Raw genomic sequence first — 68,692 nt, forward strand, 5'->3', positions numbered from 1 at the left:
TGTCAGATCAACCATAAAGCCCCCACTCCTTTCAGCTTCAACACTTACTTTCACTAGTGGAACGGATAAGGTTATTCTGGTCAGACCAATTTAGTCAGATCAACCACCACGATCACTCCTCACTCCTTTCACCATCAACACTCACTTTCAATAGTGGATCGGATATGGTTATTCTAGTTGGGCCGGTTTTGTCAGGTCAACATTCAAAGCTCCACTCCTTTCATCATCAACACACTTACTATCATCAGGGCAAACATGGTTTGTTATTCAGGTCGGGCCAGTTTCGTTAGATCTAACCGTCACTCCTCTCAACATCAATACTTACATTCAGTAGTGGGTCGGATAATGTTATTCTGGTTGGGCCAGTTTTATCAGGTCAACACTCAAGAGTCAAGCCCCCACTCCTTTAAGCATCAACCCTTACTATCACTAGTGGGTCGGAGAGGGTTATTCTGACCGGGCCAGTTTTGTCAGGTCGACACTCAAAGCCCCACTCCTATCATCATGTATACTCACTTTCAATAGTGGGTCGGATATGGTTCTTCTGGTCGGGCCAGTTTTGTCAGGTCGACACTCAAAGCCCCCACTCCTTTCAGCATCAACACTTACTTTCAAACTTTCACTAGCGGGTCAGATAGGTATTCAAATCGGGTCAGTTTTGTCAGGTCGACACTCACCCCACTCCTATCATCATGTATACTCACTTTCAATAGTGGGTCGGATATGGTTCTTCTGGTCGGGCCAGTTTTGTCAGGTCGACACTCAAAGCCCCCACTCCTTTCAGCATCAACACTTACTTTCAAACTTTCACTAGCGGGTCAGATAGGTATTCAAATCGGGTCAGTTTTGTCAGGTCGACACTCACCCCACTCCTATCATCATGTATACTCACTTTCAATAGTGGGTCAGATATGGTTATTCTGGTCGGGCCAGTTTTATCAGGTCGACACTCAAAGCCCCACTCCTTTTAGCATCAACACTTGCTTTCAATAGTGGGTCGGTTATGATTACTCTGGTTGGGCCAGTTTTGTCAGGTCGACACTCAAAGTCCCCACTCCTTTCAGCATCAACACTTACTTTCAAACTTTCACTAGTGGGTCGGATAGGTATTCAAATCGGGTCAGTTTTGTCAGGTCGACACTCAAAGCCCCACTCCTATCATCATGTATACTCACTTTTAATAGTGGGTCAGATATGGTTATTCTGGTCGGGCCAGTTTTATCAGGTCGACACTCAAAGCCCCACTCTTTTCAGCATCAACACTCGCTTTCATTAGTGGGTCGGATAGAGTTACTCTGATCGGGCCAGTTTTGTCAGGTCGACATTCGAAGCCCCACCCCTTTCATCATCAACACTTACTATCAGTAGTGGGTCGGATAGCCATCACTATCAACATGTTTGTGTAATTTAGGGAGTGAATATGATAGAACAGATTAACCGTTTCTGCATATTTTCTTGGCGTTTCTGTCAAAACCACCAGACACTATCAAAGGTGGCAGACAATGTTTGCTTTGTGCACTTTACCCCTTAACCATGTATATATAGCAACTTCTATGTGACCCTTAATTACTCGTCTTTTCCTAATCAAGTATGGATTTATTACAGATTTTTGGACCAATGGGTCCTTTTATATTGGTCCTTTAACAAAGACTTATCGCGGTGATATACATTTAATTATAATTACGAGTAGGACGGTTTGTTTTGAGAATATATTTCGCGTTTTGTTTTTTTATTGAAAGCTCGAAAAAATGACAACTACAAATAGGACGGTTTGTTTCGAGCATATATATCGCGTTTTATTCTTCATTGAAAGCTCGAAATGAAGTATGGATTCGGAATTTTAGGTGAGTGGAAAGTGAAGTTATATTGTTAACTCAAGTGGAACTGTGGAAGGAGCTCTCTTATCCCAGCCATGAAGTTAGGGGTTCGATACTCACCTGCGACATAATGCGCTCATTTGAACCAACAAAAAAAAAATATTGTTCTTTCACCCCTTGATTAAAATTTAGAATTTGTTAAATGGCATGAGAAGGATACAAACATATGTTTTTTTTCTTGTCATTTGAAATGTAGAAAGGTTTTATATTTAATGACTAATGATAAAGTCCATTTTTGCATGAAGTGGGATAGTATAAGCCTCTAAAATGGAGCACATTCAATTGACCAATCTAATCACATTATCAATATTTAATATTTTCACATTGTGGTGATTTTACACAACACAATAAAATGGGTTTATTATAGACAATTTAATCATTGAATTATATGCCTCAATTTACTAGGCTTAGATGTTTTCGACTGAAATTATCTTAGCTAAAGTCATAAGACTTGAATTGATTGAGCTAAACTGAATTGAATTTATAAGATTTGCATTAAGCTGAATTAAACGGAATTGAAGTCAAGTCGAAAAGAACATGGCGGCGTGAATCTTCCGTTGCTAAGGCTCAGTTTGGTGAGCCATTTTAGCTAGCTTATCTTACCAAAATAACTTATTTGACTATATAATTTCAGCTAGCTTTTTTTGTGTAGGTGTTTGTAATTAGTTTATTTAACCAAATAAGTTACCTGTAAAAAAACCACGTGATAGCTTATGAAAAATAAGCTATAGCTTATTTGACCAAATAATTACCTTTTCACTAAATTGTCAAATATTAATATAATCAGCTACCTTATCAGTTCATAATTTTAGTTGTTTTTTTTAAGTTTCATCAAACTTTTCAGATTGCAGTTAAGTTTATCGAACATTATCTAAACATCGAGTCCCACTAAGCACTATGCCTAAGTGCAGAACTTGTAAGATAACTAGATAATCAAGATTCACAAATATAAAATCGATATTGAACATGCAAATTGAGGGAGGTATTATGAAGAACACTAGCAATTGTGAATGAGAAGTGGCCCCAAAAGAAGCACATGATCAAAATCAAGATCAAATTCAAATTGGGTATGTGTGTGATGCAAAAGAGTAAAAGGACCACAACTTAACAAATATTAGTGCTTTGGCTTTACAAGTAGGGTATATGATCATACTTAACATGCCTTTAAATGTCCCACATTACCCTTCTTATTTTTTAAATTTTAAGCACATATATTGGATAAGAATATAAGATGGTGTTGTTGTAGGGCAATGTACTTAATAAGTTTAAAACAAAATGTCTAACCTTACTCCGCCGACTAGAGATAGTAATCGGATTATTTGGGTTGGTTATGGTTATGCCCGTATTAAACTGCATCTATTCGTATTAAATCCTTATTATTTCGAGTGGATAATAGCGTGTTCGTGTTAGTCCAATGTCATCGGGTCACCACTCATCATGATTCATGAGTCGAGTCATATATTAGAGAACATATAATTATAGAAATAAATATTTTATTTACGTTATGATAATTTGTATGGTGTATACCATAATATTTGGTAAAGTGGTAGTTAGAAAAATGTGAATTAGGTCATCCAATAATAGTCATTTATTAATATTTGAAAACCTTGTATGACCATCGTCCATCGGAATAAAAGATTAGATGAATGTAATCTTATTATTCATATACAAACAACGAGTATCGTTTTACCCGTGATCTACAATATGATATTACTTCAACTAGTTGTTAATTTGTTACGAAGTACTATACAATGAAAATAAACAAATTAAAAAATAATAAGCTAATTCTATTTTCCAAAATACAAAAATAAATAAATTTTAAAATAATGGAATATTATCCACAAGAATCTTTAGTCCCATCAAAATAATTATAAGGTATCATAGCTGGAGGAAGACCCCAATGTTTTAGCCTTATATCTCTAATCTTTATCACATGTACCATTAATTTGCCAATTGTATAATTTGACGAAATAATTATAACTTGCCAAACATTTTATGCTCGTCTCTGCCTAATTCTATAGTCATGTAAACGTCGTACGTGTACGTACATACACACATACTGGCAGTATTTTTTTAGTTGATTAGTTGTATGTTAATACAAATTGTGGAATAATATAAGATCATCGAATGTTGACAAAATGTTTTATTGTTATCAAAAGATGTCCCTTCAAACGCTCATTTTCGTTTAAAGGCTTTAGGCGAGTCATATGTGACACATTTTCAGACAGCGAAATGTAATCACTTTTGACAAAAAAATTACCTGAACATACAACAAATATTAGTTATAATATTTTGTCATTAAATGATCACATACGGCTATCTAAAACCTTCGACGGAATAGTTCGTCTGAAATGAGAATTATAGTATTATTAAAGTATGTTGATCATTTATCAAATTAAAATGATCAATATAACCTAATATATATCTCTATGGATACTTGAGAAAACTTTCTAGGAATAGTGAAAGTTAATTTATTAGGTAGACATTTTCAAGTTTAGTTTTTTCGTCCGTAAGTATTAAAAGTCGGATATCTAGTCACTTACTTTAATTAAAAGATGAGAGAGTATTCGATTTTTGTAACGTGGTTAAAGAATTACTATTATGTATGTAGCACTAAAATATAATTAAATTAAATAATTAAAATGATATAGTAAGTTCTCTATATCTTTTTTTATCATGAAGTAAAATTTAAGTTTTATATGACAGTTTTCATCACGAGTAACTGAATAACAAAGGTTGCGTACATCAGATACCCTTCGCCGTCACGAATATGTAATTGACACACAAAACTCTAAACTTGTGAGATGATCATACAAGAATATTTTGCCATGCATGCATCTATTTAATTTGATCCCTTTACATTACAACAGTTAAACTAATTAACAAACCAGTATCAACAATCAAAATAAAATAAAACCTCCAATAAATCATCATAAAATAATTGATGATTAAGGAAAAAAAAAATCCCATATGAACACATACTAGTTAATTAATTAACCTAATTAGGACATGGTAACATTCTAACATACTAATTCAAGATCTATCTGGTCTCGTGCATCTGCTTCTATAAACCCGCTGCAGAGGACTAAACAAGATCATACAATAAATTAATTAAAAAGCAATATAACCTTTTTTTTTCTACGAGTTGGTCTTGTGGAAAACGGTTTTACATAAAACCGCCTTAAACAAGAATTTGAGATAATTAAACACTTATGGCTTGATGTCTATATCATCCCATGGCATAGTAAGATCATCTTCAACTGATACAAATTTATCAAAATCATCCCAACTCCAATTATTGCTTGATGTTGTATGCATGGATGATGTCCATGGTTGATGATCATCATGATCATTGTTCATCATTGTTTCCTCTAACCCACCATTGTTTTGATGATCATTTGTAAAATTGTACAAAATTGGGGATTGAATTGAGGTAATTGTTGATGAAATTGAACATGGGTTACTCTCAAAATTTCCCAAATTTGAGTAAGGAAGTTGTATTTCTTGATCATAATCATGGTTTTGTGATGATAGACCTAACGACGTCGTTTCTGTCGTCGAGAGAAGAATTTCGTCGTTTAATCCCTTGCTAGTGAATGTAATTGTGGAAGTGTTTGGTAGTATGCAAGGTTGTTGGTAAAATCCCTTAGAAATATTATCATTACAAGAAACACGCGAATTTGAGACCGCCTGAAGCAAGTTGTTATTAGGAATAAGTGGGGTGGTGGTGGTGGTTGTTGTAATGTTGGTTTTCGAGACGTTTTTAGACGTCTTGAGACGCTTATTTTTACGACCACCACCAACCGGGACATTTCGAAGAGTGCCACCTTTAGTCCAATGTCTCTTGCATGCCTTGCAAAAATGTCTAGGTTGTGACTTGTTATAATTATTGTAATAACAAAATTTTGTATTTGTTGAATCGCATCTAGGGCAATTTAATTGCTCGGGTTGTTGTTGTTGTTGTTGTTGCCGTTTCATAGGAAATGTTTTAGGAAACTCTAAAGTTTTTGCACTCTCTAATAATGTTTGGTTCCAACCATTGTTCCCATCACTTGAAACTTGTTTTGAACTCAAACCCATGACTCAATTACAATTATTCTAACCTTAGAATCGCGGTATGAGTCGAGAAATAAATATGAACTTGAATTGTATTGAGGAGATTTAAGAGAAGAGAGGAGAATTTGAGTTAAGGAAATGTATGTGTAGGAAATAGAGGAGATGTGGGCATGTTTATTTAAATTCTCTAGTTATCTATATGTGTGTGATGTAGTAGTCACAAGCCTATCTTTTAAGGGATAGTTATATGAAATAAGAGAGGCACAAAAAATGGAAATTTCAAATATATTTGAGCTTAAGGGGGTTCTTCGATTGATATAGGTGGGGTGCTCTTTGTTTTGGCTCATATCTCCCCTAGCTAAGTCTATTTGTCAATAATTGTCATATTCATCATTATTTACCCTATTGACTTCCCATCAATTAACCTATTAGACCTATCGATCGAGTTGAATTAGGTATCGGTTAAATCTGATTTTCATGTCGAATATTTGGATCTTGTTGTTTATAATCGAATATGTCTAGCAATCCCTTTCTATAGACAAGGAGTCATTTACGAAAGGTTTATATGCGAGACTGGCTCATTAGACTTATAGTTAAATGAGAAATAAACAATTGTATGCTTGATTTCTTACATGACATCTTTCGAAACTAAGTCGGGCAATAACAGTATAACACCAGGATCAGAGAATGTAAACTCGATTGTATTTGAAGAGCAACTAAAACACATAAATCTAATCAACCAAGATATGCAGAGTGGTGTTGTCTTTGCGTGTAAAATTCGCTCATGTACTAAATACAAATCTTATTTAAAATGAACAGGTCAAATAAATTGATAAGACAAAAAGCAAAATGCCTAACAAATGGCAAATTCTTGTCTAATCCTATATAAGATGTATTTGACCTGTTCTATACTTAAAAACGGATAAAATCGGCTTACGAGAGACCAACTGTATTATAAAATGGCCAACTAGTTGGGAGAGAGATACTTAGTGACTAAGGTGAAGGTGGACAAATGCCACGTGGAGCAAGGAGAGCCATTGATAGTGGGATGTATGTGTGGCTAGTTTAAAAGAGGAAATAAGATTATAGGAAGATTTTCAGCATGCAATATCTCATGAAGTAAACAAGTGAATTTGGAAATGGAATAGTATAAGAAAACTCACAAGGAGAATAAAGTGAAGAAAGGTCGGTGATTACTACATGTAATGAAATGAAAGGAGAATTGCCTAATTGAAGTTGATTGGGTCTTCTTGTGGGCCCTAATGAGGGGTAAAGTGAAAATTTAGAGTTGGCATCATGTGATTTCACGTGGGAATGTAGTTATGTAGTGTAGCTTAATAAGTCTTAGGTTAATATTGGGTTAATTAGTGTTTTTGGATTAGAAGAAGGATTTAAGGAATACTCATATTCTCGAGTAACACCGTTATAGTTATCAGTGGCGGATCTTGGAGTAAATAATAAGGGGTGATTCAGGCGAGGTTGAAAGATTGACTTCATGAATATATATTTAAGACTCAATCATTGAATCAAGGAAGCCTACTGATAATTTTATTACATTTTAATATGAAAAAGTCGACAAGGGTCGGATTCCCTTCCGACATAACTAAGGTTTTCCACTAATACATGCATATGCTAACAATCTATTATACATGCATGTCTCAATGTTTGTTGGAGTGAATTAGCCGCTAATAGTACGGACTCTCATTTTATTATGCACTTCATTTAATGATAACAATATTAACTACGGAATATATGCTATATTGCTATTACAATCGTCTTATATAAAACTAATTACAAGGGAAGAAGGGATAATTATATAAGATGAATTATTGATGATTAGGGATAGTCAAATATATAACCACAAGGCTCTCTCTAAGCTTTTGTGTGATGTTAATGTTGGTTAGAATTGATGATGGTTTCTTGAACAATCATAGTGACTTTTTCTTGAATTGGTGCATGGAATATATGTTCAATGTTCTTAATGGTGTTTTCATTAGTTTAGGTTTGAAGTAGTTGAGAATTATTACACCAATTCTCATTTGTGACGGGTACTATTCCGTCACAAACACTATTCACATTTGCGACGGGCCAAATGTCAGCAGTTTTTGAAAAAATGTGACCATTTTTTTATAAAAAAAAAAGTGACATTTTATGAACAGTACTTGAGTGGTTACATTTTATCAAAAAGTGGTCACATTTGCCCGTCACAAGGGAGAATTGCTGGAATTATTAAGGTGGTTTTGTAAAAAGTAAATTACTAGTAGTAAATATTAGGGCTGAGCAAAACCGTATACCCGATACGGTTTTGAAAACCGTATCGGGTATACGGTTTTTAAATTCACAATTTTGTCGATACGGATCCGACCCGGTTTAACCGTATACCCGGTTTTCGTATACCCGGTTTTTCCGTATATCCGGTTTTCGTATACCCGGATACGGATTTCACTTGTTTGTTGTTCAATTTATTGCATACGCGATAAAACCGATACACCCTAACTTAAATTTAATAATAGGTTACATATTAAAATAATCAAAATTTCAATATTCATTATACAAATGCATTGGGGAAAAAGAAAGTGGACAAGTTAAAGTGATTTTGGTTAAATTATTTAGTTTTTGTAAGATATTTTTGGTTTTTTTTATTTATTTTCAAAAACCGTATCAGAAACCGTATACCCGGTTTTGTTTTTGCCCGACCCGGATACGATACGGTTTTTTGAAAACCGTATCGTGTATACGGAAATCCGTATCGTATATACGGAAATTCGTTTAATTGAAACCGTATACCGTATCGTATCCGTATATTAAAACCGTTTCGTATATTTTTGCTCACCCCTAGTAAATATACATATGGACTTTTCATACATGATGAAACTGTGTTCTACTATTATTAGGTTGAAATTTACTCCCATCTCACTAGCATTCCACAAATTCTCATTATAGACGGACACTATCCGTCTATACGTATAGACGGATACCACTTCTCCTCACAAAATACCCATTTGCCATAAAGTGGGAAGCACATGGGGGTGCCCCACCTTATCCCCTCTATCCATTTTATGATTTTCAAGTAACATTTTTATGGGATTTTGATTTTTTTTTTTTCAATTAAGCTATCTCCTGATAACTTTAACATGCAAATGGGTCAATCGGGTTAGGAGTAGTTCAGCATTCCAAGTTTAATCATTTTCGGATGTATTCGTTTTTATCAAGTTACTAATAGGTATGCAACGATAAACAGTCGGATTGGGTTAGATGTGGTCAGGTTAATTCGAGTTGCATGGGAGTCAAGTTTGGATCTCTATTTGGGTACGATAAAAAAATTTCAGATTGGGGTAATTCGAGTCAGGTTAATTTATCACGTCTAGGCGTCTAGCTTTAACACAATTATCCGTTGATGTTCACCTTAGGTTTAGTTTAACTAGAACATACAGTATATTTGGTCGTGTCAAGGTTCGTGTTTGTGTGACATGTAAATGAGTTACAAACTAGGTAGTACGGACACTTTGCTTAACCAACATTCCCGTGTCGGAATCGACACTCGTCTGACACGCGCCAAAAGCAAGTGGCATAATCTCGTGTCGTGTACGTATTGACATAATAACATAAATGAGTCATTAAATCTCAAACCTAATATATCTGTTTCGTGTCGAATTTGTATCGTGTTCTCGAGTCATATCATTGGTTGCCACTTGCCAGCTTTAAGTTTATCTTTGGCCATTATTTCTCTTAGCTTCATGATGTTAGTCTGTTGCAAACTACATACACCAATTGCACTTTATCCTGTATTGATGTAAGTTGGATTATAGTTACTTGTCTTTCGTATGTGGTATGTGGAGAACTCAAAAACTTTGTACGGAGACTTACTGATATTGCAGAAAACAGACGATAATTTCTGGCCACATCAAGAAAATATTTACAATCCATAATTAAATCTATGTAATAGGCCGGTTCTTTGAACTGACCTTGAAGTCAATTCAGAAATTATAATTCTCACGAACGTACGTACTTCATGCCTACATGCGGTACGAAAGTTATTAGAGAAATACTTGTGTCCTCTGAAGGACGCTCAAAAAATGAGGAGGATGGTGCTTCTTATTACTGGCTTAACGATGACCCTAGATGGTCACACATTTACGGGTGACGTTTTACACTTAAGATAACTTTATATTATTATATGATAATAATTAAAGTTACAAGACGATATTATTGTATTAACTGCTAACACAGGTGATACGTTTAATAAAAAGAGAAAACAGTCCATAATATTTTCTAAATTGAGGACATCCTCTCGAAGGACAAAAGTATTTCCCAAGTTAAGAAATTATTAAGGTTAATCTTAGAATCAATAAAACAAACTAATCACGAATATCCTAAATCGAACCTCGTGGAAATTGAAAACTTGATGAGCTACTAAAAAAAGTGAGCTCGCTTTATTCTTGTTTGTTAGTCGAATGTTAGGTTTGAGTACTATTTTGATACAAAAATCAGTTTTTATCTAATTATATGAGTCTCAAATTTTCTTGTACAATCAGACTTCTCAAATCCATTTAACGGCCTTGACTTGAAGAGGTTTAATCTATCCACAATTCAATCTGAATTTAATTGACCGGAGATGACATTAATTTAATAATATGTGGGAAAAAAAAACAAATTGTTTACTAAATAATGATCCAAATAAGATCAATTTGACATTTAATTTGATATTTTCACCTTTAAACATAATTAATGATATTCAAAAATTAAAATTAGAAGTTTATTGTTTCAAAATTAAAAAAAGATAATAAAACATTAAGAACTATATTCGATAATGAACGAAACATAACACAATTTTACCAAGTACATACTCAAAAATGATCTGACTCTTATCCGGCTCAAGAGGACATAACCCGAGTTGAGTAACATAATTGATGAAAGTAATTCTCAAGTATACTAAAAATCTTGAGAATTCATGACACAATTCATGCAAGTGTGATGCTTTATTAGTTTGAATCCTTCAAAGGTTTTATGAATATGATACTCATTCATGCAAGATCTACAAATTCATCACCCTCACCTAGCCAATAGCCATGACTATTCTTTTAGTGTGAATAGTTTACATTTACCTTATTTTGTAGGGAGAAATAAAGCAAATGTAAACTATTAACTAGAACGGTGGGAGTACAATCATACTTAATTTAAAAAAAATGTTATGTTCATTTTATTCAATTCACGTCGGTCAAATGTTTATTTTTTATTGTTTTAAATAATATTGTTTATGTATAAATTGACTCAAGGTACATAGAAAATAATATGATTCACTTGTCATCAAAGAGTAATAGATAAAAAAAAATATTTAAGAAATAACAAACTCTTGTCCTATATTATGAAATACGGAATAACATTTGATTCATTTTGCACTTAAGATTAATATGAACGTCTTAAAAAAGACCAATAACACCTTTTTAGTTAGACCAATCGATTTAGTCTGAATTCGAGCCGGGTAGGACCAGTAAGCGACTAAGCGGTAAAGCTTTCCCTCTTAAATTTTAACATTATCGGCATTTCTAGAGCTCGGACAGGAGACATTTAGTTGAATTAAAACAACTCTTTGCTAGTTAATCTAAATCTTCGCGGTAACAACACCTTAATATACTTAACTATTGATTGATTGATTTGAAAACTTGTCTAACAATTGTGAAAAAAATTATTAGTACTGTGGAATTTATAGTAATCTCCTCTAAAAAGTGGAAAATCTACTATTCCAAAACTAGTTTGAGGTCTTTCAGTAGACAACTTTTAGCTCTTTTACGTAGATTTTCGACCATAAAATAGTAAAATCATGATTGACAGTAAATATATATGGCTCGTGATTTACTTTATCTTGTCCCTATTCTTTCGATTTCTTTTGTTTTTGTCCGGTTTCAATTCACACGCCTTATCAAAAATGTTTTACCTTAATAGTTAAGACCGAGTTATGTGGAATTGTGGATAATAGCTCAGAGTTCTACTGGCCTTGACGCCTTGCCTCATTTGACACCAACAAATTTTTTAACCCCTTTTCTATTTTCTAAATTTACATGATTATAAATATTCCGACTCAGGTCATGAGCAATGATCTTTACCAGCTAACATCAGCAATGTATTTATCGTGGTTTGGAAAATTCACTGCAAATGATAGTCATCATTTACGAGTATAAGTTTTGAATGTTGTCGTGCAGATAATGGATACGGATAAGGCTACATACACACGACCTCATCCCGCTTCCTAATAATTGTCGCTACTTTAAATTTTAATGGGCTCAAGAGTGAGTAAGGGACGATGCATTGTTGGGCCATATGTGGTGTACTACTAATTGGACTACATGAATACATGATCCGTTGGTAATTTGAAGAGAGTCCATTGATCGTTGAAATGTATATGCCCATAATAATATTGACAGCATATACGCTCAAAAGGAAATACGATATATTACTATACTTCCAGTTGTATAATAAACATTGTACAACACTATAACCACTATATATTTATCCGGGAGTTTATATGTAATTTTCTGAGTTTTTCTAAAGTTTATTTTTTTTATATTTAAGTGTGTAAGTTCAGAAACTTTATAGTATAACTCAGACTCTTTAAAAAAAACTTAAAAACTTTAGTACAGAACGCGGATTAATTGAAAATGACGTCGGCCATCAAATTTGAATTCATGATCTGTATGTTGTTATCTTTTGTAGAATTTGAAATTCAAATTAGTATGGAGTTTTTATTTTTACTTTGGATTTTGGCACATTTTTTAATTCTTTTGATTGAAGCTACCAAAACTAAATATAGTATTTATATTGACCAGTACAAATACTCCAAAGTCTTAATAAAGAAAGACTCGTAATAAATAAAGAAGAAAGAAAGATGACTTTGGATTATAGTGAAGAGCTAGTGACTTGCATTATACTCCATTAATAAATACGGAGTAATTAAATATTCCTAACTTGTACTCCCTCTGTTCCGGTCATTTGTTGTCCTTTTCCATTTTGGGGTGTCTCAGTCATTTGTTGTCCTTTCTATTTTAAGAATGAACTTGATGGGTAATTTGATCATTCTCATTCAATTTGTTCCACTTGTCATTTAGTTATTGGCCTTTTTCTCATTCCTGGCTTTTCACTAAAACGAAATGAAACAATCGACAATTGGCCGATTTTAGACGGAGGAGTAATAATTAAAAATGATCGGTCACCATAGATGAGCTGGATGACAGCGTGATATAATGCATTACTTATTGCAGAAAGTCAACGTGTTGACTTTTCACTCTAGTATGACAGATTGACCGTAAGGATAGCATGTACAATAGAGATGACGTAGTCTCCTCTTAACCCTCTCTCTTATCTAAAAAAAGTTCACTCTATCGCGAAACATGTATATAATATCCTCTTAGAAGGAATGAACTCCATTTCCTATAAAATTAGAGGAAATGGAAGTGTGGAATATTAACCTTTGTGTCAATTATCCAATCACAATTTTTTATGTAGGTATTTACAAATTATTTTTTTTCGTTTATTAAATGTTAATGTATAATTAATAGTAGGGAGGAGGAAGATGATGATCCTCTCCATATAATTTTTTTAATAAAGTGGGTTATGTCGAGTCAGTGACGCGTTCGGTCGGTTCGGTTCATGTCGGGTCATTCTTGGGTTATTAGTAGATCAGTGTCGGGTCAGGTTATCAGCATATATTTTATCTTATATCTTATATATTTATTTTTAAATGGTAATTTTATGTTAAAACAATGGATAAGTGTATTGATTGTAGTATTAAGTGAAAATAATTAGGATAAATGTCAATTTTATTTTATTTTAACCATTATTAAGCTAGTTCATTATCGGGTTGAGAAAATATCAGGTCACGGGTAAGGTCGAGCCGAGTCGGTTCATTTCGGGTTGGAAAAAATAAGGTCGTTGTCGTTTATCGGGTCAGGCCGGTTTCAGTTCACACAATTTTCAGGTTATATAGGGTCGGGTGAAGTTCCTCGGGGCCGGGGGGAATTTACATAGTAGCAAAGCTGCAAAGGGTAGCACTCGCTACCCCCAAATTCCAAGAAAATGGTTAAAGATTATCGACTTTTGCTACCCGAAATTTTTTAAATATGCACCATAACATAAGTATAAAACAACATCAAAAAAAATTCATTACCCCAAAATTTTATTTCTAGGTTTGCCTCGGTCGAGACGGGTCAATTGCAATAAAACCTATTCCCAACTAACCCGATTTAAAATATATAGTATCCCTTTACAAGAACGAGAGAGGTACGATTAGACTTTGATCAATAATATACAAGAAAAAGGCAATGTCTAATCTAATGGAGACGGAGGTTTATAATGCAGCAGTCAACGGCGACTTAAACATATTCCGTAACAAAAATCAGGAGCATTTGCTAAAAAAAACGAACGAAAACAACAATATTATTCACATAGCAGCTCAACACCAGCAACTCGATTTCATTAAAGCTGCTCTTAATAGTTTCCCTAGTACGCCAACTTGTGAGTCGCTTTTATGCGACCAGAACCGCCACGGGAACAACCCTTTCCACATTGCGTCCCAGGTCAGGTATGAACCCCTCATCGTCCAACTTTACGAGTATTATTCGACGCAATGTAAAGATAGTGACCGGGTGGTACCGTGGAGGATGGTGAACTCAGATGGCAACACGCCGGCTCATGTTGCGCTTATCTACGGAAACGCGTCGGTAGCAATGTATTTGATTGACAAGGATGATTATGTTGCTCGCGTGGTTAATCGTTCTAAGGAGACTCTTCTACATCTCGCTATTCAATATCATAATTTTGGTAATTTATTCATTCACCTTTTGCCTAGTTTGCATCGTTTATTCGTTTTCATTTAACACAAAATCTCATTTGTGACCAACACTATCCGTCACTTTGGAGTGACGGATACCATTTTACCTCACAAAGTATCCACTTTTTCTCTCTCTGCAACACTATTTATGTGGTCCCCTTTCTTCACTAACCCATTTTGTTACCATTTTAACTCACAAAATATCCGCCACAAATGGTGACCCGTCACAAGGGAGACCAATTGTTCATTTAATTTGGTGATCAATCGATACACATCCGAAATTATACTACCTCCGTTCAGGTCATTTGTTGTCATTTTACATTTTAAGGTGTCTGGGTTAATAGTTAGTCTTGCTATAGATGGATATTCGTCTATAACTAAAGACGGGTCAAATAGCTTGTAAATGGTGACATTTTCTGCCCCCGTCATCCTACTTGTTGTTTGTCCTATTAGAGATGTGATATTGTATTTGACCCGTCTTTAGTTATAGACGGATATGTGCCATCTATAATGAGATTTTATGCTCAGTTAATTGTTGTAATTGTGCCTTTCTATTTTAGGATTGCATTTGATGAGTAAATCTTTCCCACTCAATTTGATCCATTTGTCATTTTATAATTAACTCTACCTCTTTCCTTAGTCTTTATTCTAAAATCAAAGGACGACCATTGACTGGGATGGAGAAAGTATGTAATTCTTTTATTTTACAGGTCATTTGGTTTCGAATTTAGGCGTTAAATTTTCGGGAAAATTCCCGGAGTACCCTTATGGTTTGCCTTTGTATGTGCTAGGGGTGGCAATCAGTGCGGGTCGGTCGGGTCCAGGCTAGGGCAGGAAACGGGTTGGGTTTGGCTTAGCAGGCTTGAAATCGACCTGAGATTGAGGGTGGGCCAGGCTGGGTCGCGTCAAATGCGACCCGTGAGGCGGGTTTTAGGTCGGGTCCGGTTGGGATGGTCCGCGCTTGGCTTTGGGGGACCCGGAACCGGCCCGGATATAGGGCATTCGGGTCGGGTCCATGCACGGGTTAGGCAAGTCGGGTCCATACACGGGTCATAGGCGGCCGAGTCCGGGATAGCATGGTCGACCCTAGTTTCCAAAAGAAGGGCTAAACTTCTAAAACTAAGGCTATGTTTGATAAAACTAAACTAACTGAAAAGGTAACTGAAACCTGAAAAGTTAACTAAAACCTGAAAAGGTAACGAATGAGGTAGCTGAAAATTAGGAACTGATAAGGTAACTGATTATATAAAAAAATGTTTGGCAAACTAACTGAAAAGGTAACTGATTTTGATTAAATGACATTGTTCCGGGTGTAATTCCAGAGCAAGTATTGTTACCACCCGTGGCTTGTAGAATGACGTCTTTGCTTGAATCCTCCTTGCGGTCTCCTGAAACGATGAACAAACTGAGGGCTCGGCTTTGGCCGAGCGTACTCACTCCGACGCCCAAGTCAGTAAACTTAGAGAGGTAAGTTGTTGCTTGGCTTAGTGTATGTATTGTAGAGAGATAAGGAAGATATTACCAGATGAATAGTGATTCTTAGGTTAAAATGTGGATCCTTTCCTCAATGAAGGTTGAGGAGTATTTATAGACTTTCACCTTTTGTCACGTAGTGGCCAAGTGGCCAAGTGGCTAGCAGGTGGAAAGACAGATTCGCCCTCGGCCGATGGACCTATGGCCGGCCGGCCGAGGGTCTTGGATGTGAGTACGCGGATATGTGTCCCGGTGGCTAGTTGCCGGCCGAGACCAGTGACAGTAGATGGGCTTCATCGGCTAGGCTGTCTAAGTCGTTGACTTTGCTGTGGATATCTTTGACCTTGCTCAATATGTTGACTTGGTCAGCGGTGCAGAATATGCCCCATCAGACATAAAAGGATATGATAATTATTTAATAGTATATATTTAAAGGGCAAAAACGGAATATCAAAAAAAATCAGGACCTAAAATCTCAAATGCTACTCTAGGTAGCATTTCATTTCAGATAGATTATTTGGTTCAATAAGCTATTTGTCAAACGCTTACAAAAAAATATTAGGGTCTTTACAAAAAATTTTAAAAAAATAGGGATATTAATGAAAAAATGAAAAGTTGAGTACAAATGAGAAAATCCATTAAAAATTCAAGTGATTTCAAGTACACAAATTCTTGTTTCAGACGGACATTTTTGGTCTTATTTGTCAGACGGATAAAATGTTGCCATTTTTTACGAAAATGTAACCAATTAATTCACAAAATCTTATGACTAGAAGTGTCATTTTTTACCCTGAAAATGATGTGAACAATAATGGTAACATGTTATCAAAAAATAACAACATTTTATTGTAAAATGATGACATGTTACCCGTCTTATTTCAGACCAAAAGTAATGGTCTTAAGAAAAACGGACCGTTTCAAGTAAATTGAGGATTCTCATGCAAGTCATACAAGTAGATGGATTATGTAAGAAATCATCTCAATCAAAAGTTTAAGCTCCTTAAACAGATGGTTGGAGTCCTATGATCAGTTTTATATTCTAACACGCTCCCTCACACGAATGCTCACTAAACTTGAAGTGTGGATGTAACTACATGCTCCTCATACATGGTGCTAAGAGTAAGATTATTTGTAGTCTTGAGACAAAATTTTGGCAAGTCTTAAGACAAGACTCACTCAAGACGACCAATAATCTACCCTAATTTTGACAAAGTCTTAAGTTGAGTCTTGGAAATTCAAGACTCAACTTAAAACTTTGGGTGAGTCTTGACCCCACCTTAAAGGAAAACTAATCAATGAGTGAATCACATGTGTCCTTTCTTTTTTGTGAAAAAAATGAGTAAAGTGGAAAAGAAGAGTCTGGGATGAGTCTAACGGATAATGTATAAAGTTTGAGCTAAGTCTGAACAATAAAGAAATAATAAAAGTTAGTAGAAAGCTGATGTGTCAGAGTCTTAAGACTTGGGATAGTCTTATTGATAATCACACCCTAATATTCCACTTTAGAATTGAGGGGTGAGATTCGAACCGTGACCTTTTGGTCGCACTAGCTCTAATACCATGTAAAAACTATCTCAACCAAAATCTTATCTTTAAGCTGATGGTTGAAGTCTCATGATCGATTTTATATTCTAACAGATTATGTTCTAACATGAGTAAATGTTTGAAATCCAGATAATGAATCTCAAACACCCGAAACGCAAGCTATAAGTTCGAGCAAAAAGGTGCATCAATCTGGAGAGGAAATACATCCTATTATCGAACTGTTGCTGAAACGAGAGAGTTCAGTAGCATGCTGGAGAGATACGGATGGATCAACTCCGCTTCATCGAGCCACATCACTTCATCCTGCTTATTGCATTCCGGTCATTAAAGCCATGTTGGCTAGCTGCCCTGAGGCTGCTGAGGTTCAAGAAGAAAGGACCGATCACACTGTGTTGCACCTTCTGACGAAGCATCAGGTGGTAAGTTACGAGCAAGGCTTAGAATTACTGCAAATACCACAAGTATATGCTCTTCGAAATATTAAGGATCATCAAGGTGATACACCATTGCACCTTGCTGCTACCAATAAAGACGCTATCATGGTTCGAGTCCTTTTAAATTCTTCCCCGCACCTTGATATGAAGAATAAGTCTGGCGTTTCAGCCGGCTCTTTGGTTCGACAACTTGAAGAGGTAATTATTGTTGGATTTTGGTTAATTCATTACTCACGTTCAGTTTGTTGAAAGTGTTGCTTCAAAAAAACTTTTTTTATCTCACATTGGTAAAATAAGCTGGAGTGATATAGTTTATAAATGATCAATTATGTTAGGACTACTAAATGTGTATTAACAAAAGGGGCTCTACTATCTCACACGTGTGGTCACGGGCACCACACCTGTGGTACGGGCCGTAGGCTCCTTTTGGACCTAGTTTTAGGTAGTAACCTCGTTTTTTTTTCTACATGTTAACCGCGTTTTTAACAAAAACGTCTTTGACTGGCCATAACTCACGATCAAAACTTCTGAAAGCGGCAATATTTATTTCAAATTGACCGACTTTACGAGATCTTTGATCTGGAAAAAAAAATATTTCAGTTTCTGAACTCGTGGCAAGAATTAGAGCCAGTCAAACTTAAACTTTGACCGACCGTACCTCTTTGTAGCGTGTTCCGAAAGCACATTTTTTTTTGGAAAAAAATCATCTCTTTAGGAACTCATGGTTGTGAGTTATGACCAATCAAAGACGTTTTTTTGGTGAAAATGAGGTTACCATGTAGGAAATAAAAAAAAACATGGGTTACCACATATAATATCCCAAAAATTAAATGTTATGCGGAAACGTGAATATCTCGTGTTGGGCCTCTGCTGCACCTGTGTCCACAACCCATAATATTACGATATTGTCCACTTTGGGTCAAGACCTCACGGATTTACTCTTGGGCTCCTTCCTAAAAGGCCTCGTACTATTATATTTTGTAGACACTTATAAAGATAATTTTCAATCTTTATTCTACTGATGTGGAATAAGGGTTTGCACCCTAACAATCCTCCCTTCAAACCATGGACCATCATCTTTGAGGTCTTGACCTCTACGAATAACTCCCCCACTCTATAGCCCCAACTTTTTAGACACCCGAAACATCACAAGTTTTTATAACCTCCCCTTACCCGACACATCATGCTACCATGAGCCATGTCTTGCACCACATGTCACCGCCTGGTCAAGTGAGTGCCCCCCACATGCTCCTGAGTCTGCATTTCCATGTGCCCTTCTTGGGAATTTGCTACGCATGCATATTGAACATCCTCTTAATCCAATATACCCTGGACCGGGTCCGCCACTTCAGAAGTCCTAGAACACATACGGTCTCTGGCATCCAACCTGGAAAGGACCCACTAAACTTGTGGCACACAATCTGATAAGGGTCCACCTGATCAACAATTCTAGTGTAACCTTGAACTCTGATACCAATTGTTGTAAAGAAGGCGTCTCGTTACCCAATAGTTAGTTGATTAGAGCAATAAGAACAAAATATAGCTAATAACAAATGAAGTCAAACAGAGATATACGTGGTTCACCAGTAAAATAACTACGTCCATCCTGAAGGAGAGCAAAATTCACTGTTGTGGAGATAATAGTACAAAAGTAGACCGGTATACACGCGCTATTAAGAGCCAAAAATATACCCTATTATACCAACAAATATAGTAGTCTCAAAGAGAAAAAAAGAGACTACCCAAACGAGATGAAAGACAAATGATCTTGAGGCCAACAAGATCCGAACAGACTCTTTCGATCTCCAAAAACATAAGAACGGCAATCTTCTTAAGCCTGGAATAAACTGAAGCTTCCTCTCAAGAGAGAACCTCTCAAATCGACTCTCATAAGATTTTGCTCACAAATATTATCTCCACCTCCTTAATTAACCTAGACTAGTATATGGGTCTTTATATAAATTTATTTCACCCTAAATAAGAGATCTAGACTAATTAGGAAACATAGACAATTAGGAAATTAAATAATTAATTTCCTAAACAACCCGTATTAGAAAACTAACTCAAAGACTAAACAAAGCTAGGAAAGTGCATGAGACCCACTCACTTTCCACAAACTCACTTATAGCAAAGTGAGCCATACCCATACTCCATACTCACTCACGAAAGTCGGTCATGGACAACATATAACCATGCGACTCGCAAGTCTTACGGGTCATTTCTTTGTCTTTTCATCCTTAGCTTATTTCCACCTTCTTGCCTTTACTTAATTCGTATTCGACACAAATTCAAGGCACAAATTCCTAACATTCTCCACCTTAACTTGAATTATACAAACACAAACTAAACCAAGAAGAATACGAACCCAAATCAGCTTCAACAGGATCGCTTCTAAAGTCACTACCTGCCCCGGTAGTCTCCACTCTGACTTCAACACAACCCACAAAACAGACAAACGAACCAAATATGCAACAAACGTGACCAAATAAACAAAGTACCCAATGTAGCAAGCTGCGACTACCAAATGTACTAAATACTAACATATCTTCATAACAACAGGAAGACCAAACGTAGCAACACTCCGAAGAGGACAAAAGCTACCAAACGTCAACACAAATATATGAGATATCAAATGTCACTAATGATTAAACAGTGTACCAAAACAACACACAGTAGATTCCAAAACAAAATCCCCACCAAACTTCATGGACAAATGTACTGTCGTACCAAACTGCCCATAGGACACAAACGCCATCAACAAAATAGATGTTTCACCTGGTACAAAAGAGTGTCGTGAAAGCCACCAACATGCCTACACCAAGGCAACAAATACCTAAGTCAAAACCAAAAACAGCATTCTATGCGAGCACAAATCACCTCCATCAAAGATGCAAATTGTTAGACTAACAAGTCCAACCCAAAAGCTCCACAGAATAAACTCCCGTCGAAGTTTACAGATGACCCTTACGAGATCCCAACGACTCTTTTTCAAGCACCCAAATAGCTCTACCTGGAACTCAAATCACCTCTCTGAGGCACAGATTCAGATGTAAGCTTGTCTTGAGGATCCATTAGCTTGACCTCTAGAGTAGTAAACTCCACGTTACCGTCAACACTACCATCCTTACACAAACTCACCAAAAACAAAAACATGTCAACTTTCAAAATATTCGCTTCCACCCATATGTCAACAAACCCAAAAACATGTCAACTTTCAAAATATTCGCTTCCACCCATAAGTCAACAAACCCAAATTAACGCCTAAAAGCCAATTACAGCGGAAACAGTTCCTAAATCAGAACTCTAGCTCTAATACCAATTGTTGTGCGGAAGTGTGAATATCTCGTGTTTGGCCTCTGCTACACCTATGTCCACAATCCATAATAGTACGATATTGTCCCCTTTGGGTCAAGCCCTCACGGATTTACTCTTGGGCTCCTTTCCAAAAGGTCTCGTACTATTATATTTTGTAGACACTTATAAAAATAATCTTCCATCTTTATTTTATTGATATTGGATAAGGGTTTGCACCCTAACATTAAAACATGTGAAAAAATAAGATTACAAAAAAGTGGCTCAATTCAATTCTCAGGTGGTTAAGTTTCCCACACACTTATGGGTCGTTTGGTTGCATATAGGAATTTGTATTGCCTAAGAAGTCATAAAACACGTGAATTTGGAATTCATGTGAATTGCAAAAAATTGTTTGGTTGCCATGAAGGAAGTGCAATTGATGTAGGCATTCTAACTTACCTAGGGGGGCCTAGGTAAGCAACTTCCTCCATTATGGAGGAATTGGAATTCATGGGAACTTCCAATTCATGTGAAATGGGGTAACCAAACAACATACCCATTTTGCAATTCACATGAATTTAAGTTCCTGCATTGTTTAGTGCGTAACCAAACAACCCGTTAAATTCAAGAACTTAATTTCAATTCCTAGTTACCAAACAAGGCAACCTGATGGGTTTGGTGTGTGGTTGTTCACCTCATTTTTTAGCCATAATTTATGAGATTAGGGGTTCAATCTCTATTTTTTGTGGATAGAGCAAACTCTTTGACCAGCTGCTTACCTCTTTATGAGGCAATAATAATGTCTATTTTAGGTTATTGCTAGCCCTTCACTTTTATCACTAATTTAAGAATCATTTTAATTGATTAAATTCAATTGAGATCATATCAATTTAGTAACTAATAATTTAACTTTGGTTTTATTCACAATTATTTGTAGATGAGAATTACAGAGACAGCGGTGCAACACAAGCGAAAACTGACAAAAGAAGAGTGTGAAGCTGCATTACAAGGAAATGTAGCATTCCTTAACGAAAAACTGGTCTCCTTAGGAATTACTTTCTTGGGTTCGCACACTTCCAAGGGAGGCAACATCCTTCATTTATTATTGAAATATATATTTAATAAAAATAATAGTACTGAAAAGATTGGTGAAGCTGAAGAGTTGGTCGGAGAAGCAATACAAATGCTTCCGTCACTCATCAGTCAACAAGACCGTGATGGCGATTCTCTTGTTCATCTCATTGTGGACGGAGAATCTTTTTCAGAAGCAATAGATCAAATACAAATACTGAATATTATCTGCAAGTATTTTCAGAAGGAGGGAGAAGATGGGATCCACTTGCGACCATGGAGACTGAAGAACGCCAAAGGAGACATGCCACTTCACGTTGCTGGAGATGGATGAGGAGGTGGCTCACTACACCATTAACCGCAATCAGAATCCTCTTCATCTTATTTCCAATCATTACGGTAGTGCATTTTCTCTGGGAATTAAATTGAATAATCAATCACCTGTGTGGGTCTATTGGTGTGTAAAGTAAGGCTGGTCAAAGAGTGAATTATTACGACAATGTAGCCTACTAACTTGTGGAAATTATTATGGAATCTTAGGTCGATTTAACGATATTGAGCAAGATAAATTAATGAAGTACCTGGTGAACGTAAATGATGAGCTACCTTATATGCAAGACGAAGATGGTCTTACCCCGCTACTCGTCGCGGTTCAAAAACGTAATATCCTCGCGAATAAATTTCTCACTGCGGGATTTCCTGACTGCAAACAAATTGCTGATTTTAAAGGAAGGACATTTTGGCATTTGTTTGTATCTCAACCTGCTGAAGAAAATCCTTTATTAGATCTCACCTCTGAGTTGACGACTGATGATGATAGGAGGCTAATTAAAAACAAGGACAACGATGGGAATACACCTCTACATCTTGCTATTAAGAATCGACACTTTGATTTTGCCCAGTTTTTTCTTGATAGATGCTCAACTGTATATCGATTGACGGAATCCAGATATCATTACCTTTTGTCTGAAGAAAACAATGACGGAATTTCGTGTTATAATTTGATTGGCTCAGCTGAGCATCTTCCTCACGAGGTAACTGCTAATTTTAAGTATTTATTATTCACTTCATTCAACTTCACATTGCACATTTTCAATCTTTTTCTTGCAAGGATGATATATTAAAGTACTAGCTAGTTTGGATGCTCGTGCGTTACAAAGGGGTAATTAACTTAATAACAAAAAAAAATGGTTATAAGGTTTTAAAATATCACATAAAAATTTAAGTGGACCATAAACTTGGTACTGAGTAAATAATGTACTCCCTCCTATTCTCCATTTTGTTCCAATTTGTTGTGGGACAAGATTTTAGGAGGGGAATAAAATATGAATTGTGAGTTGGCTGGGTTTTGGTGATAGGAGAGATGAATGAATAATTAGGAATTAAATAAGGAATTGTGAATATATTCTTTGTCTAAGAGGGTAAAACATAAGAAATTCTACAATTAAGAATTTTTTTTTTTCAATTTCCGTTTGAGTATTAATATTATGATTTTTGTGGATGTCTAGTTTGAGAAAAACCTATTCTATACCGGAAATTTACTATCTGGATATCGAAGTAAGTACGGCGTCCCAACTACAAAGATTGAAGCATATACAAACACAATAGGTGTAATAGCAGCTTTATTAGCCACCATCACTTTCACCGCAGCATTTGCTGTACCTGGCGGTTTAGACAGCAGTAATGGAACCCCGTTCTTCCTACGAAAGGCGATGTTTCAGGTGTTCCTAGTTGCTGACGTGGTGGCAATGTGCTCGTCAATGATGGTTCTCTTTTGTCTCCTATGGATCATGACAACGGCTAACAAAGCCAATTCAATATCACTCTTAGACATAAGCGTGTTTTTACTACAAACTTCACTTCATGCAACAATTGTGACATTTATGACGGGTTTATATGTCACGACAAAATCAATTGCTCCAGCCATTGCTATCTCCACTTGTGTTGCCTGTACTTTGCTAATCATTCTTATGCACAAGAGCTTAATCATGTTGACCGTTGTCCCTTCTCTTGAGTTTTTGATCATTTTTGGTCAAACTGCTGGAAGAATGTTGATCTTTTTGGGTAGCACGGTTGGAGAATTATTATCTTGTTTGTGGTCCTTGATCAAATCAAAGTGTTGTGGTTAAACCTATAATACTGAAGTTGATGAAACGTGATCTGATACAGTTTTAGTATAATCATAAACATGTTTGTATACTAATATATTTACTAAACTGATAGTAAACATTGAAAAATAATCTTAAATGTACCAAGTATTCAATGGTTCAATACTTCAATAGAGCAATGTTTTTTTTTTTTTTTTTTTTGTGATGACCAAGGGTATTTCCTAGTTCCTACCAATAGCTATGATTCCTATGAACGGACGGTAGCTGGTATTATCTCCTTTCATCAAATTTGAATTTCTCATTTGCAAGATTAAGAATATAAACCCATAATCACTTGTTATTATTGTTATTGCCTTAATATATTTAACTATTAATTAATTGATTTGAAAACTTGTCTAACAATAGTGAAAAAAAAAATAGTAGTGGAATCTATAGTTACTTCCTCTCAGAGTGGAACATCTACTATTCCAAAATTAGTTTTGAGGTTTTTCAGTAGACAACTTTAAGCCCCTTTACATAAAATTTTGGATCATAAAATAGTAAAATCATCATGACACTAATATATATGGCTCGTGATTTTCTTATCTTGTCCCTATTCTTTCGATTTCTTTTGTTTTTGTCCGGTTTCGATTCTCACGCCTAATTTAGCCTAATAGTTAAGACAGAGATATGTGGAATTGTGGATAATAGGTCACGAGTTTTACTGGCCTTGACGCCTTTGCCTCATTTGACACCAACAAAAAATTTTACACACACCTTTCTATTTTCTAAATTTACATGATTGTAAATACTCCGGCTCAGGTCATGAGCACCGCATCTCGTGACCTTTATCAGCTAACATCAGCAATGCATTTATTGTGGTTTGGAAAATTCACTGCAAATGATAGTCATCATTTACGAGTATAAGCTTTGAATGTTGTCGTGCAGATAATGGATTCGGATAAGGCTACATACACCCGACCTCATCCCGCTTCCTAATAATTGTCGCTACTTTAAATTTTAATGGGCTCAAGAGTGAGTAAGGGATGATGCATTGTTGGGCCATATGTGGTGTACTAGTAGTTGGACTAGATGAAAACATGATCCGTTGGTAATTTGAAGAAAAGTCCATTGATCGTTGAAATGTATTTGCCCATAATAATATTGACAGCATAGACGTAATGATAAAAGGAAATACGATATATTACTATACTTCCAGTTGTATAATAAACATTGTACAACATTATAACCACTATATATTTATCCGAGAGTTTATATGTAATTTTTGGAGCTTTTCTAAAGTTTTTTTTTTTTTTATTTAAGTGTGTAAGTTCAGAAACTTTATAGTATAACTAAGACTCTTTAAAACAAAACTTGAAAACTTTAGTACAGAACGCGGATTAATTGAAAATGACGTCGGCCATCAAATTTAAATTCATGATCTGTATGTTGTTATCTTTTGTAGAATTTCAAATTCAAATTAGTATGGAGTTTTTATTTTTACTTTGGCTTTTGGCACATTTTTTTAATTCTTTTGATTGAAGCTACCAAAACTATATATAGTATTTATATTGACCGGTACAAATACTCCAAAGTCTTAATAAAGAAAGACTCGTAATAAATAAATAAAGAAGAAAGAAAGATGACTTTGGATTATAGTGAAGAGTTAGTGACTTGCATTATACTCCATTAATAATACGGAGTAATTAAATATTCCTGACTCGTAATAATTAAAAATGATAGGTCACCATAGATGAGCTGGATGACAGCATGATATAATGCATTACTCAGTACAGAAAGTCAACGACTCAACGTGTTGACTTTTGACACTAGCATGACTTATGAGAACTTCCACAAATCACAATGAATTAACACATTTTGAGGTTTGTCAAATATCAATCCCCTAATTAGTACCAATAAGTCTTGCTTGTGACGGGTCGGATCTTGCGACGGGTATTTTGTGAGTGGAAATGGGTAGAGGGGACAAGGTGGGCACCCACCCCATGTGCTCCTTCTCTCACCCTCTATGGGTTTTTTGTGAGACAATATGGTACCCGTCTCTTGTTTGTGACGGATACCCTCCGTCACAAATAAGAATTTGTGAATTAGTACTCCCTCCATTCAACTCCACTTTACATGTTTGCTTTATCACGTTTGCCAACGCAACTTTTACGCGGTAAATATCTTTAGCTACGTATTTGTAAAAATTATAAAAGTTAGATATTTTTAAAGTACTCTTAAAGACGAATCAAATAAGATCTCACATGAATATATTTTAACTTATGTATCGAGAGAAAACTGAAGTTGAATGTCCGCTTGTGAATAGTGTGCAAAAGAGAAACCTGCAAAGTGGAGTTGAATGGAGGGAGTAAATGAATAGGCGAAACTCCAACTTTTCCCGCCTAAAAATATTTCTTAGAATAGAGCTTTGTATTTTTAAATATTTATAACATTTAATATTTCACATTCTGCACAAATTTATCTCCGATTTTTTTAGGATAAGGAAATTCTTTTTTTAAAGAACTTATTGATAAAAATTTATTGACTTTTTATGATAAGAAGTTGCGGCTAAAAAATATGATATTAGTAAATATTTGTTAAAATTCATTGAATTTTTATGATAAAAATTTACAACTAAAAAAATATGTTATATTAGTAAATAGTTGTAAATTAACATCATTAATTTCTCGGTAAATAAACAAAAAAAAAATACTCATTTTATTACTTCTTACGATTTAAACTTTTATTTATTTCTCTAATCAAAATACATTGAGGAGAAACATGAAAAATAAGTGATAAACAATACACTAAAAAGTAACACTCTATAAATATCGTGTATATATCACACGAGGTCTATATTAGTAACTCTATAAATACCGCGTATTCATTGCGCGGGATCTAAACTAGTTTATGAACACTTTTTTAAACAAACTTTTTATCAACAATAAACAAACTTCTTCGAGATTTATATATTAGAAGTATTTGCATGAATAATAGAAGGATTTGTACATAATTCTCTAAAAAGTACACAAATCTTGTTGATAAATGTCTATTGTGAATAGACCTGGCAAAATCAACCCGACCCGGTTGACCCGACCCGAAAAGGATGACCCGAGACCCGAAATCGACCCGAATGGCTGAACCCGAATGACACCCGAAGCCCGAAGTGACCCGACCCGACCCGAAAATGACCCGAGCTTTCATGGACCCGTAACAGACCCGACCCGACCCGAAATGACCAATCCGAAACCACTCAACCCGAAAATGACCCGACCAAATATAACTTTAATTGACCCTAATAGACTTGAAATGCCTCTTTTCTCTTAATCATTGACCCGAAAATGGCCTGACCCGAATTAACCCGACCCGCTTGACCCGAAACACACCCGACCAACAAACCCGAGATAGACCCGTAACCCGAAATGAACTGACCCGATCCGAACTAACCCGAAAATTTGAGAAACCCGAAATGATCCGACCCAAACTGGCCCGACCCGAACCCGACCCGGTTGACCTGTTTGCCAGGTCTAATTGTGAATGCCCTAACAGATTGACAGTAACCGAGAGCATGTACAATAGAGAGAAAGTAACCTCCTTTTAACACACTCTCTTATGTATAAGAAAATGTCGTCTCTATTCTGAAGCATGCATACAACATCCTTTTAAAAGGGGGGATGAACTCCATTTTCTTTAAAATTAAAGGAGGTGGAACATTGACTCTTGTGCCAATTATTCAATCATAATTTCTTATGTAGGTATTTACAAATTATTTTTTTCTTTTATTAAATGTTAATGTGTAATTAATAGTGGAGAGGAGGAAGAAGATGATCCTATCTATTGTGGAGAAATTTTAATAAAGCGGATGTAGATGGAGACCGCAAACCGAACAAGGTTACTAACCAAAATGAATTCGACCAAAATCGAACTGGAACTTATATTAAAGTGCGCAAAAGTGGTGATTAGCCTCCACAACTTTATGCAATTGTAAGATTAAGCGCCATAAATTACATATGTTTTTTTTTGGGTTGACCAGGAGTATCCCCTACCGACAGACGGGACAATCTCCTTCGGGGTACTGAAGGCAATTTAATGGGTTGACTCCTCTCAAGTTTGACTTTTTTATTCGTAAGAGTCAGAAATCGAACCTCTGACCACTTGTTTAGAAGATGTGAACCCTTAACACTCACACCTGTCAACTTTGGTATAAATTACATATGTAGCAATTACACCCTGTAACTTTGACAAAAAAGTGAAATCCAACCCTATTAATATATCATTAAATCATTTTATATTTATCCTCATTGTACATTAAATAATATTTATATTTTAAAAGTATTTAAATAATTTATTAATTAACATAGTTTTTATATAGAATATTTAAAATATTTTCATTAGTTTTCATATAATTAATATACATATGAAATTACTTTACAAATTCTAAATTTTATGTAATTCATTCAAATACTATCTTTTTCCCCCAAAATGTGTAATAAATTCCGTACAATTTATAAATGTGTTCCGGGTGTAATTTCCAGAGCAGTTATTAGTTACCACCCGTGGCTTGTAGAATAATGTCTTGAGTTGAACCCTTCTTGCTTCTATCGTCCCTCTCGGCCTCTCCTGCAACAATGAACGAACTGAGGGCTTGGCTGTGTGCCAAGCGTACTCACTCCGACGCTCAAGTCAGTAAACTTAAAGGATTAAGCTGTGTTACTTGGCTAGATACGTATTGTAGAGAGATAAGGGAGATATTACCAGATGAATAGTGTATTTAGATTTTAGTTGTGGGATCCTTTCCTCAATGAAGGTTGAGGAGTATTTATAGGCTTTCACCTTTTGTCACGTAGTGGCCAAGTGGCCAAGTGGCTAGCAGGTGGAAAGACTGATCTACCCCTCGGCCGAGGGACCTATGGCAGGCCGGCGGGCCATGTTGACTCACCGCCGAGGGGCCTTGGATATGAGTACGCGGGTATGTGTCCCGGGGCGGTTGTCACGCCGAGACCCGGCTAACGAGCCAATGGGCTGCATCGGCTGGCTTGTATAAGTCGTTGACTTCTTTGTGGATATCTTTGACCTTGCTCAATGTGTTGACTTGGTCGGCGGTGCGAATATGCCCCATCAATTTGCCCCAGGCGTAGTCATGCCGTGGTATGGGCTCCGATGTACGTTGAGCATATATTCTGCATAAGTATTTTTGGAAAATTTTTCTGTATCGGCTTCTTCTTCTGCATCGGCGTGGCTCTTGTTAGGCCGTGCCGTATACCATATCCCCCCTCCACATGGATGCGTAAAGGGCATCCGATGTGGAAAAGAACATGACGCCGGCCGAGACCAATCTTTGAGAGTCTTAGGTTGATTTTGATTGCCCCGGCCGTGCTTCCCGGCTTGGTTGATCGGGTGGCGGCGGTGACCGGATACCTAGGAATTTGTTTGAGGAAGATGAATAGTCGAAGAGATGTGAATGGGCGTGTTGAAGACGCTTGGTCACTGTTGCATTGATTGACGTTTAACTGTTGCGACGATTGACATTCCGTGGTTGCATGCTCGACACGTGTCTGCTCGATTGGCTTTGTCGCTCCATGGGTCATGCTCGATTGGTCCTTCTTTATGGGCTTTTTTCCTATAAATAGGGCAGTTTTTCCGTGATTTTGGTCACTAACTTCATTTTCTCAAATTTTCCTAAAATCTTCATCTTTCTTAAACTTTCAAGGGCTTCCTTTTCTTCCAATCTTCAGAGTCTTTGGAGTATTTGATCCGGCGAGTGTTTTTTCTTTAAGGTAAACAAGCAAACTTTTTATTTTCCTTGCTAGTAATTTGTTGTAAACATGTCTGCTGCTGATGCCGGGACTAGCACTTCTGCGCCGGGGGGTTCCCCGTCGCGTCCTGACGAGGAGGAGATATTAGAGGCCATCCCGCTAAGGTTTGGGGGCCCTAGGTCTCCTTCTCCCGTAGTTGGCCTGTCCATCCCGGAGGAAGGGGAGGATGAGGATGCTAATGACGATGGTGAGAGGGCTCCTGTTGATGGTGAGAGGGCGGCCGTCCCGGATCATGGTGAGGCCTGCAGGACTGGCCTCGACCGTGCCTGGACAAATAAATTCGCAAGCAGTTCCGGAGGGACCCTTTTCGGAGATCATTTCTCCTTCGGTGAGGGGTATAGAATTGTTATCCCCGAGGAGGGTCAGGTGGTCTGTTGCCCTCCCCCGGGCCATATCGGCGTGTACCTCAGGCAGTTGGAGTATGGGCTCCGGTTTCCTTTGAACGAGCACGTCGTGGCCATCATCAAAGCCATGAATCTTGCCGTGGCCCAACTGCATCCGTTGGCCATGAGGACGATAATCGGCTTTGTGTGGCTCTGTCTCTTTAAAGGGGAGGTCCCTACTGTTAACTTATTCCGCCGACTCCATAGTCTTCGGCCGTCATTCGCCCGAAAGGTGGGGTGGTACAGCGTGCAGACGGAGCCGGGGTATGTCTCCGTAAACAAGCTTACCTCCTGCAAAGACTGGCAGGGGCGGTGGGTGTACGTCCAAGTGCCGGAGGACTACCCATTGCCTCGGTCTTTTCAGAGCCCCGTTCACTTACGGTGTGAGACCCGGGAAGAGTATGAGAAATACGTCTCCCGGGGTAGCAAGGTTAAGATGGACGCTTCTTTTGTCCCCCTTACGGCGGATGAGAAGCGGGCAGTGCAGCTATTTGATGCTGAGGAGGGATGGCTGCCCCCGACTCAGATTATTCTTCAGGACGAGATGCTCTGCCGCGTCGGCCTCATACCGGCCCTCAGCCGTGGTGAGTAGGGTCGGTGTGAGGCCCACCTTTACTTGTTATGTTCCTGTTTGGAGCTTTCTTACTTCTTTCATGTAACTCTTGTTTGGCTTCTTGCAGATCGGTTTGGTCAGGATCTGTCAGAGAAGGACTTGGAGAGGCTGGGGCTTGATAAGGACGGAAAGGTTCTCACCCGTCGTCCTACGGCTGAAGCACGTGATCGCCGACTGTCCCCTAACGAAGTCATGGAAAGACAGACGAAGGCGCTGGATCAGGAGACGGCTCAGGCACGGGTTCTCGGCAACGTGCCGAGAAGATCAAAGAAGGCGGCGTCCAAGTTGGCGGCTGCATCAATGGCAACTCCCTCTCCGACCCCCGTGGTCGAAAAGGATCGTGTGGAGGTGATCAACATTTCTGAGGGGGAGGTGACCGTTGCTAAGGTCGCTTCTCCGAAGAAGAGGAAAGACCCACCGTCTGCTTCCACCGTTGCCGCGGAGGAGCCTGCTTCCACCAGCCCTCCAACTAAGAGGGTTCGAACTGGTACGGATTTAACTTGTGGTTCGGATTTAGCCGGCTCGTTGGGCATTCCTGATGACAGGCTTTCTGACGTGTCGATGCAAGGTGACATGGATGCTCTCTGTAATTTTTTTGCAGTTCCATCGCCGGCGGCTGCCGTTCTCACCGAACGGCAAGTAGGGAAGCAGCCTGAGAAGGCGATTGAGAAGGCGGGTGACCAAAACGTCGTCGTGGACTCCTCACCCCAGAAGGTTACTCCCGCCGAGCTCGTGGCGGAGGGCGAGAGAATATATAAGAGGCTGGGGAGATGGAGTCGTCTAGCCGCCTCCCTCATCATGGAGCAAGAAAAGGCCACGGCCGAATCTGGGCCGCTGATTGCAAGGCTCAAGCTTGATCTCTCTGCCGCGAGGGGGGAAGCCGGGAAGGCTAAGCTGGATCTTCTTGCTGCCAAGGGGCGTGCAGAGGAAGCTGAGAAGCTGCTGAGGGCCGAGAGGGCCAAAGTTGAGGATGCTGATGGCGCCACGGCCAAGATGATGGAGGAGCGAGATAGGTATAAAGGTGCCTACGACGCTGTGGTTGCCAAGAGGGACGAGTGGGAGGATCGGTTCCAGAAGCAGGCGGAGGTGCTCAGGGACACGCAGGCTATCCTTGCTCAAAAAGAGAAGGATATTGAGATGCTTCAGGATGATCTCCTCCCTAAAATGTGCGTCCAGTTTCGGGACCAGGCCGAGAAGGCGACCAGGGAGGCGATAAGAAGACTCGTCCCCGAGGGCTCTTTCCCGTGGGATAAATTTGATACACTTTTGGACGAAATGGCTGATGCTGAGGAGGCAGCGGCTACTGAGAAAGCTGAGGCAGCGAAGGCGGCTCAGGTGGCTGAGGCCAAGGCGGCTTATGATGCGAAAGTGAAGGAGGGTGAGAGGCCGAAGTTGCTTGAAGATGCTCAGCCTTCCACAAAGCCGGCCACCGATGACGCTCGCGCGCTACGAGAGGAGGGGAGCATCGGGCATAGGGAGACGGGCGGTCGTCACCGGACTCACCCGGCGTCTCGGATAGCTTTAGCTGTTCGGGGGCCAATTATTGAGCCTTCTCTCCCCGCCATCCTTTTGGCGCTTCCAATTCCAAGTCCGCCCTTTTGTAATTCTGTTTCCTTGCTTTTTGTAAAGCTCTGGTAGGTAGAGTTTAGGCAATCCTTATGGGGACGGCCGTCGTTTGTACTCTCCTTGCAATCGTTTTTAATAAAGTTTTATCTATTTGGTCCTCGGCTTGGCCGGGACTCTGATCACGATCCTTTACTTGTCTTCTTGTGTCATCAACTAAGTGTCTTCGTTTTTACATTCGTAACTGTGTAGGCATATTGACCGCTAGATTGGCGTCTCAATTGCGCTGAGCATACGTCTCTTTTTAGCGTATCGGCCGACGTGTTCCCCGTCGCTCTCGGTTTTGGCCGAGGTAATCGGGGTTGCGGCTTCGATAGCGTTCAGAATCGCTGTAGGCATATTGACCGCTAGATTGGCGTCTCAATTGCGGCGAGTATACGTCTCTTTTTAGCGTATCGGCCGACGTGTTCCCCGTCGCTCTCGGGTTTGGCCGAGGTAATCGGGGTTGCGGCTTCGATAGCGTTAAAATCGTAGGCATATTGACCGCTAGATTGGCGTCTCAATTGCACTGAGTATACGTCTCTTTTTAGCGTATCGGCCGACGTGTTCCCCGTCGCTCTCGGTTTTGGCCGAGGTAATCGGGGTTGCGGCCGATAGCGTTAAGAAATCGTGTAGGCATATTGACCGCTAGATTGGCGTCTCAATTGCACCGAGTATACGCTCTTTTTAGCGTATCGGCCGACGTGTTCCCTGTCGCTCTCGGTTTTGGCCGAGGTAATCGGGGTTGCGGCCGATAGCGTTAGAATCGTGTAGGCATATTGACCGCTAGATTGGCGTCTCAATTGCACTGAGTATACGTCTCTTTTTAGCGTATCGGCCGACGTGTTCCCCGTCGCTCTCGGTTTTGGCCGAGGTAATCGGGGTTGCGGCTTCGATAGCGATTCTTCCCTTCGAGTCTCCGTCTAATGGCAAATCGTGGAGGGGACGGACACTTTGATGGAGAACTTGGGTGATTCATTTGCTTGTCATGATCGTGCGTTGGGGTGTCCACAATGTGTTTGGACACCTCCGCCGCTATACAAAGTATTTTCTCAAGTTATCGGTGTTCCAATGGCTCATCGAGGCACACCTCCCATGTCCGTCACCCGGTATGTACCCGCCTCATCTCTTCTACCACTTTGTAGGGACCCTCCCAGTTGGCCGTCAGTTTGCCATGAATATTTCCTTTGTTGGTGGCAGCCGACTTCCTTAGGACTAGGTCTCCTATTGTCAAGTCCCTTTTGTGGACCCTTCGGTTGTAGGCTCTCTTCATCCGGTTCTGATATACGGCCAAGTTAAGGCGTGCCGTGTCTCGGCTCTCTTCGACAAGGACTAGGGAAGCTCTTAGGCCCTCCTCGTTTTCAACTGGGTCAAAGGTGGCCGTTCTGAATGTCGGCACCGTCGCCTCGATCGGCAAGACCGCTTCGGAGCCGTAGACTAGATGGAAGGGGGTGTATCCCGTTGCTTCTTTCTCCGTGGTTCGAAGGGACCACAGGACGCCGGGTAGCTCATCGGCCCACCTTCCCTTAAGGTCTTCAACCGTCTTCTTCAAACCGTTGAGGATGGTTTTGTTGGCTGCTTCCGCCTGCCCATTACTCTGTGGGTGGCAGACGGAGGAGTACGCAAACTTGATGCCGAGCTCTTCTAACCGCTTCATTATCGTCGCTCCAAAACTCTCGGCCGTGGTCGAATACCATAACTTGGGTAATCCGCGGGTTATAACGTTTTCCCAGTTACCTTTCGACGGCGGCACCGTGGTCTTTGCTGGTACTGCTACGGCCGCAACCCATTTGGTGAAGTAGTCAACGGCGACGATTAAGAACTTCCTTCCCCCGGAGGCCGTTGGGAATGGCCCTAGCATGTCCATCCCCCATTGCGCGAAGGGAAGGGGACTAAGCACCGGTTGTAGGTCTCAGGAGGGAGCGTGTATCACCGGGGCATGCATCTGACAGTTCGTGCACTTCTTGGTCTTCGTTCTGGAATCTTGAAGCATGGTGGGCCAGAAGTAGCCAGCTCGGAGAGCTTTGTGGGCTAGTGTTCTTGCCCCCATGTGATGTCCACGATGCCTTCGTGTATTTACAAGATGCTCGATTCTGCGTCGGCCGGGACCGACACACTTCAAGAGTGGTCTTATTACGGATCTTCCGTACGCCTCCCCTTCGAACAACAGTACCGGCGGCGATCCTTTTTATTTTGGCCGAGGGATTGCGGCCCTCCGGCAACTCACCTGTAAGCTTGTATCTCATTATCGGAGTCATCCACGTTGTCTCGGTCTCTATGTTACCCACCATGCCGACGGTCTCAGTGATGCTTTTTGCGTTCCTGATGTCTACCAGTACGGTTCGGCTGACATTCTTGATGGTTGAGCTGGCCAGTTTGGAGAGAGCGTCGGCCCGGTTGTTCTCGGATCCGGGACGACCGGATTTGGAAGGATTTCAATTTTGCTACGTCGGCTTTCACCCTCTCTAGGTACCTTACCATTCCGTCGTCCCGAGCCTCATACTCCCCTCTCGATTTGGTTAGTAACCAACGGTGAGTCTGTCTTCAACACAATGTGTTCTGCTCCGGCAGCCCTAGCTAGCTCGACTCCAGTTATCACCGCCTCGTATTCGGACTCATTGTTCGAGGCCGAGAAGGTGAATTTCAAGGCGTACTCAAACTCGTCCCCGTTTGGGCTGATGATAAGGATCCCTCTCCCGAGCTATTCGTCGTGGAGGAGCCGTCGGTGTAGACCTCCCATATGCCCGGGTTTGGCTCTTCCTGATACGTGCATTCGGCCAGGAAATCTGCAAGCGCTTGCCCCTTTATCGAAGGCCTTGGTTTGTACTGAATGCCGAAACCAGAGAGCTCCACTGCCCATTTGATGAGCCTGCCGGATTGTTCGAATTTTTCCAAGGATTTCTCCAATGGCTGATCGGTTAGGACCGTCACGGGGTGTGCGTCGAAGTAGGGTTTTAACTTCCTTGTGGCAACGACGACGGCGAAGGCCGCTTTTTCGATTAGTGGGTAATTTCTTTCGGCGGGCAACAACAATGTATGGGCTGACAAAGTAGATTGGGTGTTCTTTGTTTGTCTTCTTCCCCTCGATGATCACGGCACCGACCGTGGCCGAGGTTACTTCTATATGTATAGGTATAGCGTCTCCCCAATATTGGCACAGACGAGTTGGGAGAGTCGAAGATGAGCTTTCGGTTGTTTGAAAGCCGTGCTCTGTTCCTCCCCCACCAAGTCTTTATTTCCTTTCAAAGACTTTGAAGAATGGGGTGCTTTTGTCGGTTGACCGAGAGATGAAACGGGCGAGAGCCGCCATTCTTCCTGGTCAAAGATCATAACCTCTTTCCGATTCCTTGGTTCCGGCAGGTCTAGGATCGCTTGGACTTTGTCCGGATTGGCATCTATGCCTCGCGCCGACAAGTACTCCTAGAAATTTTCCCCGCCGGACACCGAAGTTGCATTTCATTGGGTTGAGCTTCATCTTGTATTTTCTTAGTGAACAAAATGTCTCGTGTAAATCGGCCAGATGCTCGCTGTCGGACTTGCTTTTTACAATAGCATCGTCGACGTATGCCTCAATGTTTCGCCCTTTTTGATCTTGAAACACTTTGTCTACCAGCCTCGTGTACGTTGCTCCGGCGTTCTTCAAACCAAACGGCATCATTTTGTACATGTATGTGCCGTTGGCGGTGATAAATGCGCATTTAGGCATGTCTTCCTCGGCCATAAACACTTGGTGATACCCCGAGAAGGCGTCCAAAGAGTGCTCGATGGTGTAGCCTGCCGTGGCGTCGATTAAGCTATCTATCCGAGGCAAGGGATAACAATCTTTGGGGCATGCTTTATTAAGGTTGGTAAAGTCTACACACATTCTCCATGCCCCCGATGATTTCTTCACCATTACAACATTGGCTAGCCACTCAGGATAAGTACAAGGCATAATGAAACCTGCCGCTAGTAATTTATCTACTTCGGCTTTGATGGCCTCGTCCTTCTCAACCGAGGAGTTCCTCATTCTCTGCTTGACTGGGCGAGCGGTGGGGAGCACGTTCAGCTTGTGAACAATCACCTCCCGATTCACGCCTGACATCTCGGCCGCTGAGTATGCGAAAACGTCTTTGTTCTTTCTCGGCAGTCCAGGAGGTCGGCTCTCGACTTACTGTTCCAGGTTGACACCGATGGTTACGGTGCGGCCTGGATCGATCTCTACCTCCTCGGTCTCTTCTCCCTTCGACCATGCCGATGGTCCTGGTCGTTCCGGATCCGGGGTGTCTTTGTATCCCGGAACGATTCTAGTTACGAAGCGACGCTCTCACCCTTACTAGATACCTTATTGTCTTGTAGTCCTGGGCTTCGCACTCTCCTCTAACCTGGTTGGTCACGAGGAGCGAATCTGTCTTTACCATGATACGTTCCGCCCCGGCGGCTTTAGCTAGCTCAATTCCGGTTATCACCGCCTCGTACTTGGATTCTTTGGGGGTCACTGAGGTAAGCTTCAAGGCGTGCTCGGATACGTCCCCGTTTGGGCTGATGATAACGATGTCGGCCTTCGAGCCATTTGTCGCGGAGAGGCCGTTAGCGTGAACCTCCCACAAACCGGGATCTTCCTCTTTTTTCGAGATGAGCTTATGTGTGTAGACACCTCGTTTCTGCACCCCTCGCAAACCACCCGGTGATGATTGGGCCGCATGTTTGATTCGCGGAACGATTAGTGACAGTTCGTAAGATTATCGTCAAGTGATTGCTCAAAAATTAATGTCAACCTCTTAGTTGTCATCTACGTGCCGATACGGTCGTTTTGGCGATAATTAGAGTACATTCGAGTCCGGGTCAAAACCGTCTCCATTTTCGATAACTTGTTAAATCCCGAGTCGAATGTTCGGAATGTTCCGGATATTTCTATTCCATATTTCTCAAATTTTATCTTTTGGCAAATAATATCCCGTAATATTCAAAAGATAATCGAATTAAATCCGTCCTACCATAACTTAAACACGGAAATCTTTCTTAAACAGAGGAAACCTCCCGGGAATAGACGCAACAGTGTTGCGCCTCTTTCCAAGAGACGCATGGGCTCGCTGCGCCTCTTCCCAGGCCCTTCTTTGCATGATTTACGTATCTTTTTATATCTTTCCGAGATTCACTTCCAAAGAGTCTCCGAAACCCTAAACCTCCGTGTGATTAGTATAAATAGGAGCCTTCGCCTCTCATATTTCTCACGCGAGTGTCCGCCCTTCTCTTCTCCCTTTGCATTCTAGACTTTGTTCTTACTAATTGGCGCCTACGTGCTTGAACCTTCGACCACGTAAGCTCGGATCCTTCCGGGTACCAGCCTCTCCGTTGCATGACCGACCAATTTGACCACTACACTCAATCAATCTAATTAATCAACTTGTTAAATCGTTTTCCTCTTACGAGGGCATTCTTTCCTTGCATTCGCGTCGAGCATCACTAATCGATTTTCTTAGTTCTTCTCGTTCCGTCAACATGTAAGTCTGAGGGTGTATAATTCCTCTTTATTTATTGTTATTTATTTTATCGTATCACAATTGTAAGATTTATGTCGAAAACATCTAATTAAAACCGATTTCTAAAACCGTCTTTAAAACCCCTTTTTACGGATTTCCAGTGAGATAGATTTAAGAGAAAGGACGCAAAGAATCGCTGCGCCTCTTCGAAGGAGCGCGGCACCTGCTGCGCCTCTTCGTGAGGCTGCCGCAGTTTCTGCTTCTTTTCTTCTTCCTCGTCCTCTGTAATTCGTTCTTATTTTGTTTATATTCGTTTGTTCTGTATTTCTTCGTCATATTAGCATATAATTCATATGTAAATTATTCATTCATCGTTCACATGTTTAGTTCATTATCATTCCGACTTAAATCCCTTATAACCAATATTCGCGGGTTTTCGTCATTAATATTCAATTCGAGTTTTAGAAGTTCAATTTCATCATATTTGAGTTTCTGGAATTTACCTTTGATATATTTTCGTATTTTTGTCATGTATCCGTCATTCATTCATCATGTTTAGTTTAATTAGTTAGTTTGTTTTATTAATTATTCATTAACATCGACCCTTCACATAATTAATCCGTCTTATTTCCGTCTCATCCATGTTTTACTGTTTTTATGACTTTAATCATATGTAAATAATTCATTAAATCACTTTCATCCGAGTCTAAAATCTCAATCAATCCATTAATTTACCAATTAACATTAACGGTTTGCAGTTCCGGCTTCACAGCCAGAACTCACCCTTGGAACAGACGCAGCAACTGCTGCGCCTCTTCCAAAGGGCGCAGTGCCTGCTGCGCCTGTTCCAGGGTGAATTCTGTCTCTGAACTCCTTTTCTGCCTTGACGTAATTTAATTAGTTTACGTATTTAACTGACTATTATCCGTAATATCACGCTAATTCCTGTTCGTAATTTATTTCTTTTATTCTTTTATTTCTTTTATTCTTTTACTCCTTTTTCTCAAATCATCCGTTTCAAAGGTATTTTCGACATAAATCGCCTATTCCTTTGTAATTATTGTAATTTCCTTTAGTGTAATTTTCTTTTATTGTATTTATCCTATTGCTTGTATGCTTTCACATGTAATAAGCATTAAATCCAACTTCGACATTAATTGTATGCTAATTAATTGTTCACCGACTTAGCCTAATTCTCACATGTTAGGATTAATCTAATGGATGTTGCATTGCATGCATATAGCCGACGATATATCGAGTACGAATAAACTCCCTAATCATTAGTAGAGGCCGCTATCGAGGCGGGAGGGATTAGGTGTTCGATCAAAAGAGCTTCCTAATACGTACCCTCACCCCTTACTCCAGATCTCCGTGAGCACCCGTGTTCATTGGCATCCACGAGAGTCATTCTAGACATAGAATGCTAAGGGTAACGATTGCTTAGTGTTCATGTCACTACTTTATGTCTTGACATGACATGAGGTATTCGAACGGTTCCAATTTCCCATAAAAATTGGTGGCGACTCCTTACAAAATGCAAACGCTTGTTGTTTCCGAGCTCCCCTCGTCCCAGGCGCCCCGTGGCGGCCCGTCGTCCACGATTTGGCGACTCATTGGGAACATACACTTACGTGTAGCTAGGGTGAAACTTGAACAAGGTTAGGGAATAAGTTTGTACAAGACAATTGTCGGTTTTCATAACTCGGTCTTCCTAGACCGTTTTAATCGGCCTTCCTAGGCCCAACCCAACCCATTCGACCAATCGTCCCGTCTAAACGGTCCTAATTCTTATTTGGGCCTAAGGATGGATAGCGATTGACGTCATCCATACCATGATGCTTACTCTTGTTTGTATCAAGGGCCTTCACTACTTGAGGAAATGGACTAGGAATCGGCCTTACTCTTGTTTGGCACGAGCCTCTCCACAGACTTCGGGTTTGATGGTTCGGTATGGCAACCCACCCTTTAAACCAAAACCCTTCTAAACGCACTCAGCATCCCGTTATAATGCTTGTATAAATATGCAAAACCTTATGTGATCACCATTTCAAGACAAATCATGACGACTTTTCAAAAAATCAAAACCCGTTTTCAATCAAGAATTTCGAAAATAGGGCCTTCAATTAGTACAAAGTCCGGTCAAAACTCTGTCCGTTTGTCAAGTCAAAATTCGGGCCACAAGCCCATTTCAAAACCTCACTTCGAGTCCACTCCTACAACTACACTACAGTTGGCTAGGACACACATTTTCAAAGACCTTGTCTTTCTTCAAAAATTCACTCAACACAAGTGGCACACACCCACTTCACGAGTCAAAACTTTTCCTCTTTTAGCAAATGTGATAGAATGGTCGATCGTGTTTTGATTCGTCGCCGGTCTCTTATCCAGTTTCCAAGATGCCTGGGTCAAGTGATGATACGAACCTCCAGCAAATTCAAGAGAGTAATGATCGAATCCTGGCCGCGATAACCCAAATGCAACTCACTCAAGAACAAACCTATGACCGCCTTGAGCTTATCGAAGGCCGCATCTTTGATGTAGAGGGAAAGCTACCTCCCATTAAAAGTGAAGTACTAGGTTTTTCCGATGACGAGTCCAAAGATGAGAATCCTCTCATGGGGACAACTGCAATGAGAAAAGAATCCAATACCTAGAGGAGCAATTGATGTACCTTAAGGGGGATGACATTTACAGGGAGAACAATCGTAAGTATGAAGCCGTCAATTCCAAATTGCCCACTAACTTTAGCATGACGGATATCCCTAAGTTTAAAGGACATGAGAACCCTTTGAACCACATCCGCGCCTTCAAGGACTACATGTCTATCAAAGGCATCAAACCCGAGATGTTCTTAAGGATCTTTCCTTCATCTCTTGACACCATCCCAAAGCAATGGTTCTACACTTTAGATCACAAAAAGGTCGCTACTTGGGAGGACGCCGCCATTGAGTTCTCGAAACAATACGCGGATAATGCCGAGATCCAAGTCAACATGCGCACTCTAGAGGTTCTTACCCAAAATGACAAAGAAGGATTCACCGACTTCCTAAGTAGGTGGAGGAAGACTAGTACTCAACTAGTAGAACGCCCGGATGAGGCCACTCTTGTGGAGAAGTTCGTGGACAATCTCAAGCCCATATATGCCAACCATTTGAGATATCAAAACATCAAGACTTTCAAAGATTTAACCGTGTTGGGGACACGAATTGAAGATGACATCCGCAAAGGGCTCTTGTCCAAAACGGTAGGTCGAGGATATCAAGGGTCCACAAGTCGTTCATACGGCTCTACTAGCAAGACCGACGAAGTTAACCTTCTCGAGTCATCCAAGAAAACTAGCCCACCAAGGAAGTTCACAAACCTTGGGGATACGTACTCCAATGCTCTAAAAAGGCTAATGAAGCAAGGCAAACTCCAACCTATTGGACCTACTCCCGAACCCGAAAGGAAGTCCAAATTCTGGGATGAAAATTCCTACTGTGAATACCATAGGGGCAAGGGGCACGACACAGAAAAATGCTACAAATTGAAACATGTGCTTCAAGATATGATTGAAGATGGTCGGCTTCCAATTCCACCAGGAGGTAAGCCCAACAACACTCAGAATCCTCTTGGAGTTCTAGTGATTACAAGTGACGAATCTACCTTAGATTGCTCACATCTCATTTCTCCCACCGAAAATGAAATTCATGCAATTGAGAAAGAAAGACTCTACTCTACCATCTCCCCTACCATTTCCGACTTCATCGCATGGGCAAGGAGTGTAGATAGACAAGTGTGGGAATTAGAAAACATGGTAAGGATCTTACGCGATCCCAAGGCAACGCCTAAAGAACGCGCGCCTTTGACCTTCTCTCAAAATGCCACTATGCAAGAAGTAGTCGCCGCGGTCGATAGACTAGTTGATCAAATCATACAACTAGAAAGTGACATCATGAGGATGAAAGAACTAGCTGCAATTAATGGGGTTTGGGCCGATGACGATGAAGACGAATACCTCATTGAAAACTCCTTGGTAAAAGAGATAGTCCAAAATGGCGAAGACCAAGATGTGGATCACCTAACTCGCTCGGGCCGTCCATACCAAAGTACTACTCAAAACGGTCCAACCAATGTCATCACACCAAATGACAACGAAGACGATCCCACCGATCATTTGCTCAAGCAATTACAAAGAACCAAGGCTGATCTTTCAGTCTGGCAACTAGTGGCAAGCTCATTTCCACACCGCCAAGCTTTACTGCAAGCTTTGGCCAAATTGAATGTGGCGCCTAACTCTACTCCCGAAGATGTAGTCAACTTGGTCTTCCAAGAATCACCGAAGTTAAGTAATCCTATTACTTTCTCAGACGAAGACTTGCCACCTTTTGGCGCTAGTCACAACCTCGCTCTATACATCACCGTCATCTGTCTAAAGAAGAATGTGCCAATGACCTTGGTAGATGATGGCTCCGCGGTCAACGTCATACCCCTCAAAACGGCATATAAACTAGGCATGAAAGAGTCGGATTGGACCCCTACAAGTCAAGGTGTACGCGCATATGACGGTACACGACGAAAAGTGGTTGGACTTGCTAGCCTAACCATAGCTACGGGACCGATCGAGCGAAAGGTCAACTTCCAAATAGTGGACATCGAAGCTTCATTCAACATACTTCTGGGAAGGCCTTGGATTCATGCTTCCAAAGCAGTAACATCCACCCTTCACCAAAAGATCAAGATCCCACTCAATGGCAAAGTTGTGACAATCACTTCGTCGCCTATCAAGGCAATAATCGAGAAACAGTCAAGCAATCAAGTCCTGGCGGATCCCATATACGAACTTGGGGGCTTCCAAAGTGTAAGTGTCATAGAAAGCGAGTTGGCACCCTTGTACTACAATCCCTACTCTAACTTAGTGGTCAATCACATACTCAAGAATCGGGATACTTCCTGGAATGCCTTTGAACCCAATTCGGAAGAACACCTTCGCGCCATACAAGAAAGGCAACTCATCAAGAATACCACTTGGACTAGGTACAAACCCACAAAGTGAAGAAGTTCTCGAAATGCTTGCTCAAGTCCAAAATCGCAAGTATGTAGGAGTCCAAATGAGGCCATATCTCCCCACCTTGAATGGGTACTTCGTTCAAGAAGGAAGTTCAGAACTCTTTCATGGATTTCCCGAACCTTGGCATTACCTCGAGAGGAAGTTAGCCGGAATCGAGATCTTTCACGATTGCTTTGCTTTATCCCTCCGTAAACGGTTCCTACCGTCAAAACCCGTCAAGCACCTTGCTTAGACAAACAAGCTGTTAGCCTCCTATTTGGAGAGGACCGATTTGTTAGGGCCGCGCAAGATGAGATCATTACTACGATACTTCAAGACGATCGCTTCAACCCCACCGCATTAATCACGAAATCAATGCAAAGCGGCGAGAAGGATGGAGAAAATCAATCAAATGGACCAACAATCAAGGAAGACTCTTCAAGCTCACCACCGGAGAAGGAGAGATGTTCAAAGAAGAGCCGAAGACGACGAGTTCGAATCGAGTCGGAGTCGGAGTCGAGTCGAGTCTAGAGAAGTCATTAGAGAGTCTACTCCTGTCGTCATCCCCACTCCTTTCGTTTCTCCTAGCTTACTTTCAAGTAGTCACGAGCTTCGGGAAATGCCCCAACTCTCGTTCCTTTGCCACCACCGACCATGGATCGGTTGGCTTCTTTGTTTCAACTTTACTCAAATCTTAATATGAATAAATCGGGTTACGCTTACTCTTTGCGTTATCTTGAGTGCAATGTTTTTATGATGATACTGAGGATGACCAAAACCCGGACTTGACCGAAATACCTCCCTACGTAGCCGAGAAATACTACGGGAAAGGGAAGGGGGACCGAATGAGGACACCGAACCCATCAATGTAGGAACTGAACTAGAACCCCAAGAACTTAGGATAGGGACTACCTTGAGCTCTACCGAACGGGCCGACTTCATAGACCTCCTAAATGAATTCAAAGACGTTTTCGCTTGGTCCTACAAAGACATGCCAGGGATCGACAGGGGACATTGTCGAGCATAGAATTCCGATTAAGCCGGTTTTCAAGCCTCAAAAAAGCTTCGACGGATGAGAACAGAATGGGCCCTAAAGATCAAGGAAGAAGTGGATAAGCAATTCAAAGCCGGGTTCATCAAAGTTTCCGAGTATTCTGACTGGGTGGCTAACATAGTACCCGTACCCAAAAAGGATGGGAGAATCCGAGTTTGTGTCGACTTTAGAGATTTGAACAAAGCAAGTCCGAAAGATGACTTTCCTCTACCTCACATCGACATATTGGTGGACAATACTGCAGACCACGCATTACTATCCTTCATGGATGGATATGCGGGTTATAACCAAATCAAAATGGCCATGGAAGACATGCACAAGACCGCGTTCGTCACCCAACGGGGAACCTATTGCTATACAAGAATGCCGTTCGGATTGATCAACGCTGGAGCTACATACCAACGCACCGCAACTACACTCTTACATGACATGATGCACAAAGAAGTTGAGGTATACGTAGATGACATGATCGTCAAATCCAAAGAGAGAGAGGGACATATTGCGAACCTTCGCAAGTTCTTCGCAAGGCTACGAAAGTACAACATGAGGCTCAATCCTCAGAAATGCACATTTGGGGTAACGTCTGGCAAACTCCTAGGATACGTCGTTAGCCAACGAGGTATAGAAATAGATCCCTCGAAAATCAAAGCTCTGATTGAAATGCCACAACCTCAAACAGAGAAAGAAGTCAGAGGATTCCTGGGAAAAGTTCAATACATAAGTCGATTCATATCGAAACTTACGATGATCTGCGAACCTATCTTCAAGAAACTTAAGAAGACAGACCACACCATGTGGGATGATGATTGTCAAAAGGCGTTCGACCGAATCAAGGAGATATTAGCTAAACCACCAGTGCTCATGCCACCACAACCAGATCAACCTCTTGGTTTGTATCTCACGGTAACTGAAACTGCCATGGGTGCTATGCTAGCTCAAACCGTAGGAAGTGAAGAAAGAGCTATTTACTATCTAAGTAAGAAGTTCTTGGAATACGAATGCAAATACTCACAACTCGAAAAGACATGCCTCGCTCTTGTGTGGGCAACAAAGAAGCTACGCCACTACATGCTTAGCTACTCCGTCAAAATATTCTCCAAAATGGATCCAGTCAAATACCTCTTCGAGAAACCTGTCCTCAATGGACGCCTAGCAAGATGGACCATGATGCTCTCAGAATTTGACCTCAAATACGTGCCACTAAAAGTAATAAAGGGTCGCGCCGTCGCCGAGTTCTTCGCAGAAAATCCCATCAACGACGCACAAGCCATAGATACTTGGTCATTTCCCGACGAGGACATACTTCAAACAGATGTAGACTCCTGGGACCTATACTTTGATGGAGCATCAAACCTAAGAGGATTTGGGATAGGAGTGTTGCTCATTTCTCCTGAAGGTGAGCATACACCGATCGCTGTCAAACTCGACTTCGAGGTAACAAACAACGCCGCAGAGTATGAGGCTTGTTTAATTGGACTACAAGCGGCAGTAAGCTTAGGCATCAAAAACCTCCGAGTGCATGGAGATTCGTCACTAATCATCAACCAAGTTACGGGATCCTGGAAAATCCGAAGCGAAAGCCTAGCACCCTATCAAGCTAGGATTGACCAAGTCGCTCAATTTTTTGATCACGTAACCTACTTGCACCTACCTCGAGAGGAAAATCAATTTGCAGACGCTCTTGCGAAACTTGCATCTTTGATAAGTATACCAGATTACATGATGGAAATGCCTTTGTGTATCGAACGACGGTCGAGCGCGCTTATGTCCATCAAATTACCGATGAAGAAGAAATCGCACAGGAACCCTGGTTCCAAGCAATCCTGAACTTCAAGCTCAATGGTACCTACCCACCAGATATGGACAAAAGGGGACAACGAGCTATACGCCTACTAGCTTCACAATACGTCCTCATGCAAGGAGAATTATACAAAAGAACACCTCTTGGTGTAGTCCTGCGTTGCCTTGATCATTCACAGGCACGAAAGGTGATGGAAGAAGTCCACGATGGAGAGTGCGGTCCTCATATGAGTGGACCTATGATGGCAAAGAAAATCACACGTCTAGGGTACTATTGGACCACAATGGAATCCGATTGCATCAAATATGTGAGGCACTGCCACAATTGCCAAATCTTCGGGAATGTACAGCATGTCCCTCCTTCGTTGCTCTATACGATGACATCTCCTTGGCCATTCTCCGCGTGGGGAATCGACATAATTGGGAAAATAACCCCAGTAGGAACAGGAGGTCACTGTTTCATCCTAGTAGCAATTGACTACTTCACCAAATGGGTAGAAGCGGCTTCCTACACCGCTCTTACGGCCAAAAATGTAGCCAAATTCATACAAAATAACATCATCTCGCCGATATGGTTGCCCACATGAAATCATCGGCGATAATGGGTCCCACTTCCAAGCCGAAACCGAACAATTGCTAGCCAAGTACAAGATCAAGCATCATCACTCATCGCCCTATAGACCACAGACTAACGGCGCGGTAGAAGCGGCTAACAAGAATGTCGTCACAATCCTCAAGAAAATGACTGACAATTACAGAGATTGGCCAAGCAAAATACCCTTCGCTTTGTGGGGGTATCGAACATCCGTCAGGACGCCCACTGGGGCTACTCCTTTCTATTTGACTTACGGCATGGAAGCCGTACAACCAGTCGAGCTAGAAATACCATCCTTGCGTATTCTACTCGAAAGTCAAATCCCCGAAGCCGATTGGAAGAAAGATAGATATGAAGAACTCATCCTCTTGGATGAACGTAGGCTTCGTGCCTTACATAATGTCCAAACATATCAAGCACGTATCAAACGAGCTTTCAACAAAAGGGTTAGGCCAAGAAACATCAAAGAAGGAGATTTAGTTCTCAAATCGGTCGAGCTCTTTTACTGTCGACCCAAGGGGAAAATTCAAACCTAATTGGGCCGGACCATATCTAGTCAAATCCATACTCCCGGGGGTGCGGTTAGAATCACAGACCTAGATGGGAATGAGTTTTCAAACCCCACAAATCTCGACCAACTGAAACGGTACTATGCCTAGGATAGAACAAAACGCGCCCTCGCGTAAACCTACGTGTCGCTCTTGCGGCACTAAATAAACGACCCCTGGCCCATCTCGAATGTCACTTTGTGCTCTTGCATCTTGGCAAACTTGTCATCCTCATATCATCAAACAAACTAAATTCGCACCTCCCGAGTAAGCAAAAGCTCATGCTTATTTTCTATGTTCATTACAAGCTCTTGCTTCGAACAATTATTCTTTTACATTTACTCGAACTACGCGCAAGGGTTTGATTTCGCTTTTTTAAGTGAATACGTAGGCAATCCTTCACGGGATTCAACCCACCATTTTATTTAAAATGTAAATAGAAGGACATTTGCATTGCATTTGAAATTCGACAAGAATAATTAAAAGAAAATAACAACGGTTTCATAACCACTTAACCTTTTTATTTCATTCAATTTCTAATAATAATAATACGGCAAATAATAAAAGTAGACTAGGCTAGGATTCTAAAAATCCCTCCTTTTATTACAACAATAATAATAATAATCAAATAATAAATAAGACTTGGGCTATTCCTCCATCTTTCCCTTGCCCTTGTCGTTCGTGTCATATTTCTGGTCACGACCTCGAGCCGGGCGCTCTTGCACCACTTCAGACCTAATCACCAACGGTCTTTCTCGAGGCCTGACTCTTCCGTTCTTGCCAACCACCGCCTCTGCGACAGGAGTAGTCTTCGATTTCTTCGAAGGATGAATGACTTGAAAGCCGGCTTCTTCTTCTCCTTCGGTCAGATGCTTCTCTTTCTCTTTCTCTCCTTCGCGCACCTTGTAGTCGACGGGCTCACGCTTCCTCAGTCTTTCACGCTCTTCCGAAGTTGCGGCCTTCCTCCATCTCAGATAAGAATCCGACACCCACAAGGCATTGGAGGAGAAACTCAGGAACCACATGTTTCTTTGGGCCCACTTCATAGCCCACTCTCTTCGGCTCTCGGTAGTCAATGCCATGGCAGTCTGCGGGACGGTGTCAAGCCTAGGAATCATCTGCTTCAACCCGACTTGCCTCATCAACCTCTCAGGAAAAATGCATACCATAAACTCCAATCCAGGGATGCGCACGGACCTAGTAGGATCCAAAGAAGACACTCCAGTGACAGACTTGAGATGCCACCACGGTACAATCCACCTGATCAAAGGGCCATCGTCATTCTTCAGCTTGTTCTTCCAATAGTCGCAGACCCGGGTGAAGTCCACCATGTACAACCTCGTCCTCATCGAAATCATACGGGCATGATAGGAAAGTGCATGAACTGGGGGCTCGAGCAATCGGAGCCGTTCCATAAGCCAAACCTACCAAAACAGGTATTAGACACCCGAAAGAAAAACAAAAACGAAAAAAAAAAAAAAAAAAAAAAAAAAAAAAAAAAAAAAAAAAGAAAAAAAAAAAAAAAAAAAAAACAAAAAAAAAAAAAAAAAAAAAAAGGTGTCTTTTACCTGTAAGATGACGGGACTCCCCAAGAATGAAAGATCGCGATTAGCTTTCCTATTATCCAAGCCCAGGATAATCTCCCCTAAACACAAGCAAGCTGGGCTCCTGCGCAGCTCCATTTGCTCAACGAGACCCAATAGGCGGGGATCACCTCTCAAATCTTCATCAACATGTCCCTGGAAGACGTAAACGTGAAGCAAACAGAAACCAAATGCTCTCCTCCTAGCAACATAAGAGACAGTAGGGTCGGCCCTGTTGATGAATCGATCCATAAAATCCAACATCCGCACGCCTTTCGAAGTAACAAGACGATCTACCTCAAGCCTAGTAAGTCCAAGCAAGTCTCTAAACTTGCTCTTATACCCTTGTGAAGTGGAGGGGATGGCGGGTAAATGTTCGGGTCCCACCCGCCAATAGCGACAATTTCCTCCTAAAAAGGACAAATATCACCTCCTGGGAACGCGAAAACATGATAATTTGGATCCCAATAATCAAGACAAGCATCCAAGAACGGCTTCACTACCTTAATGAGCTTCAAACTCAACAAAGATCCAAGGTTGTAAGCACCCATGTCATGTTTCTCAATATTCGAAAACTCGTTAGTCCATTCCTTCAAGCGAATTTCTAGGGTATTCATGATAATAATTTTCTCTTGAAAATTTATGGGGAGTTTTATATGTGAATCAACGAAGAAGAGACGGAAGAATTGTATGATTGAAAGCTTCATCGACGCTTCTATTTATACTAATTGCTGTTTCCAAAAATCTGTCAGAACCGACCTAATTGGGAACAGGCGCGGCACCTGCTGCGCCTCTTCAAAGGGACGCAGCTCTTGCTGCGCCTCTTCCCTAGCATCACTTCTGTGATTTCCGTATTTGGATCTTTCCTAATTCTATAAACGAATAATTTCCTATTCCTACGGGATTTTATTTTGGTAAATCCGCGAAATTTACCATGCTTCAGGTTTCCTTGATCCAGGAACGCGCATTTCGAGGCGACGTCAACATTTTCGGCCATTTTTAGTTCTCATTTTAATTCTTTTTTTAATTCTTTCTTTTTTCATTTTCACTTTTATTTAGTCATTTCATTTCTATTTTCTTCATTTTCTAACTTATATATTTCTTTTTTTCTTTTTTTGCGGGGGTAACCCTCCCTATCGTCCGGTCATTTCCGACAAAATTTTTGCATTTTCGCGTTCTTTTCGAGTCTCATTTTTTGCACTAATTAAAGGCCTTATGTGTATATAAAAATGTAAATGAATGTGTTTTTTCTATGTGAATTTCGGCAGCATGACGGTACAAACCGTTGTCTACCAAACTTGTCCAAAAGCTAACCTGCAGGTACAAACAACACAACCCAAAGAAAGAAAAAGGCACTCGGGCCGTCGTATATACAACAAAAAAGCAAGTGTACAAGCAAACGGGGGCTTCGCCCAAACAAGTCCAGATAGTGCAATCGGGGCTTCGCCCCAAACAAATCCAAGTCTAAATAACCGGGGCTTCGCCCAAACAAAATCCAAAAATGTTCAAAATCAAGACTACAAAAACCACGCAGACTATTCTTTGAGCACCCTCCAACTCGGCAACCCTCGCCATAAGAGCGGCGATCTCGGCATCCCGAAACTCGAGCTCCTCGACAAACGAGCCGTCTCCTCCCGGATCAGGCTAACTCTCGCTCCAGCTCACGATCGGCCCGAGAACAAGAAAGAAATTGGCTCATGTCAATCGATTCAAACAAAATAAAAAAATCAATCAAAAGAGATCAAATAAGGTTCATACCTGACGACCTCGACCACCGACGAGTGCCTCGATGGCGGTAGCTCGCAACCGGTTGGCCACCCTCCATAGTGCCACGAACCGAGATAGCGCAACCTGCGTTTTCAAAAGAAATTCTCAAGAAATTGAACAAGTTTAATCCAATGTGTTCTTACGCAAAGGTGAATAAGCCGAGGCTCACCCTCCGAATCGAGATCTTGCCATCGTCGAGGCCGGCATCCGTCACAGTCACGTCAAAATCACGCAACTCGGAGATCGTCGTCCTCCCGGTCGCGTCGGTGTACTCGAGAGTCTCGGGATACACTGGGGCTCGATGCCCGCCGCCTCAACCTCCTGCAAAGACAAACGACTCTCATTAATCGGTGATCTTTCATCGAAATTCCCAAAGTCAATCAAAGAGAAATAAAAGGATACTCACCACTCTCGCCGATGCCAACCTCCCGTAAAGGAATGCCGAGTAGTCCTCACCGAGCGAGAGGTCGTCACCACCGGCACCGGCCAAGTCCGCCTCCCTCTCAGCCTCGGAAGGCTCCCTGAACATCGTCCTAGGAGGATCAACAGGAACCGTCAACGCGCCCCGAGAGCACTGACGAGCCAAACGCTCGCCTAAGTACCACACCGGACCCATCGACGTCCACAACAACAAATGACTCGGGCTCCTAGGTCGAAGGACCTCGGCAGAATAAAAGGAGGTGCCTCGGCATACTCCGCCCAAGTCCGGGCACCCACCGCAACAAGATAAAGACAGAGATCATTCCTATGATCGGATGAAGGGAAAGAAGTATAAATGCATACAAACGGGATACTCACGCTTTTCGGTGAAGGGCGTTCACATCCCGCCGGTAGACATTGTGAGAAGAACGCTTGCTCTTCGTCCGGCACATGACCCAATCCCTCACCACGGGATAGGCCCCCTCCAACGGCTCCGTCCTCTTGGGCGCGAGGCCCGGGAAGTAAGAGTACACCCACGCACAGTAAACGGAATAGTCAATGACGATCTTTCGATCTTTGATGAAAGAAAGGAATTTATTTTGCTATCAAAGGGAAGGTTCATACCTCCAACAATAGCCTGGTCCGAAACGGCGCCGGGAGGAGTCCCCTTCTCCATCAACTCCGGACGAACCATGGCCCTCATGAAGCGGATGAGGACCGCAAAACCAGCAGTGACCCAATCCCAACGCCCTAGGGAGCTCGGTCGGCAAGAAATGGAAGAAGCTTCGTCGACGACCTCTCACCCCCTTGTCTCCGAGGTAAATCGAAGACAAGAACCACCAAAGCCACAAAGCGAGCCCTCTCGCACCAGTGTACAGGAGGAGGAGCCGTCTCCCTCCCATCGATCACCACCGATCTGGGGTCTTCCCCGCAAGTAATCTCGAACATAGGTCTGGGTACCAAACCCGCACACCAAACAGCCTTCGGCGAGGTTCCACCGATCAACCTCCTCGCCTCGGCCGAATCCGCTCTCATGCCGGCCTCCGCCACACCATCTCCTCGGTCCACACGGACCGAAATCATGCCGTAATCCTCCAAGGTGACTCCCACCTCACCAAAAGGCAGGTGAAACGTGGAAGTCGTATCCCAAAATCGATCCAAGAAAGCACGGACCAGGCTAAGGTTGGCCCGCAACTTCCTCTTCACGATATCCCTCCAGGACACGAACCAGGGGACCGAACGCTCCACGCTCGATCATGGCCCTCTCCTCCTCCGACAGCCGCTCGTAGTGCTCCATCGCCGTCGTGTACCCCGAGAACGACCGGATATTCCCGGCCTCCTATTATGATTCGAAATAAAGCTATCTTTAATTTTGAAGTAAATTTGAAGGAAATTTGAGCAAAAACAGAACAGAAAGAGGATAAGTAATGAGTTAGGGAATTCCTATTTACCAAGCTCTTCACCGTCCTGTAGGACAAGTGACCCTCTGCAGCCCACACAAGGTGCCTACTCTCCCAGGTCTCAGCCCACGTGGGAGCTCCTCTCAGCTGACGACCCCCTCGTCCAAGGTGGGCCCGTCGCGGAATCTCCTCCTCATCAGCAGCTTCCTCCTCAGGAACCTCGTCTGCGGCAGCCATCACCGCGTCGGTGAAAGCCTGCTCCAAAGCCTCCTCAACCGCACTGGCGTCTACCTCCATGGGAGTCCTCCCGGAAGTAGAAGCATCATCACCTGCAACATTAAAGCAAGTTTAGGCCGCGTCACGTGACGGCGAGCCTTTGATTAAGAAGTTTTCGAGCCTTCAAGGCCCGGAAATCGCCCTTTTCTGGCCATCCTTGGCCATATTCTCACCAATTCAATCACTCATGTGACAAATTGGGTCAAGTCAAGCCAAAATCAAAGCCTAGTTCCGGGTTCGAGTCGAAAATTCGGCAGCATTTCGCTATAATGGCGGTTATGCCCTAAAAGGTGCCCTGCAAAAGTTGTCACCAACCAAAATTCCGAGATGACAGGAAGTTTACCCATCACCCAAGGGTCTCAAATATCAAATTTCATCACGAATGGGCAATCCTAAGGCCATTTTCGAAGCCATTTTCGATCTAGCTGTGAAAACCGTCTCAAAATTCGCTCAAGGGCTCAAAACTCGATGAAAATTCAAAGTGAATACATGGTTATGTTCCTAACATTGCCTACTATCCATTTCTAGCATCAATTTGGCAAGACAAATCCATTTGGGGGAAAAGCCCCAAATTTTCGAGTAAATGGGTCGAAAACCCTAATGTTTGCGGCTCCAAATTCGACAAATACGGATGATTAATGCAAGATTAAAACACATACCTCGATTAGTCATATTTCAAGCAAGCTTTTGAATCCAACCTTGACGGAAATGGTGAAGATTTGAGAGAGAAATTGAAGGATTCGTGTTTCGAAATAATGAATTAAAACCCTTCTGATTTCGCGTTTTTACGCAGAATTGTCAAATTGGGGAAAGGACGCAGCAGGCGCTGCGCCTCTTCCAAGAGACGCAGCTCTTGCTGCGCCTCTTCCAAGAGACGCAGCTCTTGCTGCGCCTCTTCCTTTTGTTCCCTCCTTACGAATTTTCGAAAATTCGTTATGAGTTCGTTATTTGTGGGCCCATCTTTGGTGCGCCTCTTCCTCGATGACATTTGTATCATTTTGGTCCGTTTCGACGATTTCTTCGTTCCGGCCCACATTTTATCCAAATAGCGACAATATTTTGCGATATCGTCCAAATTCATTTTATCCCTCGCAGCAGTATTTTGCAGTATTGCTCATTTTGTTTCAGCGCAGTAGTATTTTGCAGTACTGCTCACTTGAAGTTTCTCCCATGACGATCAAGATGTCCCTAATCGTCGGTGTAATCACCCAACGAGAGTTTGCTTGAGGACAGAGACAAGCAGATTCCCGCCAAAATCATCAGTATATTCCCCAACAAGAGTTTGTTTGAGACCAACACAAGCAAATTCAGCCTCTAAATTTCGCCGAAGTTCGCTTGAGACCGACGCAAGCAGACTTCCCCAGCAGTTTCTACCGACGTCCTGCTGTTATTTTTATATATATCTCTTGTTCCCCGCAGAGTTCGACCAAAGTTCCCTGTGACCTCCTAATGCCTTCAGACACCAAGTTATCTTCAGACCAATGAGTTTTTCTTTCGAAGCGTCTTCAGTTCTGCTTCACCCAGGGGTGTCTCAGGTATGGTCTCTTCTTATGGCTGGCGAGCTTCCTTACGTAGTCTAATGGACTTTAAACGACCCTCCCCGATAGTCGACAGACTCTAAAATGTTCCCGACGATAGGTCCTTGGTTCAGACCCCTTGAGCCGCCTCGCGTCGCCATAGTCGTCAGGTTGTAATCTTCGATTGACCTGATGGCTATACTTTGACTTTCGCCTTGTCCAAGCCTCAGTCAAAGTGGGGGCTCTGTAGACACCTCGTTTCTGCACCCCTCGCAAACCACCCGGTGATGATTGGGCCGCATGTTTGATTCGCGGAACGATTAGTGACAGTTCGTAAGATTATCGTCAAGTGATTGCTCAAAAATTAATGTCAACCTCTTAGTTGTCATCTACGTGCCGATACGGTCGTTTTGGCGATAATTAGAGTACATTCGAGTCCGGGTCAAAAACCGTCTCCATTTTCTCGATAATGTTAAATCCCGAGTCGAATGTTCGGAATGTTCCGGATATTTCTATTCCATATTTCTCAAATTTTATCTTTTGGCAAATAATATCCCGTAATATTCAAAAGATAATCGAATTAAATCCGTCCTACCATAACTTAAACACGGAAATCTTTCTTAAACAGGAGGAAACCTCCACGGGAATAGACGCGACGGTGTTGCGCCTCTTCCAAGAGACGCGATGGGCTGCTGCGCCTCTTCCCGAGCCCTTCTTTGCATGATTTACGTATCTTTTTTATATCTTTCCGAGATTCACTTCCAAAGAGTCTCCGAAACCCTAAACCTCCGTGTGATTAGTATAAATAGAAGCCTTCGTTCCTCATATTTCTCACGCGAGTGTCCGCCCTTCTCTTCTCCCTTTGCATTCTAGACTTTGTTCTTACTAATTGGCGCCTACGTGCTTGAACCTTCGACCACGTAAGCTCGGATCCTTCCGGGTACCAGCCTCTCCGTTGCATGACCGACCAATTTGACCACTACACTCAATCAATCTAATTAATCAACTTGTTAAATCGTTTTCCTCTTACGAGGGCATTCTTTCCTTGCATTCGCGTCGAGCATCACTAATCGATTTTCTTAGTTCTTCTCGTTCCGTCAACATGTAAGTCTGAGGGTGTATAATTCCTCTTTATTTATTGTTATTTATTTTATCGTATCACAATTGTAAGATTTATGTCGAAAACATCTAATTAAAACCGATTTCTAAAACCGTCTTTAAAACCCCTTTTTACGGATTTCCAGTAGACAGACGAAGAGAAAGGACGCAAAGAATCAAGCTGCGCGCCTCTTCGAAGGAGCGCCGGCTGCTTTGCGCGCCTCTTCGTGAGGGCCGCCGCGATTTCGCTTCTTTTCTTCTTCCTCGTCCTCTGTAATTCGTTCTTATTTTGTTTATATTCGTTTGTTCTGTATTTCTTCGTCATATTAGCATATAATTCATATGTAAATTATTCATTCATCGTTCACATGTTTAGTTCATTATCATTCCGACTTAAATCCCTTATAACCAATATTCGCGGGTTTTCGTCATTAATATTCAATTCGAGTTTTAGAAGTTCAATTTCATCATATTTGAGTTTCTGGAATTTACCTTTGATATATTTTCGTATTTTTGTCATGTATCCGTCATTCATTCATCATGTTTAGTTTAATTAGTTAGTTTGTTTTATTAATTATTCATTAACATCGACCCTTCACATAATTAATCCGTCTTATTTCCGTCTCATCCATGTTTCTTGTTTTTTATGACTTTAATCATATGTAAATAATTCATTAAATCACTTTCATCCGAGTCTAAAATCTCAATCAATCCATTAATTTACCAATTAACATTAACGGTTTGCGATTCGCTTCACGACCCGGGAACTCACCCTTGGAACAGACGCAAAGAATCGCCGCGCCTCTTTCCAAAGGGCGCAGATGCTCGCTTGCGCTGTGTTCGGGTGAATTCTGTCTCTGAACTCCTTTTACGCCTTGACGTAATTTAATTAGTTTACGTATTAATCGACTATTATCCGTAATATCACGCTAATTCCTGTTCGTAATTTATTTCTTTTATTCTTTTATTTCTTTTATTCTTTTACTCCTTTTTCTCAAATCATCCGTTTCAAAGGTATTTTCGACATAAATCGCCTATTCCTTTGTAATTATTGTAATTTCCTTTAGTGTAATTTTCTTTTATTGTATTTATCCTATTGCTTGTATGCTTTCACATGTAATAAGCATTAAATCCAACTTCGACATTAATTGTATGCTAATTAATTGTTCACCGACTTAGCCTAATTCTCACATGTTAGGATTAATCTAATGGATGTTGCATTGCATGCATATAGCCGACGATATATCGAGTACGAATAAACTCCCTAATCATTAGTAGAGGCCGCTATCGAGGCGGGCGGGATTAGGTGTTCGATCAAAAGAGCTTCCTAATACGTACCCTCACCCCTTACTCCAGATCTCCGTGAGCACCCGTGTTCATTGGCATCCACGAGAGTCATTCTAGACATAGAATGCTAAGGGTAACGATTGCTTAGTGTTCATGTCACTACTTTATGTCTTGACATGACATGAGGTATTCGAACGGTTCCAATTTCCCATAAAAATTGGTGGCGACTCCTTACAAAATGCAAACGCTTGTTGTTTCCGAGCTCCCCTCGTCCCAGGCGCCCCCGTGGGCGGCCCGCTGTCCACAATGTGCCTCCCCCCGGTCCGAGACGTACATCAATGTCAGGGCCCAGATGGATATTACAGCGTCGATCTCGCTCAAAGTGATCCGGCCTATGAGTACATCGTAGGTAGGTGTACCGTCGATGACTACGAATTTAGACATAACGTTCTTGGCTACACCTCCCTCGCCGAACCTCACCGGCAAACTGATTGACCCCAGGGGTACTAGGCCGGCCCCAGAAAAGCTGTATAACGGGTTGGTGCAGGGGCTCAAATTTTCAATCCTCAGACCGAGGCCGAGAAAGCATTCCATGTTCATAACATTCGTGTAGGCGCCTGTGTCAATCAGGCATCCTTTCACCAGGTGGTTGGCTATGTCTAGGCGGACTGTAAGGGGGTCGCTATGAAGAGCGGCGACTCCATCGTAGTCCCTTTGTCCGATGGTCATGTCTGGGATGCTGGGAGCGGGGGTTGCTGTGTTGGGCACAAAGTTGATGGCCGGATAAGGTTCATCCTGTGGCCGTTTGTGCTCATTAGCGGACCCACTGCTCTCGTTGTCTCTGATGACGACATTGACTACTCCTACCCGCTCAGAGGCAGACTTGCTATTCGACCCGCCGGCGTCTGATTTTTGGCCTCTGGCAACATACTTGCCGAGGCTCCCCATCCGGATTAGCTCTTCAATGGCATCCTTCAGGTGTCGGCAATCGTTGGTTAAGTGTCCGGTGTGGCGTGGTACTTACGATCGGCTCGTGTCACCGTCACTCCTCGGCCTAGGGGGTCTTTCCCATTTCCGGCCCTCGTTCTTGCTCAAAGCGAAGACCTCGGCGGCCGACACGACTAGGGGGTGTGATCATCGTACCGTTTTTGTAGTACGTCCCCCGCTCCTCCTCCAGCATCCGCCGAGCTTTGTTTCCTGGCAGACTTTTCTGACCGTGGCCTATTACTCTCACGGCGTCTTTCATCAGACCGTGACCCGTTGTTGTCATGGCGTTTTTCATTCGGGTTAACCTCCCGGCGGCTCTTCCTTTCTGATTGCTCAACCTCGCTGGGGCCTACCCAGGTCTTGTGGTAGTCTTCTACCTTGATGGCTTGGTCGGAACTTCCGGCGGCGTCCAAACCTAGGCCTCCGCACTTGATGAGCTCATTCTTTAAATCTCCCCTTGGGAGGCCCTTCATCGATCGAAGGCCGCCGATTCGGGATTGATTTCTCGAATCTGCTGGACCTTTCCGTCGAACCTCTTCACATAGTTCCGCAGAGACTCGTCTCCCTCCTGTTTGATAGTTAGGAGGTCCGACGTCTCCACGGCCCTTCTCTTATTGCAAGAGTCTTGGGCCGAGAAAGGCGTCCCTTAGGTCGGCGAAATAGTACACCGAGCCGTCGGGAAGCCCTTTGTACCGGCTCGAGCCATCCCATGCAAAGTTGTTGGGAAGATTCGGCACCAGACCTCGTCGGGCTGCTCCCATACCGACATGTAAGACTCGAAAGCCTCGGCGTGGTCGGATGGATCACTATCTCCTTTGTATGAAATCGGTGGCGGCTTGAGCTTAGGTGGCACCGGACTTCTAGGACGTGGCGTTGAGGGGCGCCTAACCACGTGTCGAACGCACGCGGCGACCGCTCCTCGCATCCCTAACCTGGCTCCTCCCCCCGTAGCGGGAGGGGCTCCTTCTTCGACTCGGACTTCTTCTCCAACTCTGCTGAGTCGGACTCCTCTGGCTCCTTCGGGGTGAGCCTCGTTCGTGTGGCGGGGACGCTGTCCTCCCACGAGTGTGGGAAGGACTTAGGTCTACCGCGCCCACTTTGGGCTCCCCCGGCGTCTTGGCTTGGTCGGCTTCTCCTAGTGCTCCGTTCAAATTTCTTGGAGTCACGTTTAGGGCCTAGTCTCTGGACAGTTTCCGCCGCTCTTGTCGGCGTGACAAAGTGTGAGCGGGCGTATCGATTAGGTCCGGGAGTATTTTCGGTTTAGCTACGTCAACCACCGTCCCATTATGGTGACTTGGTTGGGCAACGCGTGTCGGGTATTATTGGCATCCCGAACTCTGGTTGGATTACCCCGCCGGTGGAGGGCTGCACAACTCCAGAGTTGTTGAAAGCATCATCTTGGTAGAACGCGGTTTCGTCGGTCACGACTGCGTCTTGTTGTTTCGACATTTTCTTAGCTTTTTGGGTGGGTTTTTGTTGATTTGTTGTTTTTTGTTTGGGAATGAATGTGACTAGCTTCTAGTGTCTTTCCCCACGAGACGGGCGCCAATTGTTCCGGGTGTAATTTCCCGGAGCGATTATTAGTTACCACCCGTGGCTTGTAGAATAATGTCTTGAGTTGAACCCTTCTTGCTTCTATCGTCCCTCTCGGCCTCTCCTGCAACAATGAACGAATCGAGGGCTTGGCCGTGTGCCAGCGTACTCACTCCGACGCTCAAGTCAGTAAACTTAAAGGATTAAGCTGTGTTACTTGGCTAGATACGTATTGTAGAGAGATAAGGGAGATATTACCAGATGAATAGTGTATTTAGATTTTAGTTGTGGGATCCTTTCCTCAATGAAGGTTGAGGAGTATTTATAGGCTTTCACCTTTTGTCACGTAGTGGCCAAGTGGCCAAGTGGCTAGCAGGTGGAAAGATCGATCTACCCCCTCGGCCGAGGGACCTATGGCGGCCGGCGGGCCATGTTGACTCACCGCCGAGGGGCCTTGGATATGAGTACGGGTATGTGTCCCGGCCGCGGGTTGTCACGCCGAGACCCGAGGCTAACAGTAGATGGGGTCGCATCGGCTGGGTTGTATAAGTCGTTGACTTGCTGTGGATATCTTTGACCTTGCTCAATGTGTTGACTTGGTCAGCGGTGCAGAATATGCCCCATCAAAATGTATAACAACTCTTTATTGTATTGATAAATTGTATAAATGAATGAAATTGATTTTTTAGGTGCAATTTTGATTGGAATCAAAAAATTGTATTCAGTTTCACTTTGGCCCTATTTGTTAAACAACGGATTAATTTCAGTATAACCAGATTGGAAAGCAGATTATAAATGGCAGATTTATCAGAAGGTTTGACTAGCATATTATAATTAGCAGAATTAATTTCAGTGTTTGGTAATTGGCAGATTACGATTAGTAGATTTTTAGTTTTCTTTGTAAAATGGAGAAAAATTTCCTAGTAACCAATATGCTGGGGTAAACAGCATATTGACCCCAAATATGTTGTTTCAATATGCTGTTTACCAAACACTAAAATTAGCATATTGATACATGCTAAACCACTTGAATATGCTAAAAATTGGCCAATATGTTGTTTACCAAACAGCGCCTTTAACTCAAAATTATAGGCTTAATCTCATAATTGCTCAAAATTATGGGGGATAATATTAAAAGTCAACCGGAATAAAACCTATTCAATCTAACCCGATTTAAAATCGAAACAAATGACCATTTATCACGTCTAATTAAGTGACTAATTCCAGTATTCCCGATTTCAATATATATACATTATCCCTTTACAAGAACGAGAGAGGTACGATTAGACTTTGATCAATAATATACAAGAAAAAGGCAATGTCTAATCTAATGGAGACGGAGGTTTATAATGCAGCCGTCAACGGCGACATAAACATCCTCCGTAACAAAAATCACGAACATTTGCTTAAAAAAACGAAGCAAAACAACAATATTATTCACATAGCAGCCCAAAACCAGCAACTCGATTTCATCAAAGCTGCTCTTAATAGTTTCCCTAGTACGCCAACTTGTGAGTCGCTTTTATGCGATCAGAACCGCCACGGGAACACCCCTCTCCATATTGCGTCCCAGGTCAGGTATGAACCCCTCATCGTCCAACTTTACGAGTATTATTCCACGCAATGTAAAGATAGTGATCGGGTGGTACCGTGGAGGATGGTGAATTCAGATGGCAACACACCGGCTCATGTTGCGCTTATCTACGGAAATGCTTCGGTAGCAATGTATTTGATTGACAAGGATGATTATGTTTCTCGCGTAGTTAATCGTTCTGAGGAGACTCTTCTACATCTAGCTATTCGATACCATAATTTAGGTAATTTTTCATTCACCTTTGTTCAAGTTTACTTATTCATCTTTTCAATTACGTATTCTTTTTATTTTTGAAGCCCACATGGGCTTCATATACCTTTCAATCTTTCATCCAAGAGTTGAGATTGTCTTTCCATAATTGTGTCACATTACTTTTATCTTAGAAAATTTTTTTCTTAAAATGGGCCTGAAAATCATACAAATCAACAAAATGGGGATTGTTTCAAACTTATTACCCAATATGGGTCTACGTTATCAACGAAGGTAGGCTCAGATTAAGTCGCTGTCCCCTATGTGACCATATCCTTAGGGGACAAGTAAATAGAGCTGATATTAAGGTTGTGCGATTTTGAATCAAGTCGCTTAGCGGATGAGCGATTAGGGGTGGTGAGCGACCGCAAATCAGAATAGTAAAAAAAAAGACAGATAAACAGGGGAGGATCGAAGACAAGACTTCTTGTTACTATGACTTGTTTAACCACCGGCCCAAACAAATTTCTATGCTTAAGATTAGCGCTTTATTAAATCTATTAAATATTAGTTGTTCGATTTATTAAAAGCGTTTAATACCCGCTTGCCGCTGTAGCCTGTATGGCTTATTATTAAAATTTAACATCTATAATTATCAAGTATAAATTTGGCTTGGTGGTTAATTGTTGGTTAGTGGGGATAGATCGTGGGGGAATCGTGGATTCTACTCCCCCTAGGGCTGTTTAGTATGGGGCTTTCACGAAAGGATAAGGGATGTTTAACTATCCTATTCATTAAAAGAACAACCACAGAGCCTAGGTGTCGCTCTGTGGTTAAAAGTCAAAATGTCAAAGATCAATTATTTAATGCCAAATTATTAAACCCACGTTCTCCATAAACAATTTACTCCGTATTTCTTTGATGTTTCATTTGTTTGATAAAGTTGCTTCCTTTATAGTAATCTATAAATTCTACAGAGTATGTCATTGCTCTATAAATTCATTATTAAACTTGATACAATATGGAGCAATACAAAAAATTGAAGAATTTATAATTACATAATTTCACAATGACGATTAAACTTGATATGATAGAACCGAGATCTGTTCATGCAGTCAAACCCGCATTCTAATTTACAATAACACACATTTTTTTCTGATTAATTGCATAATCAGAAATGAGTAAAAAAAATTGAATATAGAATAAAATCAAAATATAAATACTGGATTCATACTACAAAAAAAATTACGATTGTACAAAAATACCAAAGTTTAGATAGTATAAATACAGAATTCTTTTGGAATGGATGTTAAATAATAGAAATACAAAATTATAATTATAATCGTAAAATTAAGTCAGCAACCTAAATCTCAAAGATCAAATTTTTACATAAACAAATTAATTTAGCCCCTAAACCATGAGGAGAAGAAACATATTGCAAGTAAATATTAAATTTACATGAGTCATAAAATCAAATTTTTACATAAAGTAATTAATTTAGCCCCTTTATAAAATTAATTACTAAAAAACTCGGTTCAAAAAAATGATACTATCAAAACTAATTAATCAAACCTTATATATTGATGAGATATTCATCACATAATACATACAAAATGTTCCATTAAGGATGATTCTAATTCGACAATCCTTAAATTAATTTGAAATGGGATTGAAAGGGTTAGGTTAAGTGATGAGTTTCTCAAATGAAAGGGTTGAATTGGGAGAAAGAGGAGATATGTGTGAGGCGGCTTGAGATTGTGGGAATGACTGAAATACTGAATGAGGTCTGTCAAGATTTGTACATTAATTTACACTACATTAATGGGTAAGTTATTTCGGCCCATTTTCTACATAAATTAATGGGACTAACCCATATACCACGATATACGGTCTAGCATATGGACACGATTATTTGATAAGAAATAGTGTTCTCTCTGTACCGATCTGGAATCGATCAAATGCGGGCCGGCCTGTTTGGCCCGCTCTAACAGAGGGCTTGGTCATAAAAAAATATTAAAGTGATGGTAACAGACAACAAAATAGGCCCGTTACAACTAATGGGCGGGTATGGATAAAGAATAATGTCCATGGGCCGGCCCGCTAAAAAAATATTTTCCTACTTTTATCTACATTAGAACTATAATAAATCAAAATAATGTATATAACTATAAACTACTTATTTTTTTAACGTAAAGTTAAGCGAAAAAAGGTAGAGCCAAAAAAAAATTCATTTACTTTAATCTTGGTGGTAGGTATTTGCGATTTTTTGTTTTAAATTTGAGCCCATGAGGCCACGGTAGGCCCGCTTATTTAAATGGTCGGGCTTGGAAAATCAATCTTGGCTCGCTATAATGGACACGGCAAAAAAATTAGGCCCGAGAGACAATTTTTTCAAGTATAGGCCCGTCCATGTTCGGCCAAGCCCGCTAATGATAACCTCTAACGATCATTTACTTAGCTTTGGTTTTGGAAAACGCCAAGGAAAGAAGGTGGAGTCGTGGAGACAATTATTTTTTGAAAATTGGACCACATTGGATATAGAAGATCAAATTGTCAATCAAAAGCATTTCTAAAATAATAGAAAAATAAACAATTGAATGAGACACTCTATAATGGAATAGGTAAACAAATGACCAAGACAAAGGGAGTACGTCGTAGGCATTCTAAATTGCTACGTATTTATTTAATCGTTTTTAAAATTTGAGAAGTGGGAAGAAAATAGAAATACAACGATTTGTATTTTTAATAATTTGAATAAATCGTTTTAAATGTGCCCGATCAAGAATTTTATTCGAACCCGTTCACTAATTAATAATCAGTACTAAATGAAAAATGGGTCAAAATATTCATCTTAAACATGCACGGGTCTCGTGCACGGGTTTGAACAATTTGCACGGTTCTGGGATTATTCAAATCCGTGCTATTTCACTAATTTTGTATTAATTTTAATTCGAATAATTTTGTTTCATCGTATAGAAGTTAAGCTTTTTGAAGCCACCCAAGCTACAGAACAAAGCGGAAGCTCTAATTTATCTAACAAGAGGAAATTAATTGTCCTATAAAAGCTCGACCAATCGACCCTAGCATAACGTATTATTTACGTTAATTGCAAATGAATTTACAATTCAAATCTAAAATCTTAAATATAACTTTTATAACCTAATTATTTACATTTGCAATTTAATTGCTAAACAAAAAACAGGAAGATTTATATTTTATTTTAAAACATTATTGTTTATAATGATAATTATTTTTGAAAAAGATAATTAACCAATATAAAACTTCATCATGAATATTTTACATTTTTCTATAATAACAAAAAATTTTGACAACAACAATAATAACAAAATTTGAAACGAGATACCCGTGCAATTTGCACGGGTTTAAAACTAGTAATAAAGAGAATCAAATTCCTTCCTTTATCCCCAAGCTTCTCTAACTTGTTACCTCTCACCCCCTTAAGGAATGAATTCGCATTCCCCTATCAACCATTAACAACCGAAGTTTTTGCTTAAATAGGGTCGAAACCCAAACTATTTAACAAAATAGGGCGGGTTTCAAACTATTTACCAAAAATGGGTCCACGTCATCAATTCCGATTTTTTTAATTTTTTTTTTTGAATTTCATAGCATGTCGCCGTCACGGACAAATGAGAAGTTGGTTCCATGTTTAGGTGTTTGACAACCTACATTCGTCGTCTCCGTTCTCCTTACTCCGACTACCAAATAATGAAATACAACCACCATTCTCTTCTTCTCACTTCCCTTCACATATAAACTTGGTTGTTTGAGTTATTTGTTCCATGGTTTCCGCAAAAAATGATCCGCAAGATCGCCGTTCACTAACTATTTCGGTTTCGAGAAATCCATTTCTATTGATAGTGATATACAGTAGGAATTATGGATTTATGGTGATAGTGATATACAGTATTTAGTAATTACAGTGAGCTTTGAAAGGTACAGCTTTGTTTCATGGGAAGCTTACTCAGAATCGTCGATCACGTTGTAACATGTAAAATTCAGCCATTTTGGTTTCGGTTTCGCTTTCGCAGCTAGCAACATAAATTGTTTGTGAACGGCGATATTGCGGGTCATTTTTTGGGTAAAACATGAAGCTAATAACTCAAACAAATGTGTGTATATGATAAGGGAAATGAGAAGAAGAGAATGGTGGTTGTATTTCATTATTTGGTGGTCGGAGTAAGGAGAACGGAGACGACGAATGTAGGTTGTCAAACACCTAAACATGGAACCAACTTCTCGCTTGTCCCGGGACGACGACATGCTATGAAATTCAAAAAAAAAATAAAAAAAATCGGAATTGATGACGTGGACCCATTTTTGGTAAATAGTTTGAAACCCGCCCTATTTTGTTAAATAGTTTGGGTTTCGACCCTATTTAAGCAAAAACTTCTTAACAACCTCACTCACCAACCGCTTTTACTACCACCACACGTGCAACCACCGTGTTGCCCACCACCACCGCCACCACAAAAACGCTGTCACCGCCCCTACCCCCATTCCTAACGTCGTCACCACAATAAAACCCCTAATCTGGTGTTGTAACACCACTCTTAAACCCACAAACACCACTCTTAAACCACAAAAAAATCCTCCCCCACCGCCGGAATTCACTCTCACGCTCATACAAACACAAGATTTGGTGTTGTTATGGGTGTGAGAGTCGAGAGTGCATTTCGGTGGTGGGAGAGGGCTTTTCGTGAAGTTAGGAGGAAGTGTTACAGGTTGTTAATGGCGGTACACAGGATGCTGTAGGGGGTCGTCGGTGACGACAACGGTGTCGCCGGCATCCGTTTTGAGTAAAGGGCGAAGGTGGTACTTACTAATTTTGGGTGGTGGTTGGTGGTGGAGGATTAAACATGTGGTGGTTGGTTTGTGTCTTATTCCCTTTGATAAACTAACCAAACAATAAGATAGATTTGAGGTGATCTCATTCCTTTCCCCCTCTTACCTTTTTTTTGATTCCATTCTCTTTCCCGTACCAAACGCCCTCTAATTTTTTTCGCAAAACTGTTGTAGTCGCTCATCCCCTAGAGTGTTTTTGTCCAAAACTATATTTTTTTTATATGTTTTTCTGCTTATTTACAAGTGATTAAGGTCTGTGTGTGTGTGTGGGAGGGGGGGAAGGGGGGTTTATCTTGGTACACATCATTATTCACATAATAAAAGAAATGACAATTTCTCTTAAGTTAATGATGTATCACAAGAAGAGCATAGTGGGACACGAGACGGGACAGAGAATCCGCTCTTTGGATCCAATCATGTTTTCAATCAATTCACATGTTATTTGTTTTCGATTTTAGGCGTTAAGTTTTCGGGAAAATTCCCGTAGTACCTGGTTTGCCTTTGTATGTGCTACCTTTTTGTCAACGACAATTTTTTGTCCGCCCTAAGCTTGTGTTTACGAGTCTTGAGAGGTGGGGTGGGGGAGCGACTTCACCTAAAGTCAATCCGTCGCTAAGCGACTTATTCCGTGGCACAGCTTCGTGCATTCCTATCCTATGTGGATCCATTTTGGGTAAATTCTTTCAAATGTGCCATATTTTGTTAATTACTTTGTATTTGAAGCCTGTTCTCGGAAAAATTCTTTATCTTGGTACACATCATTATTCACATAATAAAAGAAATGACAAATTCTCTTAAGTTAATGATGTATCACAAGAAGAGCATAGTGGGACACGAGACGGGACAGAGAATCCGCTCTCTGGATCCAATCATGTTTTCAATCAATTCACATGTTATTTGTTTTCGATTTTAGGCGCTAAGTTTTCGGGAAAATTCCCGTAGTACCTGGTTTGCCTTTCAGCTCCAATGAAAAACTACAATACGATGTAGCTTGATTTGTCAAATCGATTTTTTAAGCTACGTTGCTTTTCAGCTACGTACTACTTCAATGGCGGACTACAACATCTTGTAACTTGCATGGGTCCACATCTTTATTTTCATCCAATTAGATAATTTAGCTTTTTTTTAAAAGTCAAGTCATGTACAAGCTACTCTTAAATTTTTTTCACTCTAATGGTAAGCTACATGCTAAGTTTGTAAATATTGCAAGCAAGTCCCTAAATATGAACCATTGGAGATGCTCTAAGCAGATAGCTGGAGTCTCATGATCGGTTTTATATTCTAACATGCTTCCTCACATGAATGCCCACTAGGCTTGAACTGTGGATGCAACTGCAGACTTTCTTATACATGGTGCTAATATTTCATTTTAGAATTGAGGGAGTAAGATTCAAACCCGTGACCTTTTGGTCACACTGGCTTTGATACCATGACAAGAAATCATCTCAACCAAAACCAAAATTTTAAGGTGATGATTGGTGTCACATGATCGATTTTATATTCTAACAGGTTATGTTCTAACATGTAGATGTTTGAAATCCAGATAATGAACCTAAAATACCCGAAATGCAAGCTATAAGTTCGAGCAAAAAGGTGTATCAACCTGGAGAGGAAATACAGCCTATTATCGAACTGTTGCTGAAACGAGAGAGTTCAGTAGCATGCTGGACAGATACGGATGGATCAACTCCACTTCATCGAGCCACGTCACTACATCCTGCTTATTGCATTCCGGTCATTAAAGCCATATTGGCTAGCTGCCCCGAGGCTGCTGAGGTTCAACACGAAAGGACCGATCACACTGTTTTGCACCTTCTGACGAAGCATCAGGTGACAAGTTACGAGCAAGGCTTAGAATTGCTGCAAATACCACAAGTATATGCTCTTCGAAATATTAAGGATCATCAAGGTGATACACCATTGCACCTTGCTGCTACCAATAAAGACAATATCATGGTTCGAGTCCTTTTAAGTTCTTCCCCGCACCTTGATATGAAGAATAATTGTGGCGTGTCTGCCGGCTCTTTGGTTCGACAGCTTGATGAGGTAATTATTGTTGGATTTTGGTTAATTCATTACTCACGTTCAGTTTGTTGGAAGTGTTGTTTCAAAAGAACCTCTTTTTATCCCACATTGATAAAAATAAGTTGGAGTAATATAGTTTATAAGTGATCACTTCTGTTAGAATTACTAAATGTGTATTAATAAAGGGGCTCTACTACCACACACGTGTGGTCACGGGCACCACACCTGTGGTACGGGCTGTAGGTTCCTTTTGGATCTAGTTTTAGGTGGTAACCTCGTGTGTTTTTTTTTTTTCTACATGCATGGTAACCTCATTTTTAACAATCGACTGGCCATAATTCACGATCAAAACTTCTGAAAGCGGCGATATTTATTTCAAATTGACCGACTTTACGAGATCTTTGATCTGGAAAAAAAATATATCAGTTTTTGAACTCGTGGCAAGAATTACAGCCAGTCAAACTTAAACTTTGACTGATCGTACCTCTTTGTAGCGTGTTCCGAATGCGACATTTTTTTTCAAATTGGTCGCGTTAATGGTATCTTTAATTTGAAAAAAATCATCGCTTTCGGAACTCATGGTTGTG

The 68,692-nt window shown here is 41.0% G+C and overlaps 3 protein-coding genes across 3 annotated transcripts; 2 read left to right on the forward strand and 1 right to left on the reverse strand.

Moving 5' to 3' along the window:
- Positions 1–5,087: 5,087 nt before the first annotated feature.
- Positions 5,088–5,957, reverse strand: LOC141597554 (uncharacterized). Its single transcript, XM_074418022.1, has one exon. The coding sequence runs from the start codon at positions 5,955–5,957 to the stop codon at positions 5,088–5,090; it is 870 nt and encodes a 289-aa protein (XP_074274123.1).
- An 8,291-nt stretch (positions 5,958–14,248) lies between these two features.
- Positions 14,249–18,458, forward strand: LOC141597555 (uncharacterized). The gene is made up of 2 exons (XM_074418024.1): positions 14,249–14,747; positions 17,905–18,458. The coding sequence occupies exons 1-2, from the start codon at positions 14,249–14,251 to the stop codon at positions 18,456–18,458; spliced, it is 1,053 nt and encodes a 350-aa protein (XP_074274125.1).
- Positions 18,459–22,423: 3,965 nt separating this feature from the next.
- LOC141593997 (uncharacterized) lies at positions 22,424–24,762 on the forward strand. The gene is made up of 3 exons (XM_074414214.1): positions 22,424–22,973; positions 23,115–23,608; positions 24,083–24,762. Exons 1-3 carry the CDS (start codon positions 22,901–22,903, stop codon positions 24,701–24,703), a joined length of 1,188 nt encoding a protein of 395 aa, XP_074270315.1. The 5' UTR covers positions 22,424–22,900; the 3' UTR covers positions 24,704–24,762.
- The last annotated feature ends 43,930 nt before the right edge of the window (positions 24,763–68,692 follow it).

This window comes from Silene latifolia, chromosome 8 (assembly GCF_048544455.1).
Source record: "Silene latifolia isolate original U9 population chromosome 8, ASM4854445v1, whole genome shotgun sequence".
Taxonomy (NCBI): Eukaryota; Viridiplantae; Streptophyta; class Magnoliopsida; order Caryophyllales; family Caryophyllaceae; genus Silene; species Silene latifolia.

Coding starts and splice junctions, on each gene's coding strand:
- LOC141597554 (XM_074418022.1), bottom strand. CDS start 5,957: ATGGGTTTGAGTTCAAAACAAGTTTCAAGTGATGGGAACAATGGTTGG.
- LOC141597555 (XM_074418024.1), top strand. CDS start 14,249: ATGTCTAATCTAATGGAGACGGAGGTTTATAATGCAGCAGTCAACGGC. Junction 14,748..17,904: donor TATTCAATATCATAATTTTG/GTAATTTATTCA, acceptor TTTGAAATCCAG/ATAATGAATCTCAAACACCC.
- LOC141593997 (XM_074414214.1), top strand. CDS start 22,901: ATGGATGAGGAGGTGGCTCACTACACCATTAACCGCAATCAGAATCCT. Junction 22,974..23,114: donor TCTTATTTCCAATCATTACG/GTAGTGCATTTT, acceptor ATGGAATCTTAG/GTCGATTTAACGATATTGAG. Junction 23,609..24,082: donor CTGAGCATCTTCCTCACGAG/GTAACTGCTAAT, acceptor GTGGATGTCTAG/TTTGAGAAAAACCTATTCTA.